At 36.4% G+C, this 72,089-nt stretch overlaps 4 protein-coding genes across 16 annotated transcripts; 1 reads left to right on the top strand and 3 right to left on the bottom strand.

Annotated features, from left to right (window-relative positions):
• Nucleotides 1-26,102: 26,102 nt before the first annotated feature.
• On the top strand, nucleotides 26,103-26,534 carry LOC142169548 (uncharacterized). The gene has a single exon (XM_075231418.1). The coding sequence runs from the start codon at nucleotides 26,103-26,105 to the stop codon at nucleotides 26,532-26,534; it is 432 nt and encodes a 143-aa protein (XP_075087519.1).
• An 11,118-nt stretch (nucleotides 26,535-37,652) lies between these two features.
• On the bottom strand, nucleotides 37,653-43,642 carry LOC107791814 (B3 domain-containing protein REM5-like). Its single transcript, XM_075230643.1, has 9 exons — nucleotides 43,426-43,642; nucleotides 42,400-42,697; nucleotides 42,235-42,309; nucleotides 41,717-41,847; nucleotides 41,330-41,558; nucleotides 40,308-40,382; nucleotides 39,890-40,020; nucleotides 39,451-39,726; nucleotides 37,653-37,936 (listed from the first exon to the last, which is right to left on the bottom strand). The coding sequence occupies exons 1-9, from the start codon at nucleotides 43,489-43,491 to the stop codon at nucleotides 37,931-37,933; spliced, it is 1,287 nt and encodes a 428-aa protein (XP_075086744.1). The 5' UTR covers nucleotides 43,492-43,642; the 3' UTR covers nucleotides 37,653-37,930.
• Nucleotides 43,643-46,371: 2,729 nt separating this feature from the next.
• On the bottom strand, nucleotides 46,372-57,991 carry LOC107791819 (B3 domain-containing protein REM14). 10 transcript variants are annotated; one of them, XM_075230638.1, is made up of 13 exons: nucleotides 57,693-57,990; nucleotides 55,354-55,965; nucleotides 54,960-55,266; nucleotides 54,662-54,741; nucleotides 54,261-54,492; nucleotides 52,404-52,478; nucleotides 51,428-51,558; nucleotides 51,119-51,347; nucleotides 50,188-50,262; nucleotides 49,469-49,599; nucleotides 49,163-49,391; nucleotides 47,596-48,046; nucleotides 46,372-46,642 (listed from the first exon to the last, which is right to left on the bottom strand). In XM_075230638.1, exons 3-12 carry the CDS (start codon nucleotides 55,078-55,080, stop codon nucleotides 47,892-47,894), a joined length of 1,458 nt encoding a protein of 485 aa, XP_075086739.1. In that variant the 5' UTR covers nucleotides 55,081-55,266; nucleotides 55,354-55,965; nucleotides 57,693-57,990; the 3' UTR covers nucleotides 46,372-46,642; nucleotides 47,596-47,891. The 10 variants fall into 10 exon arrangements, with proteins under 10 accessions (XP_075086739.1, XP_075086735.1, XP_075086736.1 ...); XM_075230634.1 differs by lacking the exon at nucleotides 55,354-55,965 and having other exon boundaries at nucleotides 47,596-47,907; nucleotides 48,001-48,046; XM_075230635.1 differs by lacking the exon at nucleotides 55,354-55,965 and having other exon boundaries at nucleotides 47,596-47,898; nucleotides 48,001-48,046.
• A 1,111-nt stretch (nucleotides 57,992-59,102) lies between these two features.
• Nucleotides 59,103-68,622, bottom strand: LOC107791818 (B3 domain-containing protein REM10). 4 transcript variants are annotated; one of them, XR_001649336.2, is made up of 8 exons: nucleotides 68,295-68,622; nucleotides 62,975-63,293; nucleotides 61,783-62,018; nucleotides 61,333-61,600; nucleotides 60,511-60,585; nucleotides 60,262-60,389; nucleotides 59,911-60,075; nucleotides 59,103-59,420 (listed from the first exon to the last, which is right to left on the bottom strand). XR_001649336.2 is itself a non-coding variant. In XM_016613952.2 (8 exons), the coding sequence occupies exons 1-8, from the start codon at nucleotides 68,358-68,360 to the stop codon at nucleotides 59,383-59,385; spliced, it is 1,362 nt and encodes a 453-aa protein (XP_016469438.1). In that variant the 5' UTR covers nucleotides 68,361-68,620; the 3' UTR covers nucleotides 59,103-59,382. The 4 variants fall into 4 exon arrangements, 3 of the variants coding, with proteins under 3 accessions (XP_016469438.1, XP_016469439.1, XP_016469440.1); XM_016613952.2 differs by having other exon boundaries at nucleotides 59,911-60,142; nucleotides 68,295-68,620; XM_016613953.2 differs by having other exon boundaries at nucleotides 59,911-60,142; nucleotides 61,783-61,934; nucleotides 68,295-68,620.
• Between the last annotated feature and the right edge of the window lie 3,467 nt (nucleotides 68,623-72,089).

The following is a 72,089-nucleotide window of genomic DNA, read 5'->3' as shown; positions in this document are numbered from 1 at the left end:
GCCCTGCAATCAAAGCTTCATATTATGCTACATTGTTAGTTAAATGGACCGTATTGATGGCTTGCCTTAGGATTTCCCCGAAGGCATGATTAAGACTATACCGAGCCCGAACCCTTTTACGTTGGAAGCTCTGTCCGTAAATAAGGTCCAAACCCTTGACATCGATTTCAACACTATTACTACCTCATTGGTTGCCAGAGGCAATAATCCCAGATTGAAATCGGCCACAAAGTCATCCAAGACTTGCGATTTAATTGCAGTCCTTGGTTTATATTCTATGTCGAATTAACTCATTTTGATGGCCCATTTGGCCAATCTACCCGAGAGCTTGGGTTTATTGAGGATTTTCTGTAAAGGGAAAGTAGACTCCACGGCTATCGGGTGGCATTGGAAGTAGGGCCTCAACTTCCAAGCAGAGACTACGAGAGCTAAGGCTAGTTTTTCCAAATGTGGGTAACGAGTTTTTGCTCCTTTAAAATTTTACTAACATAATAAATGGGAGATTGCGTACCTTCGTTGTCTCCGACTAAAATCACACTTACCACGACTTCCGAGACCGTAAGATAAACCAACAACGTTTCACCTTTTTTGGTTTTGAAAGCAATGGAGGGCTTGACAAGTACTTCTTTAAATCCCTCAAATCCTGCTGGCACTCCATGGTCTATTCAAAATTATTTTTCTTTTTGATAAGTACAAAGAAACGATGACACTTTTCTGATGACCGGGAGATGAACCTGCTTAAAGCTGCCAATCTCCCCGTAAACCTTTGGACTTCCTTCACTTTTGATAGTTGGTACAGAATGTGTTCTATGGCCTTGAACTTATCGGGGTTTACCTCAATTCCCCTTTGTGATACCAGAAATCCCAGAAACTTACTAGAGTTGAACCCGAACGCGTATTTCCCGAGATTAAGTTTCATATTATGCTTCCTTAGGATGTCTTTTTTAGATGTTTAAGATGATCACGTGCATTTAAAGACTTAATGAGCATATCGTCTATATAAACTTCCATAGTTTTTCCTATTTTATTTTCAAACATGTTGTTCACGAGCCGTTGATAAGTGGCTCCAGCGTTTTTCAACCCGAATGGCATCACATTGTGACAATATATACCGATATTCGTTATAAACAAAGTCTTTTCCTGATCCTCCGGGTTCATCTTAATTTGGTTGTACCAAGAATAAGCATCAAGGAAATTCATTAACTCGTGCCCGGCCGTGGCATCAATCATTTGATCGATGTTAGGTAGTGGGAACAAGTCTTTCGGGCACGTCTTGTTAAGATCTTTATAATCTACACACATGCGAAACTTATTGTTCTTCTTAGGAAATACTACTACATTGGCTAACCAGTCTGGATATCTTATTTCTAGGTTTGAACCGATATTAAGTAAGCGGGTTACCTCTTCTTTGAAGAATTTATTTATGGCCTCGAGAATTGGGCATTTCTTTTGTCTTACCGGAGGTATGTTGGGATCCAAGCTTAACTTGTGTACGGCTACCTCTGTCGGGATGCCTGTCATATCCTCATGCTATCGGTGTTAGATTTAAGGAATTTAATAAAGTCGTACCTGAGTTCTGGGTGCAGTCATGTCCCTACGTGGAATTTCATTTCTAGGAATTCTTCGAACAATGCCACTTGCTCCAGCTCCTCCACTGTGGACTTCGTTGCATCGGTCTCTTGTGGAACTTGGAAATATCTCGGCACCTGATAATATTCCGACGCCTCTGCCCCCGGGCTAACTTTATCTAGTTCAGGAGTAGGTGTCGCTCCCTGTAATTGCTATGCTTATTTCTTTCGGGCATTGAAAACTTCAGCAATTGATGATACATTGATGGTACAACTTTCATCTCGTGCAACCATGGCCTTCCCAGAATGATGTTGTATCCCATATCACCATCTACCACTTCGAAAAGAGTTGTTTTCATTACTCCTTCATCATTTGTGAGTAATAAAATTCCTCCCCAGGTTGTCACACTTGCGAGGTTGAATCCGGCGAGGAGCTTGGTAGCCGGAATAATGCTTCCGGTGAGTTTAGGTTGCTCAAATACTCTCCATTGTATGATATAAGCCGAACTTCCTGGATCCACTAGAACACGTTTAATATTAAAATCTAGCACATTAAAGAAATTACCAGTGTGTTGTTGTGTGGTAGCAACAATTTGTCTGCGTCCTCATCCGTAAAAGTGATATCGTCTTCCCGAAGCCTTTTGCTATGCGTTATTGATACTTTCATCTTCTTTGCTGCTGAAAAGGTGACCCCATTAATCTCGTTGCCTCCGAAGATCATGTTATTTGTTTGACGCGGGAGATTTTCTCCTGCCTTCGAAGGTTCCGTGTTGTCCCGGTTATGATAATAATTGTTCTTAGCTCGGTCACTCAAGAATTCTCTGAGGTGACCATTCTTCAATAATGTTGCCACTTCTTCCCGGAGGTGTTGACAATCCCCTGTCCGGTGGCCATTCGTCCTGTGGTATTCACACCACAAGTTGGGATCCCTCTAGATGGGATCAGATCTCATCGGTTTCGGGAATCGTTCTTCTTTGATGTTTTTCATCGCCGATACCAACTCCATTATACTGATATTGAAGTTGTATTCCGATAACTTGGGGTAAGAAGGATCCCGCGACCCCGACGCTTCTTTATCCTGCAGTGATTAATTGTTCTGATCGTGATCAGTCCTCCTATCAACGACAAACCTGTCCATTGTCCGAAAACCTCTGTTGCGGCCTTCGGTCCGTTCATAGGGTAAAAAATCGGCCCCTCGAAGTTCGTCTGTTCGCATCATAATCATCCTTTGATTTTTCTCTATTTTTTTCTCGTCCTTTGGTTGATGATGGAAAACGAAACTCATCATCTTCGATCTTTGATTCATACCGGTTATGGACATCCGCCCAGGTCATTGCTTGAAACTCGAGTAGGCTATCCTTCAATTCCGGGAAGCGTCTAAACTCCTCGGATTCAAACCCTTGGTGAATGCTTCAGTGACCCATTCATCCGGGATAGCTGGGAGCAACATTCTCTTCTTCTGGAATCTAGTAATGAACTCTCGTAGCACCTCAGACTCTCCTTGTGCAATCCTGAATATGTCGGCCTTCCGGGCCTTTACTTTTTAGCTTCGGCATGAGCGTTGATGAAAGAATCCGCGAGCATTTCAAAGGAGTCTATGGAATGATCAGGTGACAACGAATACCACGTCAAGGCTCCACTCATGAGGGTTTCTTCTAATTTCTTTAGCAACACAGATTCAATTTCGTGAAGAGCTAAATTATTTCCCTTTACACCCGTTGTGTAGGTGGTAATATGCTCCTGTGGTTTGAAGTTCCGTCATACTTTGGCACTTCAGGCATTTTGAATCGCTTCGGGATTAACTCTAGTGACGTACTTGGCTTGTATGGCAATTGAGTATACTTTTTCGAGTCAGGACCTTTCAGCACTGGTGGCGCGCCAGAGATCTGGTCCATGCAGGCATTCACTTCCCCCATAAACCGTTAAAGTTCATTCTTGGAAGGATCATTCTAGTTGTTGAGGCCGGATCCGCCCCCCCCCCCCCCCCATATGAGCCAATTTCACCCCTGGAGTGTTGTTGTCGACCCTCTGCTTTGTTTGATTCGCGGGAACCCCGGGAGGAATCGGATCTCGTCTGTTTGCATTATTTTAAGCTCATCACAGTGCCTGCTTCAACTCCGTCATAACCTTATCATGCCGCGTGAGGTGGCCTAGAATCGCCTGTTGCTCTTGCAAGACCCTTACTGCGTCGACGACATGTTCCTCATCAGCATCATCGGGAGTTGTCTCCCGAACATATCGGGGATATTGGCTGTCATGCACCGATGTAACACCATTCCCCTCATTATGGGTGTCACTAATTGAGTCCTCGTAATGAGGCTGATCCCCTTAAATCTCGGGGTTGTGCATGATGTTAACAATGTTATCTGCCATTTCTTATGATTTTTTCTAAGACAAAATAATCAAAACACGTTAGTAAAAAAGGCAAGGATCAATTTAATTACACGACTGTCTAGGCCCCACGGTGGGCGCCAAACTGTTTACCCGAAAAGCGGTACAGTTGAATTTATACGTGGTTTCTAGATAAATGAATTAATTTGATGTTGAAATAATAAAATAATCAAAAAATTATGCAATACTTAGCCTTAGGATATTGACGAAACAATAGAAGCAACAGTTCCGGGAACAGTGTTTCCGGGCGCAACAATAATGAAATCAAAAAGTAAGAAGATAAGATTGTATTGAACTTTGTATAGAATGTAGCGTATGTTTGCGAGAAATTCGTGTCCTTTACAATGATAGCTGAGCTCACTATTATAGCTATGGAGGAGGTCCTAGGATTGTGCCCTTCTTTAATATCAATTATGTGGGACATTGATGAAAAGGTAACGGTGAACATAAATGCCAAATTTTCAGTAACGAGTAATTGCTCTTAATGTCATGGAATATTCTCTATTAAATGCTACTAGGCGAAAAGCATTTATCATATCTTAATGAGCATTATTCTTTCCGGTGACAAATGAAATAGTTGCCTTCAGTCTTCGGCCATCCTCCCGTCTTGGGTTTCACGTGTCCCGTTTTTGGACGGTCACGTGTCATATCATATTTTACCTTATACTATAGTATTTGATAGGCATGAAATTTTGAAAGAATATATTCTTTTTAAAAATTTGTGATATAAAACAGGCCATAAATATTTATGAGTTTATAGATTATCGCATTAAAAATAAAGTATTAAAAATAAAATAAGAAATTTAAGTTAAAACTTTTCTTAATATAAAAATATAATATTCTTTTTGGATAATCTTATAAATTTGTACGGAAGACATGCACACTAGCCATTTAAATCTCTCAAACGGTCAAACCTATGGTGATAATTTTTGCCATATGACATATTTTGCGCAATTAGAAATCGGTATATATACACTTTTATTTCAAGATTTTATCCTTTTTTATGTTTTTGACATAATAAGAGGTATAAGTATCATTATTAGTTCTTGTAAATTTACGTTATATTTACTTAACACTTTTTGCAAGAGCCAATTCACATTATTAGCTAGCCATCATATGGAAAAAGTAATACTTACTCCAGGCAATATTATTTAGCGACTAAGGATTGTTTGGTACGAAGACAAGTTATATATAAATTATAATATCGAAATTAGTTATGTAAAAATCAGTAGCACATAGAATTAGTAACTATGAATTGCATAAATTTGGAAAGGTAGTAAACTTTCTACTTGTGGAAAGTTATCCTTGGAAAGCTAAACAGCGTTGCTGGCTGTCCCCCTCCATGCAAAATTAATCATTACCAACCTACACTACCATTAATAGAGCCTATAATAACACAGCACTCTAATCCAAGCCTAGTAGTGATCGTCAGACCCTCTCCCAAATAACTCTAACCTCTCTTTGTCAGCCTATATTCAACCTCTCAAAGTATTGAAGAGCCATCAAATAAAGCATTAATGGTGCAACTCAATCATACTGGCCATAAAAATAAATTACAAATAGCCATCTTAATTACTCAAATCTAGTGCTAGGACAAAATATTTACTGAATGGATTATTTAGTGCGTCTAGAAATCAACATGTGTACACTTCTATTGCAAGATTTGTCCTGTCTTAAAATTTTGATGATACATAAGTGTCACCAAATTTTTGACACCTGCATTGCATATGTATTCCGATCTCATGTCAAGCAGTACAAACTTTATAAAACGACTTGAACGAAAGGGGGAAAATACTAGCTGAAAATGGTGAATTGTGCAAGTGATATGGTGTTGAACTCAAAAATTAATTGGATATGTAAATATGTTTGTAGTTAAATTATTTTAATGTTATGAGGTACATAAGTAATTATGATTACATCACACCTAATTTCTCTTTATAGATGTTGTTCGGAGTATATTCTATCGTGACATTTCGGTTGCTTGTCATGGTAAACTTGAATCCATGTATAGAATAATCTTGTAATCATTAAAATTAGTGTATTACAGAACATATTTCTCCAATCTTGGCTGATTTATGTTACTAAAAGCTAAACAAATTGGAATTTAATTACAAAATAAGTTACAGTAATATTAGAACATGCTTATCAAGAAACAAAAAATTTATGCTTAGAATTTGATGATATTTAGAGTCATATGCTATAAGATCAATATTCAAATAGAGTACACTTTCAACATTAGGGTAGTATATAGGGTAAAAAGTATTCATATTAAATGCTCGCATGATAATGCGATACGTGGAGTCGAAAACAAAAAACAATCAGGTCTGACGGCAACATTCTCGTTTGTTATCGGAGAGAATAATATTCATAAAGGCTAAATAAATGCCTGCCACCCGGTAGCATTTAATGGGTAATATTCTACAACATTAAGTACACGGTCTGTTACAAAGAATATGACATTCACTGCGTACCGTAACACATTCTTCAATGGCCATCATAATTATCATTAAAGAGGGGCTTGATCATAGGACCTTATCTTAGGTGCAACTATAAATAGCGATCTCTGCAGCCGTTGTAAAGGACACAAATTTTCAGAAAAACATACACTATATTCTGCTCAAAGCTCAATAACATTTTACTTTCTTGCTTATTTATATTGTTATTACTGCCTCCGGAAGTTCTGCTCCCAAAATCAAGATTTCTACTGTTTTATCTCGATCTTAAGGCTAAATCATACATTCTTGTCTAATTTATTTATCATTTTAAGATAAAAAAAGATTCACTTGTCTATAAACCACGTATAAATTCAACTGTACCGTTTTACGGGTAAACAGTTTAACGCCCACAGTGGGGCATAGACAATTGTGTATTGAGTTGATCCTTGCATCTATTTCTAACCTATTTGATTCTTTGTTCTTAGCAAAAATCACAGAAAATGGCAGATAACGATGTCAACATCATACATAACGTTGAGGCCCAGGGAAATCAGCCTCAACACGAAGGTTCAATCAGCGATACCCGCAATGAGGGGGATGAGGCCACGTCGGTTTATGGAGGGCAATATCCGCGACATGTTAGAGAAGCAACTCCTAATGATGCTGAAGACGAGCACATCGTTGAAACCGTAAGGACCTTGAGAGAGCAACAAAAAAGCCATTATGGGTCATCTCTCACAACATGATCAAGTCATGATGGAATTGAGGCAGCCATTGGCGGGTGCTTCCAACAACGCGAATGGACGAGGTCCAGTTCCTCCTGGTGTTCCCGCAAATCAAACAACACAGAGGGTCGACAACAACACCCCAAGGGGAGAAGTAGGCTTTGACAGAGCTGGGGGAACGATAGCAGTTCCAGTAACAACAATGAAAATGATCCCTTTAAAACCGAACTCATGCGGTTTATGGGGGAAATAAACGCCTAAATGGATCAAATTCTGGGCGCACCACCAGTATTGAAAGGACCAGACTCAAAGAAGTACACCCAATTGCCGTTCAAACCAAGCGTGGCACCAGAGTTGATCCCGAAGCGGTTCAAAATGCCAGACGTGCCGAAATATGAAGGGACTTCAGATCCTTTGGAGCATATCACCACCTATACAATGAAGTTGAAGGGAAAGGATTTAGCTACGCACGAGATTGAGTCAATATTATTGAAGAAATTTGGGGAGACCCTTACGAAGGGAGCCCTGGTATGGTATTCGCTTCTACCCGAGCACTCCATAGATTCCTTCAAGATGCTCGCAGACTCTTTCATCAAGGCCCATGCCGGGGCCAGGAAGGTACAGACCCGAAAGACTGAAATATTCAGGATTGCGCAAGGACATTCTAAATTGTTGCTGGAGTTCGTGATGCGATTCCAGAAAGAAAGGATGCTGCTCCCGGTCGTACCAGACGAATGGGCAGCAAAAGCATTTAATAAAGGGCTGAATCTGAGAAGTTCAAATGCTTTTCGAAAATTGAAATAAAGTCTGCTCGAGTCCAAGCAATAACATGGGCGGATGTTCACAACAAGTATGAGTCAAAGATAATAATTGAGGATGATTAGCTCGATTTTCCGGTGTCGACCAAGGGTCGGGACCGGGAGAAGAATAAAGAGAAATTAAATGAGTATTTCAACACATATCGGCGGTCTTCAAGGGGTCAGTTTTTGCCCTATGAATGGGCCGAAGGACGCGATAGAGGTTTTTTGTCGGCGGATAGATTCGCTACCGATAGGAGAACTTATCGCGACCGAAATAACATGTCATTGCAGGACAAGGAGACATCGGGTTCTCGAGGTTATTCCTTCCCCAGGCTTTCGAATACAACTTCAATGTCAACGTAGTAGAGCTGGTGTTGTCTATGAGGAACATTAAAGAAGCACGGTTCCTGAAGCCAACGAGATCTGATCCCAACCAAAGTGATCCTAATTTGCGATACGAATACCATGGGACCAACGGCCACCAAACAGAGGACTTCCAGCATCTGCACGAGGAGGTGGAAACATTACTGAAAAACGTCCATCTCAGAGAATATTTAAGAAACCAGGCTTAAAACAACTACGGTCGCAATCCTGATAATGCAGAACCTTTAACAGTAGGAGGGGGAACGAGATTAATGGTGTGACATTTTCGGCGGCAAAAAGATGAAGGTGTTAGTGACCCACAGTAAGAGACTCCGGGAAGTCGTTGAGGACGACATTACTTTCACGGAGGAAGACGTAGATGGATTGTTGCTATCGCACAACGATGTATTGATAATCTCTTTAAATGTTTTAGATTTTAAAATTAAACGTGTTTTGGTGGACCCAGGAAGTTCGGCCAATATTATGCAGTTGAGAGTGCTGGAGCAAGCCAAGCTCACCAAAAGTATCATTCCAACCACAAAACTCCTCACCACATTCAGCCTAGCGAGCATGACAACCCAAGGAGAGATCCTGCTGCCCACAAATGCCGAGGGGGTGTTGGAAACGACCCTTGTTGAAGTAGTGGATGATGATATGGGCTATAATATTATCTCGGGGAGACCGTGGTTGCACGAGATGAAGTATTTTCCATCAACATATCATCAATTAGTGAAATTCCCAAATCTTGAGCGAATTAAAAAAATAAGAGGTAACCAACCGGCAACAAGGGAGATGAATGCAATATCAGTTTCCAGTAGAAAAGGGAAGGAGCATGCAACATAGCAATTATAGGAATCGGCATATGCTCCCGAGCCGAGCGAAGCCAACCAGGGGAAGGAGGAGTCAGAATCCTATCAGGTACCAAGATATTTTCAAGTACCAAAAGAAACAGACGCAACAAAATCCACAGCGGAAGAACTTGAACAAGTCGCATTGTTCGAAAAGTTCTTGGAGAGGAAGTTCCACTTGGAAACAGGACTAAAGCCCGAGCTCAGGTCCGGATTTATCAAATTTCTTAAATTTAATGTTGACTGTTTTGCGTGGTCGCATGCGGATATGACAAGTTTTCCGCCGGAAGTGGCCGTGCAAAAACTAAGCCTGGATCCCAACATCCCTCCGATAAGATAGAAAAAACCTCCCATTAGCGAGGTCAGAAACAAATTCATCAAAGAAGAGGTAACTCAATTGCTTGATATCAGTTCAATCCGAGAGGTAAAGTATCCTGACTGGATAGCTACCGTAGTAGTAGTTGCAAGGAAAAATAATAAATTTCGCATGTGCGTAAACTATAAGGATTTAAATAAGGCGTACGCAAAAGACTCATTCCCATTGCCAAACATTGATCAAATGATTGATGCGACGGCCAGTCACGAGTTAATGAGCTTCCTCGATTCTTACTCTGGGTATAACTAAATCAAGATGAACTTAGAGGATCACGAAAAAACTTCATTCATAACGAACTTCGGCACATATTGCTATAATGTGATGCCTTTTAGGTTAAAGAATGTTAGAGGCACTTATCAGTGGCTCATAAACAAAATATTTGAGAAACAAATAGGGAAAACTATGGAGGTTTACATAGATGTTATGCTGGTTAAGTCTTTGAACGCAGGTGATCATCTTAAATATCTGCAAGAAACCTTTGACATCTTAAGGAAGCACAACATGAAGCTTAACCCCGAGAAGTGTGCATTCAGGGTCAGCTCCGGTAAGTTACTGGGATTTGTGGTGTCACAAAGGGAGATCGAGGTTAACCTTGAAAAAATGAAAGCTATTGAAGACATCCCGGACCAGCTATCAAGTGTGAAAGAGGTTCAAAGATTGACCGGGAGACTGGCCACTTTGAGCAGGTTCATTTCCCGCTCTTCGGAGAAATTCCATCATTTCTTTTCACTACTCAAAAAGAAGAACAACTTCAAATAGACTCCGAAATATTAGCAGGCTTTGAAAGATTTAAAAAGCTATTTGTCAAGTCCTCCATTACTGTCAAAATTGGAGGAAGGCGAACAACTGTTGATTTGCTTAGCGGTCTGGGATGTAGTGGTAAGTGTCATTTTTTTGTGAACAAGAAGGTACGCAATTTCCTATCTATTAAATTAGTAAAATTTTAACGGGAGCAGAAACTCGCTACCCACATCTGGAAAAATCAGCCTTAGCCCTCATAGTAGCCGCTCGAAAACTAAGGCCTTATTTCCAATATCATATGATAACCAAGGTGACCGCTTTTCCCTTACGGAATATTCTTCATAAACCTGAACTCTCAGGTAGGCTAGCCAAGTGAGCAGTCGAAATGAGTGAGTTTGACATAGAACATAAACGTAGGACTGCGATTAAGTCACAAGTTTTGGCCGACTTCAGTCCGGGACTGTTACCTTTGGCTACCAAAGAAGTAGTGATGGTGTCAGAATCGACATAAGGAGTTTGGACCTTGTTCATGGATGGAGCTTCCAATGTGAAGGAGTTCGGACTCGGCATAGTGCTAACCACACCCTCAGGAGAAACCCTAAGGCAGGCCATACGAACCATTCCTTTGACTAACAATGAAGCAGAGTATGAAGCTTTGATTGCAGGACTCGAGCTATCCTAGTGACTAGACTTCGCGGTCATAGAAATCATATGTGACTCCCAATTGGTAGTACACCAGGTCTACGGGATCTTCGAAGCCAAAGAGAAACACATGTAACAATATGTATTGAAAGTCCATGATCTGCTCGCTCAGTTCAGGGAATGGCCAAATATGCACACCCCGAGGGAAGAGAATGCCAAAGAAGATGCACTAGCCAATCTTGGACCATCCACAAAAATAAAGGGATCATACTCTTGTATGGTCATACAGCTTATGCATTCGGTATTGGACGTGGATAACTATTACGAGGTTAACGTGACCAATTTGGTCTGGGACTCGAGAAATAAGATCATTGATTATCTTGAGCACGGAAAATTTCCTGAAGATCCTAAGGCATCTTGGGTGCTGCGTACTAAAGTAGCTCGATATAGCTTCAAGGGAAGACAATTGTATAGAAGATCTTTCCAAGGCCCATTGGCCTAATGTTTGGGAGCTTCAGAAGGTAACTATGTAATGCGAGAAGTCCACGAAGGGATCTGCAGAAATCACTCAGGCGCGGATTCCTTAGTGTTAAAATTAATTAAGGCAGGATACTACTGGCCTTGGATGGAACAAGATGCTAAGGCTTATGTTCAAAAATGTGATAAATGTCAATGTTATGTACCATTAGTACATCAACTGACAGAGCCACTACATTCAATTATGTCACCATGGCCGTTCATGAAGTGGGGGATTGATATAGTCGGTCCGGTGCCGATAGCCCCCAGTAAGGTAAGATTTTTAACTGACTATTTTTCTAAGTGGGTTGAAGTAGGGACTTATCAGAAGATGGGAGAATGCAAAGTGGTAAATTTCTTGTGGGAGAATATAATTTGTATATTTGGGATACCAAAAGAGATAGCCTACGACAACGACCCACAATTTATAGGCGCAAAGGTCACAAAGTTCCTTGAAGACTTAAAAATCAAAAGAATCATATCATCACCACATCACTCGAGCGCAAACGGTCAAGGAGAATCAACAAACAAGGTGATTATCCAAAATCTCAAAAAGAGATTGGAAATAGCCAAAGGCAAATGGCCTGAAGAACTGCCAGGTGTACTCTGGGCATACCAAACAATGATCAAAATCAAGCATGAGGGAGACTCCTTTATCTCTTGTATACGGAGCAGAAGCCCTGATCCCGGTGGAAGTAGGAGAACCTACCCTGTGATATTTTCGGGCGGACTGAGAAATAAAAAATAAAGAAATGTTGGTCAAATTAGAGTTGCTTGACGAACGCATGAACTTGGTGCATATAAGGATGGCAGCCCAAAAGCAAAGAATGGAAAGATATTACAATCGAAGATCCAACCTCCATTATTTCAAAGTAGGAGACTTGGTTTTGAGGAAAGTAACTCAGAACACCCGGGAGGTAAACGCAGGAAAGCTACGTCTAATATGGGAAGGACCTTATCGGGTTTCAGCTGTCACCGAGAAAGGATCATACGAATTAGAAAATCAGGACGGAGTAAAGTTGCCGAGTTACTGGAATGTGGCACATCTCAAAAGATACTATTGCTGACGAGCCTCGCTTATACTGAAAGTATATGTTGTACTCTTTTTCCCTTCGTCCAGCTTTTGTCCCAAATTGGATTTTTCTGGCAAGGTTTTTAACGAGGCATCAATGGAAAGCATACTACGAAGGAAGCTTCAGCAAAAGAAATAAAACTTTTAAATGATAAGGCATGCAAGCAACAAGCCACTACGGAGTGGTCAGATAATCATTTGCTCGATAGCAAAGTTCTTACCGGGAAGTAAAGTTCACCGTCAAGCAAAGATTACCAGGTCGTTCACAAGTGCAAGCCACTAAGGGATTGTTAGATAATCTTTGGCTCGATAGCATAAATACCTCAGGGGAAATGAAATTTGCTATCGAACTGAAGATTATCTAACCATTCACTAGTGGAATCCTCAAGGGTGCAAAACTTCCAATGCTTAAATTCGCATTCTTCACATTTGAACACTGGGGGGAATAATGTGAGGATATGGCAAAAATGACTGCCACATCGACCGGGAACACATAACCCAGAAACAAAGTTATATCATCGGGATCGGGGACTGCGCGGCCAGCCCCGTAGAAACAAGTTGTACAAGTTAGCCACAAATAATGGCAATTTCTTTTTAGCACAAGGAATGCTTATGTACTTTTGAAAATGGAAGGAATAAAGTAAAGTTCTTTTATTTTTATCTTGTTTCTTGTCCTATCGATGAAGTAATTTTATCATTTGAAAGTTAAACATGTACTTCAAATGCTAGTGCCGTAATGAATAAGAGACGTCCTCTTTAAGAGCACCGTAAATATAAGAGGGCCCTCTCTTATGAAACCCTCACGTTAAAGGGTTGATTTCTGAAGAAGTTATACCCAGAATCAAAATAATATAGGGGAGAAACACACCCGAAGCCTCGCATATATCGGCGCAGAAAACTTGCGAGAATACTTAAACAAAAAGAACGCAAAAAGAAAAATTTGCACAATACTTAAACAAAAAGTACGCAAAGAGAAACATTTGCATGATACTTAAATGAAAAGATGCTTCTATTCACAATAAGCATGCCAAATGGCACAGGTACAAAGATATGGGAAAGAAAAAAAAAGCAAAAACTAAGCTACTGCATCTCCGGAACCCGGAGGAAGAGAAGCATCCGCACCCCCAGGAGAAGTGGGTGGATCCGCCGGCGGCTCAATATCTTGTCCTTCACCATTTTAGCCTTCAGCATCATCACTTTTCGGTTCTTCTTCAGTTCCCAAGAACTCGGAACCTGAACCGGAACCAGAAGAGTCGGTAGCATCAGGCCAGATCACTTTCAGCATCAAAGTCAATGATACCCGCTTTGGCCGGAACCTGCTCATGGGCCTTAGCGATTTCGGTATCAAAGTCAGTGATACCCTCTTTGGCCTCTTCCATGGTTTTTCTCCTCACGCTATACATGGAATATATTGTTTCAACAATGAGGGAATCTGCTCAGTGCTTAAGCTCTTCCTTAAGATGGTCAACCTCGGTCAAAAGATTATTCCTCTCTGACCTAATGGATTGAAGACTATCATCGAGATAGCGGATGGTGGAGTGAAAAAATCTATTATGCTCTATAGCTTTATTATGCCTCTCTTCCAACCGGGCATATTTCTCCTAGGCAACAGTAACTTTTTCAGCTTTGGAGTTTAAGGTTGCCTCCAAATTACTCATTCTTTCAGCAGATGTAGCCTCACGATCGGATGCAGCAAGAACAACATTATGGACTTCAACCCATTTAGCCATAGCTTCTTCAAACTGTACCCTTAACTGGCCGATCTTCTGGCTAAGGGTCACTACCTCTTGCTCACTTTGCTGCAATCGAGCCTCCAATTCAGCAGCCTCAGCAGCTCGTGCTTCTAGTTCTGAGAGGCAAGTAGCAGTATGGTCTCACTCGGCTAATAGTTGATCCCGCTTGGAGGTGAGCTCCTCTTTATCAATAATCAACCTTTGAAGGCCCTCAGAAGAAAGGAAGTTAGCCTGCAAAATAGAAGTACAAATTAAAAACCTAGCCATAACAAATATAGAAGAAAAAGCAAAAGAAGCAAAGTCTGTACCGTCGTTGCATTGTGCATGGCAATGTTCAACAAGCACTCTCCCGAGAGAGATTGGATTTTAATCCTATCTTTTTCTGAAGCCAGAGGCTTGAGTAGTTAGCAAGTTCCACCTGTCGGGACAACATATGGCATCCGGTAGAAACCGAGAGGGTGACACCCCTCCTTTTTTGGGGATCTTCGGAGGGGGAAGAATAATTATGTCCCAAATTCCCATGAACTGGTGACTAGGGAAGAGGGATATCCTCCTCTCGATCAACTGCGGCCGGTGCAGATGATGTAGCAGTTGCTGGTGGCGAAGAAGGAGATGAAGCTAATGGCGTTATAGGTTGAGAAGTAACTGCAACAAATGTAGTGTTGGTTGTTGGTTTCTCATCAACCAAAGATAGAAGGGACCCGGTACTCAGCCTCACGGTAGCGGGCATGGCGAATAGGAATCAAAAGCAAGAATTAACATCTTCCACCATATCGTATTCCCTCCAAAGAACTGGGGCGTCATCCTACGTTGGTGTAACTAGCTCAACAGATTGAGCATTTTGTTGAGCTGATGAAGGTCGTCTTCTTCTATGTAGAGAATCCCTCCCATCACTAGCTCCTCCATCATCATCGAACACCACGATTTCTATGGCCGGTTCGGGCGCGACACTCATCACCACATCATCCAAAGACGACTTGAGCATGGCACTATTTGCCTTTTTATTTTTTTCCCCTACCTCAGAGGAATGTCTCATGTTTTGGTTTTTGTTCTCCGGCCGGGGACTCCGAGAAGAAACACTTGCACCAAAAGAAGACCTAGAGATACATGTTCGGGTGAAAACCTCATGCAGCAGCCTCGTCGTATCAATATTATCAGCCAAAATGTCCTCCTCGGGGACGATAACTGAGCCCTGGGGTACACTTGAATTCAACATGAGAGAAAGGTTAATCAATTTTTCCTATATGAAAAGTAAAAACAAGATGAGTTCGACTTACCATGATTTTTGGCCTTTTGCCCATATTTTAGGGGCCAATTCTTTCCTCATGCGGATCTCGGGAGTGGTGACATCCAAAAATTTTTGGACTCACCAGTCCAAGCTTTCAACCATAGGTGGTGTCCACCAAGTTGCTAAAATAAGTGAAAGAAGAAGGTTTAGTAACAACATGGGGCGATCTTGAATTAGAAGAAAAGACAAACAGTGAACTTACGAGTACGACTCCATAATTCCTAAAAGGATGGAGTCGTGGCCAGAATGATGTCCCTAATAGCAATTGCAATGAACTATTCCATCCACCCACGGTCGTTATCATCATCCATGCTGGTTAGCAAAGCATGGTGGCCACATTTGCTGAAATTTATCATTCCTCGCGGAAAATCTTGGAGGAATAAAGGTTCATTAATCGAGCCAGGAATAGATCATCTCTCATCTCCTAGCATAGATGCCGAAGACAAGAAACTTTACTCCACACAGAAGGACTTACATGTGTCAGGCATACTTGGTAATGGATACATAACTCCACGATAACGGAGTCAAGCTCCTCGCTCAAAGAGAACGGTCCCAAAGTGAAGGGGTATATATAAAAATACATGAAACCCTTATTTGGTAAGGTTATCCGCTCTGCTATGTCAGGAACGATGATGTTTAAATCATGGCAATGGAAGTATTCCTTTACAACAGGAATGCTGGAAGGAAGAAGGATACACACCAACAACCCACGTGCCATGATGGTGTTCAGTTTGAATAATGATGCTCACCGTAGGAGGAGAAGCATCATTAGCTTTACCTTTGTTCTTTGAGGAACTGGAATTTCTGGAAGAAGAGGCCATTGTAAGCAGAAGGGAGAAAAAGGATTTTTTTCTGAAGAAGAAGATTAGAGAGAGTTGAAAACAAGTATGAGTTGAGTAAAGAGAGTTTGAGAGAGTTTGGAGAGTTATAAAGTGTAAATGGAAAAGGTTCATGCATATAAGTAAAGGAATAGCGGCTAAAATCATGGCCATAATTACTTCGATAAACGATGAAAGTGTTGTTGAATCGTGGGATGACGTGTGTTCGGAGCATTAAATGTGGAGAGATGCGCGTCTAATTAACCATCAGAAACTTTTCAGAGGGAGTTAGAGAATTTTCCGCCAAAAAATTATATCTTTACCAACTTTTTGGTGACACAAGGTTGTGCCACCGGAAAGTAGGGGGACTATCTATATAGGGTAAAATATGTTTATATTAAATGCTCGCATGATAAAGCGACACGTGGAGCTGAAGACAGAAGACAATCAGGTCTGAAGGCTACAATCTCGTTTGTTATCGGAGAGAATGGTATTCATAAAGGCGAAATAAATGTCTGCCACCCAATATCATTTAATGGATAATATTCTACAATATTAAGTACATGGTCCGTTACAAAGAATATGGATTCACTGCCTACCGTTACACATTCTTCAATGGCCCTCATAATTGTCATTAAAGAGGGACTTGATCCTAGGACCTTATTCCCTTAGTGCAACTATAAATAGCGAGTTTTACAACCATTATAAAGGACAAGAATTTTCTGAAAATCATACACTATATTCTGCTCGAAGCTCAATAACAATTTACTTTCATGCTTATTTATATTTTTATTATTGCCTCTGGAAGATCTGCTCCTGGAATCAAGATTTCTACTATTTTATCTCGATCTTAAGGCTAAGTCTTACATTCTTGTCTAATTTATTTATCATTTTAGGATCAAATCGATTTACTTGTCTATAAACCACGTATAAATTTAACTGTACCGTTTTACGGGTAAACAGGTAGTGTGATAGTTTCAATTATGGTATAGCACTCACACAGCCATAATTGAAGCTCTCTCTTTCCCTTCTCAAGTAACAGCCCTAAAAAAAGAGAAAAGACTAATATTAATTGTATCAAAAGATGAAAATTTCCTTCTTATTTAATAGTATGCACATTAATGGGCTTTAGACAAAGTGTGAAGTTGATTTTTACCATGTCTTTGTTCATGATCGAGAGTGATTCTCTTGGAAGGATAGTGCTCAATATAGTGTCTTATGCACAAATATTAACCTTTACCTTTAATAACTTCTTTATCACTCACCAATATTCAGTTGAATCAAATTGAAACTGCCATCACTAGTGATAGATTATGTGCCTTTGTGTTTTGATGATTTATCAAACTTCATATGGGAACCTAATACAAAGCCTCTCTATGCTCATAATAACAAGTCACATGTCTGGAATAAGTTCCAATGATATCAGTCAAGGGAACAGTAGAGGGAACATATAGCTATCAGCTCCTCCGGTTAGAGTACAAGTCAACTCTTTACAGCTGTTAAAGTTGATGCACTACAGATGTTACAGTGCAACAGTCAATGTTGAAGCATGATGTGTACCGGATACTTGCTTCATCATCCTAGTGACCTCACTTATATACTATCAACATGAGGTAAGGGATCACATACACTTGCAAACCCTAAAATATTATTTTCTCTCAAGTGTTCATCCGCCTTCATTTACTCCAAGGCTTGAAGAACAAAGTAGCAACAGAACAAAGGACTAGATTCTAGCACTGAGTTCATCATGTGTCCTTAGTATTATTGTATCTTTGTTAATATTATTCACTTATAATTCCTACTCAGCTTAGTTAGAAGAATCTCGTAGGATGTCTTTGTAATCCATAAACCTTGTGTTTGTGTTTGACTAGAGTTAGTCAAAGTGGTGAGCTTTGTAATAGAGTTATTACAAAGAGTCTTGCAATAGTGTTATTGCAAGTAGGTGAGGGATTAAGAGTTTAATTATTAGATTATAATATGTTGTCATCTAAATTGCTCGGTTGGTGAAGTTGAAATCCTACGAGTATAAGTCGTGCTTTTTAATCCCGTGATCTGGGAGTTTTCCACGGAAAATACTGTTGTGTTATTTAATTATGTGTGTGTTCTGTGGGAACTGATATAGAACTAGGTTCTCTATACAGTTTGGTAGACACTTAGTTTACATCAATTGGTATGACATCAATTTCATTCTATAACGCTAACTCCTAGATTCAATGGACAATATTATGGCTGGTGGACAACAAGAATACATGATTTTATCATGGTTGAAGATTCGGAGCTTTAGGATATCATTTGTGATGGACCCTTCGTCCCTATGAAGACCATTGGCGAGAAAGCAGTGACAGTCCCAAAGAGAAGAAAGGAGTACAATGATGTCGTTTACAAAGCTATCGAGAAAAACTTCTGAGCAAAGAAGATCCTCGTCTGTGGTATTGGACTAGACGAGTACAACAGCTTGTCAATCTTCCAAGGAGATCTGGGGGGCCTTCCAAACCGCACATGAAGGAACAACTCAAGTCAAGCAATCAAAGATCGGCATGCTCACGATTAAGTATGAGCTCTTCAAGATGAAGGATGATGAGTCCATTCAGGACATGCATACTCGCTTCACTTCCATTATAAATGATCTCTATTCTCTAGGAGAAATCATTCCAAGGAACAAACTGGTCAGAAAAATACTAAGTGTGTTACCTGATTCTTGGGAGAGCAAAGTAAATGCTATCATGGAGACAAAAGATCTGCAAAAGCTGACGATTGACGAACTCATTAGAAATCTAAGGACCTATGAAATTATCACGATCCAAAATCCATTAAAGGTCGTGATGGAGCCTAACACCGTTGTTAGGCAAGCCAACAATAATTGATTAACTTAATTAATCATTTTAGTATTTATTTTTTAAAATCATAATTTTCTTCAATTAAATAATAAGAGATAAAATTTACAGAGTAAATGGAAATATTTTCACAACTACAATACTGAACAACCCATAAGTACTCTCAAAACCCGGTGTCACAAGTGCATGAGCATCAACTAGGAAGTAAAATAAAATACAACATCTGTCCGGAATACAAATTAGACAGAAAAAATATAAATAACTCTGAAGGAGACTCTATTGGCTGTGGATCGTTACAAGGGATGCAGCTCACCTAAGTCCACGCAATAACCATGCCTCTGCGCTTACAAGGCCACTAGACATATATGTACCTGCACAAAATGTATAGCAAGTGTAGTATGAGTACGTAAATCAACGCGTATCCAGTAAGTATCCAGTCTAATCTTGAAGAAGTAGTGACGAGATGTCGACTCCGACACTTACTATGGGCTAACGATAAAATTCCGATGTTATAATTAAGCATGGATTTTCATAATATAGCTGAAAACTCAATAACTGAAAAATTCCTGAATCTTATTTTCATCATTTAATAATTTATATCTCAAACCAATGAAGCAATGTAAAGTATTATTAGTTCCAAAGAGTTATCATGCGCAAGTCATGCCGAGGTCATACGGCCCGATCCAACATAAATATTTAAATTGTGCATTGTCGAGGGTCGAACAGCGCGAATCATAGATGCATCTATTAACCTGCCGAGATGAATGGCCCGCTCCCATGTGAGTAGTGGAAATTTACCCCGTTCGCGGAATATAATTGCGACGCGGTTGAACATAGATTTCTCAAGTTATTATAATATTCCTCAATTCTTTTCAAAATACGAAGAAAAAAAACCAAATGAAAAATTTCAAATTTTGAAAATCCTCAATTTCAACTCTTTTCAAGGCAATTAATAAGCATACTCAAATCTCAACTCTTTTCAACGCAAATAATAAACATAATCAAATAACGGTATCAACAAGGCATGGTGTAAACCTAAAACTGCCAGGATGTAAGCATAATTAATAGTTACGCACTGACTCTCATCACGTCGTGCGTACGCAGACCCCCGCAAATAAGAGCACACATGAATTCAATTCACCTATGGGGTCAATTTTCCTCTTACAAGGTTAGAAAAGAGACATACCTCGCTCCGAAATTCCATAACCGGCTCCAAAGCCTTCCCAACAACTCAAAATGATGCACATCGCTCCAAAACTTGTCAATAAATGTGCAAATTCATGAATATATACTCTAATACTCATTATAATTCAATCTACAACAATTTCTAATTTCGCTCGAAAAGTCGATAAAAATCATTCTCGGGCCCACGTGCCCTGATTCCGAAAATTTTCGAAGATAAACATTACCCATAGCCTCACGAACTTAAATATATAGTTTATTCTCAATTCCATGCCCAAATTCGTTGTCAAAATCTAAAAATACCAATTTCTAGATTTTCTACCAAAACCCCAAGTTTCTACAAATTTTCATGAATTTTCATGTTAAAATCTATGTATAATCCAAGTATTTAACTCAAAATACATGGGAATTACTTACCTTTTTTATGTTGATGGAACACCTCTCAAGATGCTCTAAATAATCGCCAAAGTCCAAGTGGAAAATGAGGAAAATGAGCTAAGTCTCGAAAAAAAAATCCCTTGCTCCTGTCGCAGACGTCACATTTGCGACATCTAGTTCGCAAATGCGATGGTCGCAATTGCGACAAAAGTATCGCAAATGCAAAGGAGAGCCACCCCTGTTGTAACGACCCGACCGGTCGTTTTGAGTATTATAACCTCGTTCCTCCATTTACTGCTCAATTTATACTTTATAGTTATTTTATTATTTAACGGGTTAGTTGGTTCGGGTCAGGAAGGAATTCAGAATGAAATGAGACACTTAGTCTCATAATTGAAAATTTAAGTTAGAAGAGTTGACCGGATATTGACCTATGTGTAAAAGACCTCGGATTTGAATTCTGATAATTCCAACAACTCCGTATGGTGATTTTGGACTTAGGAGTGTGTCCGCAAAATTATTTGGAGGTCCGTAGTGCAATTAGGCTTGAAATGCCGAAAGTTTAATTTTTGGAAAGTTTGACCGGGGGTTGACTTTTTGATATCGGCGTCGGAATCCGATTCTGAAAATTGGAATACCTCCGTTATATTATTTATATCTTTTGTGCAAAATTTGAGGTCAATCGGACGTGATTTGATAGGTTCCGGAGCCATTTGTAGAAATTAAAAATTTCAAAGTTCATTACGCTTTAATTGGGGTGTAATTCATGGTTCTAGCATTGTTTGAGATGATTTGAGGGCTCGACTAAGTTCGTATGATGTTTTAGGACTTGTTGGTATATTTGTTTGAGGTCCCGAGAAGCTCGGGTGAGTTTTGGATGGTTAACGAATCAAAAATTTAGACTTGAACAGCTGCTGGAATTTTCTAATATCTTATGTTGTTTTCCTTCTACACGATCGCGTAAATGTGTCTGTGAGCAGTGGAGGTTTTTGTTCAATGCGATCACGTGGGGATATCTGTGATCGCGTAGGGTTAATTTAAGGCAATAATATTTTGTGCTTCGCGTTCGCGTGAAGCGGGACGTGATCGCGTAGCTATGTGAGTTTGTTATTCGCGAACGCGTGAAGAAGGTCGCGTTCGCGTAGAGGAAATGGGGACCAAGAGGGTTTTCAAACTTTTTCAACTTAATTGACCAAATAAATGATAAAAACAACCATGGATTCAGGTAATTTAACCAATATTGAGTTAAGAATACTTACCCCATTGTTTTACTTGAAAAACGCTCGAAACTCGCCTCTTCCCGAGCTCTAATCCATTAAAAACTGAAAATAGGACAAAATCCCATTTTCAGAACTTAAACTCTCTGCCCAGACATTTACTCTACGCGATCGCGAAGAAAAATTTTCCATCGCCCAGATTTAACTCTACGCGATCGCGGACTTTCCCAGACGATCGCGGACTTTCCCAGGCGATCGCGATGCACAACATCACAGACCTACGCGATCGCGGACCTGACCACGCAATCGCGAAGCACTCAATGAACTAGCTATGAAGGAATGGTAAGGTAAACTACTAAAAAGTATTTTCTGGCAACGTTTTACTCAATTCTATACCGTTACAGGTAAACACGCATGGCAATTACAGGAAAAACAAGTAGCTAATGACATTGCAATTTGGTAGGAAGATGAGGCTCATATTTGCAAAATCAATCAAGGAACCTGGTTCCCTTGACTCAGGTTAGTAATTCCTCTTACACGCATACGCATTTTAAACTGCTAAAAGTGCCACGTCATTAAAATTGTCCACCCTTTTCCCACACCTTTTCAGCCCAAATATCACACCTGTTATAAACCGACCCGACTCCAGTCTGCCATATCTAATTATAACCGATCCCTCATTCCCTATAAATAACCCCAAAAGACATGTATCTCTCATAACTATCCACATCAAAGCCATCAAAGCCAGCAAACCCTCTTCTTTTCTCTGAAAACCCTCTTTCTCATGTCTTCACTCTAAAAAACAAACCATGTCTTCAAAAAATTCAGAGTCTCCAAAAGCCACCATTGACATTCCTACTATGTCTTCGTCTCACGAAGCACAACAGCCTATATCTGAGACTCAACCTTCACCCAGTGAAACCCCCATCTCCGACCAACCACCACCCACTGTCTCTTCCCCGACTCCATCAAGTTCTGGTTTCCATCGTAGATGGAAAAATTAAACACCTAAGAAGTTTGTCGTGTCAACCTTTCCCTCTACTATTTCGGAAAAAAATGGCAGAAGATGGTCCGGTAGAAGGAGAAGAGGGAACAGAGATTTCGATTCAGCGGGTTAAGGAAGCAACTGTAGCCTAAGAGGTTGTTTCTAGTCTTGGTGAAGCATATGGTGTATCTACCACCCCCTCTGCTCCAACGTTTGATCTAAACAGTGTATCACCATCAGGTAACGCCTCTCTTGCTTCTACTGATTCTACATTATTGGATGTGAGTGAAAAAGAAGCCATAGAAAGCATGTTTCTTGTTGCTATTGAATGGAGTTTAGTTGGGGGGTATGTGTCTGGTAATGTGAGTGCTGAGACTTAGGGGGGAGAAAAAGGGAATGGTGATGGAAGTGGGGAACTGGTGCCTCAAGGTGACTTGGTACCAATTAGTACTATAGGGGAGCCAACAGAGGGACATGCTCCATCTACCTAAGAGGAGAACTATGCTCCTACTTGGTATGAAACTCCATGCTTCACTAAAGAGCCCCTGGATAGTACTGACCCTCTTCCTTCCCCTTATATTGATGCAGTTTCATTAGATTTTATGATTCCTGAATGAAACCTCTATCTAAAGAAAAAGATGATAGAAGCAAATGTAGTAAGGTTCACCAACTATCTAAGCAGGTTGGAAAACATCACCAGGTGCCCAAAAAGGACAGAAAGATAGAATATGTGTGGACTACCAGGATCTTAACAAAGCTAGTCTAAATGATGATTTTCCCCTGCCAAATATCCACATCCTCTTTGACAACTGTGCAAAGAATGAACTGCAGTCGTTTGTGAATTGTTTCCCTAGATACAACCAAATCTTGATGCACGAGTGAGACACAGAGAAGACAGCTTTCACCACGCCTTGAGGAGTCTACTGTTATAGAGTTATGTTATTCGGTCTCAAGAACACCGGCGCCACCTACATAAGGGCCATGACAACCCTCTTTCATGACATGGTTCATAAGGAGATTGAAGTGTATGTGGATGATGTCATCATAAAATCTCAAAAGCGTTCAGAGCACTTGGACGACCTGAAATTTCTTTTTAAATGCCTACGAAGAGACAGTTTGAAGTTGAACCCAGAAAAGTGTGCGTTCAGAGTCCCTGGTGGAAACCTATTGGGTTTTATTGTAAGCAAGAAAGGGACAGAATTGGATCCATCAAAAGTCAAGGCCATCCAGGAATTACCGCCAACAAAGAACAAGAAAGATGTCATGAGTTTCCTAGGCGGATTGAATTACATCAGCCGTTTCATAGCCCAATCCACGGTAATCTATGAACCCATTTTCAAGTTGCTAAAGAAGGATGCTGCCACGAAATGGACGGAGAAGTGCCAGAAAGCCTTCTTTAAAAAATCAAAGAGTATCTTTTAAACCTGCCAGTGTTGGTTCCCCCTTAACCAGGGAAACCATTGTTGCTCTATTTGTCGGTCTTGGACAACGTCTTCGGCTGTGTGTTGGGGAAGCATGATGAAATTGGGAGAAAGGAGCAGGCCATTAACAACTTAAGCAAGAAGTTCACACCATGCAAGGCCAAGTGTACCTTAATAGAACGCACTTGTCTCTAACTTGGATTACTCAGAAGCTAAGGCATTACATGTCAGCATACAGTACGCATCTGATATCTCGGCTTGACTCACAAAAGTATATTTTTCAGAAGCCAATGCCTACCGGAAAGCTAGCTAAATGGCAAATTCTTCTTAACGAAGTTAAAATTGTGTACATAACTCAGAAGGCTATCAAAGTACAAGTTTTAGCCAACCACCTCACCGAGAATCCAATGGATGGGGATTACGAACCGTTTACCACGTATTTCCCCGATGAAGAAGTACTATTTGATGATGAGGATATTACAGAATCATACCGTGGATGGAGAATATTTTTCGATTGAGCATCAAACTTCAAAGGAGTCGGGATTAGGGCAGTTCTGATTTCGAAATCTGGATAATACTATCCAGTATCGGCAAAGATAAGATTGCCTTGAACCAATAATATGGCTGAATACGAGGCATGAATCTTTGGAATCAGAATGGCAGTCGGCATGAACATCAAAGAACTTTTGGTCATAGGAGATTCCAATTTGCTGATACACCAAGTCCAAGGAGAATGGTCCACCAAGAATGTCAAGATACTGCCGTACCTAGACTGTGTGAAGGATCTGTGCAAGAAGTTCACAAAGATAGAGTTTAGGCACGTCCCTAGAATTGTTCGTCGACGCTTTCGCGACCTTATCATCTATGATTCAACATCCAGATAAGAATTACATCGACCCTATCGAGATAGAAGTCAAGGATCAATATGCTTATTGCTTCCATGGGAATGAAGAACCAGATGGTAAACCTTGGTATCACGACATAAAGAAATTCCTTGCGACCGAGGAGTATCTGGAGAATGCTACTAATGGTCAAAAGCGATCCCTCAGGAGGTTAGCAAACCACTTTTACCTCACCGGGGAAGTCTTGTACAAGAGGACCCCAGACTTAGGTTTGTTGAGATGTGTAGACGCTATCGAAGCAACCGGATTGTTGGAAGAAATACATGCAGGGATGTGCAGACCCCACATGAATGGGTTCACATTAGCCAAGAAGATTTTGAGAGCTGGATACTTTTGGATGACTATGTAAAGTGAAAATATCTTCTACGTGCAGAAGTGTCACCAGTGCTAGATTCACAGAGATTTCATCCGGGTTCCACCAAATGAGTTAAATGTAATAGGTTCGCCCTGGTCGTTCGTCGCCTGGGCATGGACGTGATAGGACCCGTAGAGCCTGCAAAATCAAACATGCATCATTTCAGTTTGGTAGTTATCGACTATTTCACCAAATTTGTCGAGGCATCTACTTACAAGGCCGTCACAAAGAAGGTAGTGGCAAATTTTGTCTGAAACAACATCATCTGCAGATTTGGAATACCGGAGTCCATCATCACTGACAATGCCGCTAACCTCAATAGCGACCTCATGAGAGAATTCTGTGAGAAGTTCAAAATTGTCCACTGCAATTCCACAGCCTATAGACCGCAAATAAATGGGGTAGTCAAAGCAGCTAACAAGAATATCAAGAGGATTCTACGGAAGATAGTGGACAATCACAAATAATAGGACAAGAAGCTACCTTTCGCTTAATTAAGTTATCGGACTACTATGAGGAAATATACTGGGGCAACACCATACATGTTGGTATACGACACTGAAGCGGTAATACCCGTAGAGGTCGAGTTACCATCCTCAAAAGTGATTCAAGAAGCAAAATTGGATGATGCAGAATGGATACGGGTCAGGCAGGAAAAACTCGTGCTCGTCGACGAGAAAAGAACGGATGCAGTATATCATGGTCATTTATATAAGAACAGGATGGCCAATAACAGGATGGCCAATACATTTAACAAAATAGTGAATCCTCGCCAATTCACACCGGGGAAGTTGGTTCTAAAAAATATCTTTCCCCATCAAGAAGAAGCTAAAGGGAAGTTTGCACCAAACTGTCAAGGTCCTTACGTGGTTCACCGAGCGTTGTATGGTGGAGCTCTAATCTTGGCAGAAATGGATGGAAGAGTCAGTACGAAGCCTAGATAAATTTCGACCAGCCCGATTTGCAAAGCTAGATAAATTTCTGCAGTAACATCCTTTTGCGAACCATCAAAGGCTCTTACCTTCACGTGACTTTCATTGACTTTCCTCAAATGAATTCATAATTCCCACAAGGTGGAGAGTGGATACCACTTTGTTCCCTCATTTGACAGTGATGTGGAGATCTTTGTTGTGACTTGCGCCTTTGACGGGAAGTTTGTCTCTTCTGAAAGTGATCATGTTTGTTTCTACCATTTTCCCAATTGTTGCGGGCAATGCTTCGCTTATGGTGTTACTTGGTACATTTACCCCGCTTAGTACTTTCAATAGAGTGTCCTTATGGCTATCAGAGCTCATTAATAGATCTATGATAGGTATCTGTGCTGGAGTTTTCTTTAACTGCTCTTCCACATAATACTCTTTCCTTGACATTCTTTTCCAAAACTCAGCAGCTTTTGGGTCTGTTATGTTCCTACTTGAAATTTGTTCTCTCCCCGGGTTTCCTCGATTGACATCTTCAGGGGCGTAGCATCTCCCAGACCTAGTCATACCATGAGCCACGGCAGAGTCTGTCATTTTGGCCTTTCCCTTTTGCCGGTAGGTCCATGGGAAGGTTTTGTACTCCAGATCTTCTTCGTCTTGAGTAGCGTTGGTAGGTTGTTGTGGGTAGGTCTGAACCATCACTATAGGCCTTAGTTGTAATGTAATGATCGGAGCCTTTTGAGGAGGGATCCTTGCGGCTTCTGTATTTACAATAGTGATAATTGTTCCTTTATTGTCATATTCTTCATCTAATATGATCATGTTAGCTCCCTGATTTTGATAATTTAGTAGTGGATTGCGATTCATATTAGGTGGTACTGGAGTACACTGAATGGATATGCTCTTGATCAGGGTTTCAATTTTGTTTTTCAATCCTGCTCTTCTTAACCTTTTGAACAATTGGGCCAGAGGCTCAGCAATCGGGGTATAAGTTCTAGGACCCCTCTCTTCAAAGTTGGGACGAGGGCGTGGTGCATACACAAGTCGATTCTAATGAGTAGTGGTTTGGACATGAGCATATGGTCGTTGTGGGTTTTGGTTTTTTTGGCTAAATGAGGGTTGTATTGTAGTTGAGGGTGGTAGTATGGCTGGGTATTATAAATTGGAGCGTAAATGGGTGGTGGTGAGTGGTTGTTTGTGGAATAAAAGGTGTTTCCATGAGGTGGGTTTGTTTGGTAGTAAGGGATGACTGCTAAGACCTTCTTTTTCTTCTTCTTTCCGCTACCAATTGACCCTGACTGGATGGCCTTGTTGGCTGCTTACAGTGCTTCCATGGATTGCACTTTACCATACTTTATGCCTTCTTCTAAGAAATCTCCCATCTTGACCAGCTCGGGGAACTTTTGATCCATCATTCCCATCATCGTTTCAAGGTATATTCCTTCTTAGACTCGAATAAAATACTTGGTTAGGTCATTTTCATTCAGCATAGGTTGCGCCCTGGCAGCATCCGACCTCCATCGTCGTGCATATTCTTGAAATGACTCAGATGGTATTTTCTGCAGGTTCACCAGTGCAAACCGATCAGGGGTGATCTCTATATTGAATCAAAAACAATTCATGAAGTCCTCCACCATATCCTGCCATGTTCTTCAATTTTGCGGATCTTGTCGAGTATACCAGGTGAGTGCTTCTACCGTCAAACTTCTTATAAACAATTTCATCCTTAGTTTCTCGTTCTTTCCCACTCCGACTAACTTGTCACAATAAGCCCTTAAATGTGCGTGAGAGTCCCCCGTCCCATCAAAGATATCGAACTTTGGGGGTTTGTATCCTGCTAGCATATGCACATCTGGATGAATACACAAATCCTCATAGTCCAAACTTTCGCTGCCCTGGGCAACTTGGAGACTTTTTATTTTCCTTCTCAACATTTGCAACTGCTCAGATACCGTCTCTTCTTCCTTACGCCTGGCTTCTCTCTCCATCTTGGAGTATTGATAAATCTCATAAGACACCCTGACTGTGACATGTGATGTAAATGTAGGTTCAAAAATGGCATATACAGGGGGAACGTACCACTCATGGGTGGCAGCATGTGCCACATATATGTGCTAGTTAGTGGTGAAAGTGACTCTCTCACGAGGAAGGGTAGTGTCTGAGTGTATTGTGGTATGTAAGAAGTGTGAGTAGGGGGATTTCTTGGGTTAGCAGGGGTTACTGGAGGTATGACTTGAGTGGTGAGGGTTGAAGTTAGAGTGTTGTTGTTTTGGCATGATGTTGAAGGAAAATGATATGGAAGTGAATCCAAAGAAGGGAATCTGGGTGGTTGGGGAAGTGTTGTCATGACCAGATGTGTTAATTCTCTGATATATTGTACCTCCTTCCTTAGGGACTACATTTCTCGGGCCATCCTGGTCGTGTGTTCATCATTCCTAGTGTTATCTTTTTCCCCCATCGCCCCGGGCTATCGCTATGACCAGAGTACGTTCAGTTGGGTTTTCCACGACTGATATCTTTTCTTTTGACCTTATATTGTATGGTGGCTCCGCCAGTTTTGGTCGATACAAACCAACTTTCTTTTCTTTTTGGGGATAATAATAAAGCAAAAGGAAAACAAGAATAAAGAAAAGAAAAGGATCAAGAGTCAGTTTCTTCATTTATACGAGCAGAAAATCACACATAGCAGATAATTTGTGCATTACAACTAGCGCGTTCCTAGAATTTACAGGGACTTCTCATTTCCAGAGATAGGCCTAGTTTGCATATATTTGAAAGATATTTAGACTTGACACATTTAGATTCAAAGCAATTTGTTTTTATTGATAATTTGGACTGATACAAATGGAAACAATGGTTACATCATTGTTTCATAGAACTACATGGGCTTGGACAACTCGCCTTTTGGGAAGTAAAAGAGAAAACTAGGGAAAAAGGTACAAAGTGGGAAAAGAGGGAAAATCAACCAACTCTAATAACCATCCCTTGAGTCGCTTCATTTGAGCTTATCTTCTTCTGGATCCTCTTCCGGGTCTTTCTCAAACTCTTCCTCATCATCGTTGAATTCAGACTACTCCTCTGGATCTTCATCTGGCTTTGTCCTTGACTTTGTCTAGATGCACTCCACTACCAGATCATTCTCTTCAGCCGGTGGGAACATGTGGTCAATGGATCCTGGGACCACCTGATGATGCATTGATGTGGTCACAACATAATGCGGCAGGATCTCATGATAAATCTACAAGGCAACCACTGCGTCCTCTAACCAGGCTATACCCTATCTGCTTGGGCAGGCCAGTTCTTCTTCTTTGTTAATACAAACATAATACTCGGGAGTACACCATGCGTTTTGACCCATAGGCATTGTCACCAGGTCATTCCACTCTTCTTGCAGTCTCCTTATCCTGGGAATTGGAATTTGGCCATTGTATTCATCCTCATACAACGTCGTCCTAGTCCACAGAGGCACGTCTTGGATCATCCCGAATTGTCTGAGGACCCGCAGGGGTGAGTATGGTTGAATGTCTTCCAGTTCGATCAACTCGATTAAGTACTTCTAAGGAGTCCTCAAGATTGCCCTTCCATCTAACCAAGAGAGTTTCCAGTTGATCCATTCTCCTGTCAGATTGGTTAGTGTTTCCCTCTATTCTTCTTGCGCATGTGAGGAGACCCAGTGTCTCATTCTTTCATTATGGCTGCGGATCATATTGGTGACACCCACAAATTAGTCGATGGTGGACTCTTACTAGAAGAAGTGTTCAGTAGCCCAAATCTGAAGCAACAAATTACAACCCTTAAAGAAATCATGCCCTCGTGCATATGCGGACAAAGCTCTCAGCATCTTAGCTAACACCATCGACACCAGAGTAGCTTGAAGATTGTTGTGGAAGGTTGACAGGACCACTGGTAGCATATTGATGTTCATACGGCCCCTTCGTTGTGGGAAGACCAATAGTCCCAATAGTGCCATTGCAAAAGTGATAGGTATGAGACTCTCCCACGTCACCTAGTCACATTGAAACTCCCATGACTACCATTCGTAGCTGTCACGGTGCCCAAACATGTCCAACATCTGGTTGAGGCTCACCCATCTGTCCTCGATACTTATGAGGCTTCTGCTATTGGTAAGACCTAGAGCATCCAAGAACCGATAACTGGGCATAGTAACTGGCAATACTAGATTTCTTCCGCTAAACGACAGCTCCGTAAAACTTATAACTCATTCCAATGTCGGTACCAGCTCACAATCGGCAAATTTGAACACCACCTTAGCTGGATCCCAAAATTCTATTAGCAGGCGAGTGAGCACCTTGTCTGCTCGGATGTTCATCAATGTAGTTAATGCCCCTAGGTGCTTACGAACCTCATCTCTATATTCTCGACAAATATTTTTCCACCGTTGTTTCAGTTTATGTGGTGCTCCCATTACCATGCTAATTTCATGGATGTTTTGGTTGATTTCCATTTTCTGATGTGGGTAAGAGAAAACTATTTGGGTAAGTGTTCGCTTCGGGATCCTTAAGTGTCTTGTCATGTTTTCTTTCCACATAAATCATCTCGTTAGGTACATGACCTGTTGACATCAGAGTGACTTTTCTAATTGTGTGTTGGTGCTAGGGACCAACTCACCTAAGGTTTATACAGTATGACCTATTTTACTATAGTAGAGTGTGTCCTACTTTTGAATTGGACTGAAAGTTGCGAGAAGTTATGTCAGTTGACCTGACAAAGCCATTCTCTAAAACTAGAGAGTTTTGAAAAGAATATTCGGAGGGGTGTAAAAGACAACCCTCGTGTGCCATTGTGTGTGATAGTGTACGGCCAAGACTCGATTGGAAGAGGTGTGATGACAGTGTATATAAAGCAATAACAAACAAGGGAGTAACAGCAATAAGCATGGTGATCATAAAGAGGAAATAATTATAAAGAGTAAATAAATCATGTAAGCATGTAATTGCAATTTCGATTATAATCAAAGCAAGGTACAAATAAATCTAGAGGTCAAATTAGTCTAAGTCTGCTAAGGTCAAAACCTAAGTGTGATATCCCCAGCAGAGTCGTCATGTTGTTACACCCTATTTTGCACTAGTCAAGACAGTATTTAACTTGTGGTTTCTCTGTTATTGATGAAATAGAGTCGCCACCTAATATTTAAAGGTATACTAGGGTACCTATTTAATTATTAAGTTATGTTCATTACAGGTCTACAAATCGGTGAGATTATGGGTAAGGGGTTTTGTTCTTCTAAAGGGAATGTGTTATGAATCCCTTAAAATCTACCTCAGGTAGCTCCATAGGACTTAGACTAATTTTAAGAACTTAGTTATTTACACTATACTTTGATTATCACTAAGGTAGGGCTCGTTATATACTAAATAAAATAATTGTGTAAGACTTAAGAAGGGGATAGGATTACAAAAGAGTTATTGGAGGCTACAAGAATTTTTTTAAGTAGTTTATATTTTAAAGCTTGAATTATTAAGTTAGGAAAAGTGATTATTTTTAAAGAATAGATGCTTAGTAATCTTAAGAGTTGTTTGTAAGAAACAATGATTCTTACACGTACCTTGGTTTTCAAAAAAACTGAAGAAGCGAGTCTTTGGAAATTCGATTGAGGTTGTCCATTACTGCCCCTTTTTTAATGAAAAATCTGACTTCATTCCCAGTTGCTAAAAAATCGATGATCCTTTTCCTAATTTTCTTTGTAAACCGGCAGCCATTCTGACTAAAGTCCTGAGCTTCTAAAACCTTAAAGAAGAATGAGTGTAACTGATTGGAATTAAATGGAGGTGGAGACTAATTACTAGCTATTTCCTTTTAAATCCTATATTAATTCAGGTTTGCCTAAGTTTTTATGTAATACTAGAACATAAAAGAAAAACACATAATCTAATATATGAGTGTTAATACATGATAATAAAAATGCAATAAGATAGCGAAGGCAATAAGCAAAAATAATTAAGGCAGTAAACTAAGCTATGGAAATAATGGGCAGTAATGAAAGGAGTAAGGGAGAAGACACGACTCTGTAGATTGGGCCTCAATAAGGTAGGCCCAACAATCATAGAGGTGCGGCTATGGCAAGACTGGATTTCCAAAGATGCAGCAAGGCTGGTTTGGGCCTGAATTCCTTAGCCCAAATGTGTACATATCGAAAAGAAATAAAGAAGGTCATTAGAAATATACTTCATGTTTTTAGCATACTATAATACACATAACAGGTCACATTCTAATGCACATGACAGATATACAAACAGATAATTGAAACAATGGTATGATTAATACTGTGGAAAATTATATATATTAATGTGATGGTTTTACATAGAAAATAATTCACATTGGAAACCTTTCATTGTCATTAAACATTAAACCCTTAAAGAACTAAATGTGTCAATGAATTAAGAGCTAAGAAGGAAGCTCCACTCGAGGTCGATGCTCCCTTTGGATCCCCCGACACTTCAAAGTTTCCAAGGGACTCAAGGCCCAGGTCAATGCTTGTGTCGGGGAGGGCAACCCAACCTAGAGTCGAACTCCACTCCCAAATACCCTTAAACACTAACGACATATTTTTCTTACGAGTTTAAGTGTCAATGAGGCCCTTCCACTATAAATTAAACGCTAAAGTATTACCTATCACAAAATATATACTTTCTCTCCTAATAGAATAACATAAGAGAACACATACTACCTTTGATATCAAATAAAGAATATATTTCATGTAAGGGGCTGACTTTAGAACACTTATAGAAGAGAAACAGAAGTCTCACAACCTACTGTTATATGTGTAAGTCATTAAGGAAAAACGCATTCAAAGAGAAAGTGGGAAATACAGAATTCATATAGACAACAACACAAGAGATGCAGATACTCCTGCCCTGGCAAACTAACTGTGAACTGCTTAGTTTCTTATTAACACATGCAGGGGTTAGTAACACTACTTAGCACTTTAAAGGTTATCAGTAAAGATTCAAACAAACAGTTATGGCTAACTATTTTTACAGAGGTTATCAAGGATATCAGGAACAGGATTAAACTCTCAACATGACTACAGGTTCAAAGATTTAAACATGGGATTCCTAAGGACTCAAAAGAGTCATGCTCCTAACAGTATTAACCTTAAACAAGTCATCATGTTCAGACAGTATCAACAAAGAACATCATAAGGTTTAAGGATCATATTCAATATTAAATTAACAATAGGGGAAGGACTGAGCACAATATGGTATTATAGAGTAAAACAGGGATACTTGCAATACTTAGTCAACTATACATAGGCAGGGTAAGTGAGGTAGTGACTTCATCTAGACATGGGAGCTTTGCACAATACAGGATCAAGTTTAACATGTCAATGAATAGGGGAATTATAGGTAAAGGAAGCATTGTATCAAAATAAGTTTAACTCAGACATAAGTCTAGCTTAGTTTCTAAGTATGAAGTGGTCATGCTTCAGCTTCTAAAAAATTATCACTTGATTATAACAGAATAACTAAGTCCTACTTTTATGGAAGATAACTTAATGATAGATTCATGTAAGCTTCACAAAACCAACAGAAGTTCAAAGAGATTAAAGACAGGGAAGTACTACACAAGCAAGTTTTGAATTAAACGTGTATTTGAAGATTTCAACTATTCATGAGATAACCAAGTTCAGTTATACAAGAATTACTAGTTGACTATAACCAGACATGATCATGACTTATTCTATGAAGAGGAAGATAACTTAATCTTAAAAGAGTAAATACAGTAAAGGTTCATGAAAAGAAGACATTCTAACTCAAACAAGATAGTTTCATGCAAATGCATCCAACAGTTAGGTATAACCATGAGAATGTCATAGTGATAGCCCAGAAGCTGTTATCAAAGTTAACATATACTAGTATAGAGAGAGAAAGAGCATATAAACACTTAAAGTTCTTGCTTAAGGCTAAAAGACAGGGGATATAAACTTGAACAGGTTCAGATTCATCTTAGTTATGGTTATCAAGAAATAAACTCAACTTCAAAGCTACCAAGAGCTACAAAGATGCAACAAGACAAAGATAAGCTTACTGCAGGTTAATGAAAGCTATGAAATTTATGTTGAACATGAGCATATAATAACTTAGGCATGGAAACTATTGGAAACTCATAACAAAGATCAGCAAGAATCAATTGGTGACTTAATCAGTCAATGACCAAAGACTCAAAACAAAAAAAAGTAATCACAAGTAACCACTAAAATAACAGTGCACAAATACGTTAGTATATTAAGCATCATAGAACAATTGCAATATATAAAACCTAACTTAGCATGCTTGTAGTATTCAAAACGAACAAAAGAGAAGAGTGAAAGAGGTGCTGACCTTTTTTAGAGCAGTAGACCAAACGAGGATTCTTTTCAATTGCTTAAGATCCCAAAACGCTCGAGTTTGGATCAGTGATAATACTCAGCTAAAGAAAAGAAAAGCAGTAAGAAACCTATGGCTTGGAATCCTAAAACTCTTAGTGTTTGTGTGTGTATTTCTCTTTAGTATTAGATAGTTGGTTCGTAATTTTCTCTTGTTAGGTCATGGTAGCTTCTATTTATAGTGCCATTTGAGGCTCTAGGGTTTCAAAGAAATCAAATCAGATAGTGAAAGATGACAACAGATTGATGATGATAGCAAGATTGAGTGAAAATCTAAGAGACAGAGGGGAACAAATGGTGAAGAAGTTGCTTGAGTAAAGAAAACTGATCGATGAGGTGCGAAGGACTGTTGGTCAGAACCATAATACCCAGAAGTCATTGCATTTGAACTTTGGGTGTTGAATATCAACGTTGAGGCTAGCGGATGTCCCAGAATCGCCTTTGATTTGAAAAGACAGGTAAGGAGGTCTGGCGAGTTGAAGTTTCGCCATCTGGTATGACCTCTTCAAAGAGGATTTTTGAAATCGAATGGCAAAAAGGGAAAGGAATGATGAGCTTTGTGGTGTAGAGACAGAATGGAAGGCCATGCATGCCATGAATTTGAAAAGCCATGGTTGATTTGAAGTTTCATCTCCAGGCTTAGGATTTTAGGATTTGGGATATTTGAAATGGAGTCCCAAAAATGGGAAGTAATCGGCGAGAATCGCGGACATAAGAGACAGGAAGTATGATTCTCTAATGAATTCGTGACATTGCACTAATTAGTGCAAGGTTTGGGTGATTGATGGGTCTTTGAGTTCGAGTGAGATGAGAGAAGAAGAGGAAAGGGGGAGGTGAGGCGGTCGGGTGAGTGTTAGAATGATTTAGGGTTTTGAGGGGTATTGAGGGTGTCTCTAGGTTTAAGAGTGAGAGATAGGATCTAGGTCGTTGGATATAATGATCAACGGCCCTGATAATTCGATCATTTAGGATTTTTAGGGGAATTTTTTGTGGTTGTTGGATTAAAAGATTTTGGACTGTGGGGATGAGATCTCTGGGAGTGGGTATTAAAATCAAAAGAAGAATTGGAGAATAAATGTGAGCCATTGATTAGTTGGACCAACGGCTCAGATGCGAGTGTGTTTGTTGTGTGAGTGGTGAGGGATGGTGATGTGGCGAGATCCGATTGGTCTAATGGGTGTGGCATGGATTACCAAAGTGGGAAAAGGGGAATGTTTGGACTAGGTATATTTCGGACTGGGCCTGCTACTTGAGCCAAAATAAGTTTAAGAAATGGCCATTTTTCCTTTGGTTAAGAATTACAATTGTAGCCCTTTTGTCTTTTAATCCCTTTTGAATTAAATTTAAATAAACTTAATAATTTTCAATAAATATGGTAAAAATTATAATTACTATATATACTACTAATTATTTTAATTAATTATTTATAAAAATACTTTATTTTTCTAAATTGCAACACTAATTTCGAATTTCACATAATAGTCTAATTAACTAGAAATTAATTCATTACATTAATTATAGAACCTATATAATGAGAAATATTTTAATAATCTTAAAATAATGAGTATATTTGTAATTACATAATGTTAATACTATGCGATTAATTTTAAAACTAATACTTAATTAATTTGTAAAAATAGATATTCATTACTAGAAAATACTGTAAAAATATTTATTGTAAATTATTAAGTTTAAGTAAATTAATTTTAAAAGGGAGGGTCAAAATTGGCCATTAACAATAAACATGAGGCAAGGGATCACATACACTTGCAAACCCTAAAAAATTATTTTCTCTCAAAGTATGAAGCCGCCTTTATTTACTCCAAGGCTTGAAGAACAAAGTAGCAATAGAGCAAAGGACCAGATCCCAGCATTGAGTTCATCGTGTGCCCTTAGTATTGTTGTATCTTTATTAATGTTATTCACTTGTAATTCCTACTCAGCTTAGTTAGAAGCATCTCGTAGGATATCTTTGTAAACCATAAACCTTGTGTTTGTGTTTGACTATAGTTAGTCAAAGTGGTGAACTTTGTAATAGAGTTATTACAAAGAGGCTTGCAATAGAGTTATTGCAAGTAGGTGAGGGATTAAGAGTTTAATTCCTAAGTTACAATAGGTTGTGATCTAAAGTTGCTCGGTTCGTGAAGTTGAAATCCTACGAGTGTAGGTCATGATTTTTAATCCCGTGAGCTAGGAGTTTTCCACGTAAAATACTGTTGTGTTATTTACTTACCGTTGTGTGTGTGTGTTCTGTGGGAACTGATAAAGAACCACATTCTCTATACAGTTTTGTGGACTCTTAGTTTACATCAACTAGAAACCCTAACATTTTTTTAATGTAACTTTTCCCCTTGAACAAGTGCCTCATTCAACGCTTTGAGAATACATGACTCGCTATGATTCTTCTTTGATATCACTATATCCTCTTAAGAAGGGGAGCCTTTGAGGCGATAGTAAAGTTGTCTCAATGTGACCTATAAGTCACGGGTTCGTTTGAGAATCAGCCACTAATACTTGTATTCGGTTAGGTTGTCTACATAACACCCCTTGAGTGCAGTCCTTTTCAGGACCCTGCGTGAATGCAGAATACTCTGTACACCAAATTGCCTTTTTCATCACCATGTCCTCTTAAGAGAACCGCATATTGGCATTCAAGATGTTTATAGCTAGATGATCTATGCATATGGCAGATGCATCTATAGCTCTAGGGCTCAAACAACTCGAATGAGAGGAACGACAATTAAAAGTCAGGCCGATGATCATAACTATTTAGTGATTTCAAGGGTCTAATTACAATAGGCAAGAACCCAAAAAGGCTACCTTAATCTAATTGCTAGTCTTATATGAAGGGATATTTTCAGAATAGAAGTAGAGCACATCAAAAAAGTAGGTTTTCTTAGATTTAGCAACATGTACTATATGCAAAAACATTACATTTTACTTCCTTCGGTGCTCGTTTCTTGCCCATCACCAACTGCTTCATTATCTTGTCAATGGCTTCTGTGTTTCTTGGCATCTTTCCCAGAATATTTACCTACAACTTTTGTTTTTCCAAAACAAACATAGCCACAGTTATTAGTCAAATTTTTGGGGACTTGATTGTATAAAACCATTATTAAATCATAGAACTCTAAGCTGGTAGATCTTTTATACGGAAAGTTTCATCATAAATCAATTGTTAGGAAATTTGACACATAATTATCAAATACCAAAATATTATGGACACAAGAATTAAACAGAATCTATGTCACGGTAAAGTTGTCTTCATGTGACATATAGGTCACGGGTTCAAGCCGTGAAAGCAGTCACGAATGCTTGCATTTGGTTAGATTGGGTTGCGGCACTTCCCCAGACCCTCCGTGAACGGGGATACCTGGTGCACAGGGCTGCTCTCTTTTTTTTTCTTTTTTTTTTTGGTCCCTTTAGCCGGGGATAAATAAGAAAATGACTGCAAGTCCCACAATGTTTCATGGAAAAACAAATCTAGTCCTTTGACAATATAAATATTCAGATATCAACAAAAGTTTTTAACATGTAGGGAACAGATAGAAGAGGTGGAGAGAAAACGTCTAGAGTTCCTTATATCTTTTTTCACTCAAAGTTGAAGGAACTTTCATATCAGATATAGGAGTTACATAAAATTACATCCCGAACTCCCTTCATTTACTCTCTCACTAGTCAGTGTCAGCTAACATGGACAAGTAAATTTTGATCGAATCAAAATTAACCAACAATGTACAAGATTTCGTGTAGCTTATAAAGTTATATACATTTTCAAAATTCTCAGTGAAAATTCTTGGTTCCAAAACATCTCCAATATTCTACTAATAGATAAAGAAGAAAAACAGCATACATTAACACAGAATGGTCAATTGAAGTAGTGGACTGACAGTGTTAAACTTATAAGTTTGAACTCATCAACAACGGCAAAATACCTATGGCCTATGTCTAACACTGTCAGTCCACTACTTCAATTGACCATTACAATCTTTTTAATGAAATAATGCATAAAACATCCTAGCATTGGGCGTTTATATTTCTCAGAGAATTCACTGAAGCATAGTTTGTTATAGTGTTGGAAAGTATGTGGCTTTGGCCCACGTAGGTGGTGAAAGGCCACTTTTGTAGCTTTTTAAGTTCTAGTCCTTTTATGTGTTAAATTTAGAACACATACTCTTATATATATATATATATGTTTATTCAAAGACTTGGACTTGGGCGCGGGCCGGGCCGAACCTAAAATAAATGATTTTTATTTTATTTATTATTTGTATTTTAAATTTTAAATATTTTTGAATAAACATATCCATCTGTTTGTGAAAGAACATATCTTTTGAAAAGGTCCGATGGTTGCTCTATAAATACAAGTATTTCCAACAAAGTGGATAGAGAAAAATCTGCAAGTATATTATTGGCTTGTTGTATCAGGCAATATCTTCTTTAAGGAAAGTCTTTCTCATGCCTCAAGCCTTCTTCAATTTCGTTTTCAATAATTGTTTTTCTAACATTCACTTAAAAAGAAAAATGATTTTCATACTAGATGAGAAAACTTACCTTGATACTTCCCTCATCAGAGTCTTTCCCACTAGTAACAACCTGAAATTTCCATATTGGTGTCTCTCCATTAGTAACAGTCTCAAACATAATACGATCTCCCTCCTTTAAGCAATTATCAGCAATGAATTTACGCAATCCATCTCCAATATAGACTTGAGTTTTGCAAACACTTAGCCTTAAAGTCCACGATTTTTGCCTTTCATCTCTTATGATCAGACTGCACTTCATGTTGGCCTTGAGACCATTTGCGGATGCGAAATGTTTAGGAATGTTCTGACATGGGGAATAAACATTTGCACACATCACTAAACAGTGCGTGTTCTTCATATATTCACTTAACAAAGATAAAAATACGAAAAAATGGTGCACAATATGCTTCCTTTAGCTTGAAGTTTTTTGAAGAGTTTGCGAGAAATTAATGAGTTTTGAGACTTACCAAGAAACCATATGTAAGGCAATATGGTCTAATAGTGCATACAAAATTAGAATGACCATAAGGCTTGTGAGCAGCAACTTTTGCATCAGTAGAAGCCTTGTTTGACGACTTGATGCTGGGGCTCGACTTTTCTGTTACATCATCAATAAATTAAGTTTCTTGAACGATTTAAACTATGTGGCATAGACAGTGAAAATTCGTATAGTCGGTCCCAAGTTACTAGGAATCGATCCGTAGTTGTTGTTGTTTGACAAATTACATATCCAACCCACCTTTTGATCTTCATGAAGTTAAATATGACAAATTACACTTCAGAAAAAGGAATAGCAGTTAAATATGAGAGTTAGCATTAGAATCAGAGAAATGAACAGAAAAAGACAAAGATACAGCAACAAGGATTTGCTCTTGAAATTCAGACCTTCAGAGGAAACTCTTTTAGCGTGCAAATTAGTCGTCTTTCCTCCCGGCTGGAGAGATGCATTTCCCCTCAAATCTAGTTTTTAAAAGAAACAACAGTATCAGAACAGAAGATGAGGATGATTTAAAACAATAAGAAGAACATATTGAAGTAAAAAGAAATCAACAATTGTCGTAATTCAGCAAGAAAATAAGTGTCGATGGAAAGAATTATGGAAGGGTTAATTCAACTCTCCGTGTTAGTGATGAGCAACAAAATGAAATGAGGTGACAGAGAGGCACGTCCTTAGAACATTCGACGTTGGGGAAAGGACAGTACTTATGGTCCACTAACCAACGAGCATGTCAATAGTTCAACATGATAGAATCTGTCTCGGGAGCTTTCTATTTTTCTTACTATATGCAGATCTTTTGCATATTACAGCTACTTTTCGAGCCATTAAGTTGATTAATAATCTATTGCAGATTCTTTGCATTATGTGATCATGGATCAAATGATTATTATATGTGAAAAAGTCATATAATTTCCTCAATTTGGTTAATCAACTATATACAGCATCCCTTAACACAATATTTTTCATCCTGTAGTGTATCGGATTAATGGGAAACCTCAAATAAATCCTTATTCGCTCTGCTCTACTATGAACTATCACACATTCAACAGAAGTTTACTCTATTTACCATTAGACATTTAGCCTTGGCATTAGAAATGAAAAGGAAAAAATTGTATTAGATACAAGAAGGATTTCTTGAAGTCCAGACCTTGCAATAGCATGAATATCAGTTGACTGAGGATGGCCAACGTCCAATCCGTCTAGTTTTACAGTATCAGATTATTATTGATGGCTTGACAGTCCATCAAGTTCCCAGAAAACAGTATCAGATATTGTTGTCCATCTACTATAGCATATATATAACTTATAAATCAGTTACAAAGAAACTAGACAGGATCCTTATACAGAAACAGATTGTGATTTCATTCTAATCATGATTTATAAGAAGTAGCAAAGATGCGAAACTTACTGTAAAATTTCAATATAGGTTTCTCTCCCTTGGAAAATATCTCAAACATTACATGATCTCCTTCCTTTAAGAAATTAGCAGCACAAAATTTACGCCATTCACCTCCAATGAAAATGCTTCGAGCAGAGGAATACAGCCTAAATTCCCATGACCTTTGCTCATCTCTTATCACTATTGTACATTTCCTGTTGCTGAGGCCGTTTTCGCGTGCAAACAGTTTTGGAACATGCTGAAACAGTTTATAACCAGTTGCACGTATATAGTTCATAATTATACTTCACACTTTAGAATTATTAAAGAAATAATATTTCTCATAACAAAGTGAGTTCATCTTTTTTTCCTTGTTATAAGTGTTACAATCAAAGTTGAATTTAGATTTGCACTTACCATTAAACACTTTGAAATCCAATAGGGTTTGACAGTAGTAATTACATGAGGGTGACCCAGAGGCATGTCCTTAGTCGCTTCTACATCCGGGAAAACTTCGTGTGATGACATGATGTTGGGATTTGTTTTTTCTGTAGCATTTGTTAGTTACACAAAAGGTCATGTCAAAGATTTGAAAAAAGTACATCATGAACAATAGAACATATCAATAGTTCAACCTGATAGAACCTGTCTGAACGGCTAACTTTCCTACTATATGTGCATTTTTTGTACAATACAACTACTTAAGTCTACAAATTTGATTAATCTACTAATTTCAAATTCTCTTCTACTATCTTGTGAGGTCTTACCAAAAATTAATTGAGACTACTTACCAAAACAGAGCTACTGATGGAATAAGGTTAACTATAGTAGAAAAGATAGGAGGATTAGCTTTAGGAGATGTTAAAGTCTTAAACATTAAGGTCTTAATCCTATGACAAAGATACAGCAACAAGATTTGCTCTTGAAATTCAGACCTTCAGTGGAAACGCTTTTAGCGTGCAAATTAGTCTTCTTTCCTTCCGGCAGAAGAGATGCATTTCCCCTTAAATCTAGTTTTTAAACGAAACAACAGTATCAGAAATGAAATTAAAGATCATTTAAAACCAAAAGAAGAACATTATTGAAGTAAAGAAGCTCACCTTTGAATTCAAATTTCTTGGAAGTCTCTTCAACATTATGGACTTTTTGTTCTTCTTCATATTCCCTCTCACATTGATTTGAATGAAATATGGAAACTTCAAACTCCATATCTCCTTCATGTCCGAACACCAATATATCTCCCAATTGCAAATTATGCTCCTCTGCAAACTTTTCCCAACCTTCTTCTAGACGTCGGCCGTTCACCTTCACCAGCCACTTCTTACTACCCCTTCTCAGTATTGCATGTTCAATATGGTCGTGATCCTTCCGATACTTCAAGAAACCTAAAGGAATTTTCTGCAATATAACAAATATGTAAAATTAGAACAGCCTTGTCCCGGAATGATTGCCATCCTCATTTAGGACGTGCAATCAAGAGGCTGAATTGATGAGTTCAACTGAACCCATAATTTTTTTACAGAACATCCAAATATACATGTGAAAATTTACTAAAATATTACAACAAATATTATAATTCTAGACTCATAGTTTCAAAAGTGCAATGGCACTAAGGCATGCATTTGATTGGGTTCAACCAAACCTAACATTTTCGACACATAGTAGTATACATACATGTGAACATTTACTAAAATATCTAACAAATACTCAATCCGTCTCAATTTATATGATCCACATTTCTTTTTAGTCTATTCCATTTCAAGCCACGCAAACATTTATAGTTTGATTTAAACAACAAGTTTCAAAGATCTGTCTTTTTTTCTCTTTTTTTCTTAAACTACGTGCTCAATTAAAGTACTATCACATAAATTGAAATGAAGGGGTATTAGCTTCCGATTTAAGTGATGTGAGCTCAATACTAAGAACCTTAAAGGTTGATCTCGTCAAGTTTAAACTTTGGTACCTTCTACTGTGAGAATAATATTATCTACCCAAATAATCAATAAAAGAAGATTCATTTTAGATTATGGTTTTGATCTTCAGCTTCTTTCTACCTCTATCTCACACATGCAGACAAAATAAAGACATGCAGACAAAATAAAGATGAAAAATTGAGAAGTACTCACAAGGCCATTCTTGAAACCTGGCATAATTGGTTTGAAAAAGTGAGGTTTCTTTGGAGGGATTTTCATGGCTGCCAAGTAAATGTAGTTATTGTAGAGAATAAATGCTCTATTTGTTTTCCGTTACATGCAAAAAGAAAGAATTTAGGAGAAACAGTAAAGTTGTACAGGGGTCTTTTCATGTTAGGGGACTCTGTAAACAAGTAGTACTAGGAACTAAAACATTAGTATTAAGTTGATGTGCTATTCTCAGTATTCTCACAGTAAAGCTAATGATCATTTACAGTTTTGTCTCAACTATCGCAATTCTTGTACTCCCGTTGTCCTAATTTATGTGTCATCATTTGATTTGGTATGAAATTTAAGAAATAAATTTTGATAAAAATGTGTGAAGGTGGAGGATTAGGGTAGAAGGTTAAGTAACATAGTACATACTCTCGTATTTTATTGATATTAGGTTTTTATTACTACCTGTCATTTCTTTCATTTCGATCATCATATCACCACGCATCTTTTCCATGGCTTCTTATTGTTGTTTCTTGCCGTTTTTTTTAATTAATGTTGTGCTTATACTTTCTTGAGGCGAGGGCTTATTGGAAACATCGTCTCTGTCTTCACAAGATAGGGATAAGGTATGCGTACACACTCCCTCTCAAGTCCGCACTATGTGGGATTACACTGAGTATGTTGTTATTGTTGTATGGTCTAAAACAAGTGTTACACATTTGTGGCTACAAATCATCTCATCAACCGTTAAAAGATTTTTTTTCTAAATATAAAAAGTAAAGTATATTTTTTGGGACAAACTAAAAAGAATAGAACGGCACATAAATTAGGGCAAAAGGAATAGTGATAAATAATTTGATTGACACAGATACAGTATAAAGTTTTTAAACTATCACTATATATGGCAGACCGCCTATTTATTTTGCAAGTCACTAATCTCACTTATTATAGGTTTAATCACATTATCTTTTATCTTTTAAAAGAATTTTCGACAGTAAATAAATGTGAAACCCATGAAAATTTGCTTCGTTCATTTTAAAGAGAATGAAAGAGCACATAGTAGAAACTAGAAAGGTCAAACCTTGTAATGTTTAGTCGCAATATTTTTAATATTTTTAGAAATAAAATTTATATAAATAGAAATTACACAGAAAGTCCTTCAAAGTAAAAGAATAATTCTCGATTAAAATATATATTTGAATTGTTGTAATGCAAAAAATAAGTTATTTTTTTTCCAAAAGTTAGTAGTATCATATAAAGTGGAACATATAACAAAATATAGATTTAAAAATATATTTTAAAAAAAAGCCTCGTTCGGAGTGCTTTCAAGTATAAAGCAAGAAACTTTAAAACCTTGATTATATCGAAATATATGTTAGCTGAATAAATAAAGAACATTTTCTCATAAAGTTATTCAAAGTTGAGCTAATTTATAAAAAAACAGAATAAAATGTTGGCACTTTTTGAAAAAGTGGTAGAATGTACTATACAAATCAAAATGCAAGATTACACGGTGTACAAAAAGTTTACCAGAGCAGGTTCATATAAAAGTATACCTTGTAATTTATGGATTCACCTGAATTCAACAATTTTTGTCCAAATTTTGTATATGAAGTATTAAAAAGCTACTAAATATCTATAAATATATTATGATGAACTCAATTATTATTGTATATTAATTTGAGTATTGTAAAAACCTATAAATTTTAAATCTTGAATTTGCCTTTTGAAAAGTATGAAAGTATATGCAAGTATGCAACAAACCTGTTAAAATGGGTCAAATTACAACTACATGATCATTGAATACAACTAAAATCTTGAAAAAACATGTGCATGTCATGTGATCAAATGAAGGATAATTGAAGTAGAAGAAGAATAAGATTGAGCTCATTTATGAAATGGCAATGAAATTTTTCCTTTTTTACTAAAATGCTTGGATGTATTTTACTTTACAAGTCAAAAAGCAAATCACATTGAATTTATTTTGGCAAAATGTAATTGACACTCCTAAGGTAGGACATAATCTGTCTTCTTAAAATGTACAAAAACATCTACTAAGTCATTTTTAAGTCAACTACAATAAGTGTTTATACCAAAGGTAAGTTGATATCTCAAAAAAAAAGTATACAAGTAACTAGGGCTGGCAAGTGGACCGGTCCCGGGCCAAGTGGGCCCATCCAAACGGTCCCAAATTAAACGGGCCAAACAGACCGGAGCAAAATGGGCTTTTTGTAGGGCCGGCCCAGGATCGGGACCGTTTGGTCCCATGCTAAACGGTCCCGGCCCGTAGACTAAATGGGCTAAGTGGGCCCAACATATTTTTTTAAAAAAAAATTAATAGATATTAGAGACAAAAAGATGTTAAAAAAAATATCTAAAATAATGCTTTGTAAATTTTATTATAGAATTGTGACCTAAATTTTAATATTCAATATTTAATATCGAATATATATAGTATATAAGATGTATATATAATATATCGATATAAGATGTATATACTTATATCGATTTATATATATATATATATATATATATATATATATCGATATAGAAGAAAATTAGAGAGAGATTGTGATAGATTAATGATTTTGTAAGAAAAAATGAAAGAATGATGGGGTATTTATAGTTGAAAATAGGAAAAAGTATAATTATAAAAAGTTTGGTATTAAAACAAAGTTTGGAGGATTAATTGGCTATTTTATAAATAGCCAACGGCTATTTTTGACAGCCCAATGGCTATATAGCCGTTGGGACCGTTTGGCCCGTTAAGGGACCGGGCCGGTCCCGGGCCTGATGGGGCCAAATCATAAGACCAGCCCACGAGATCGGCCCAGGCCCACTAAAACCGGGCCAAACAGTCCTGGCCCGTTTAGCCCGTTTGGCCCGCGGTCCCGGACCTGCCCACTTGTCACCCTTACAAGTAACCTATTAAAATCGGTTAAATTACAAGACAACTACACAATCATTGAATACAACTACAATTTTGAAGAAACATGTACATGTCAAATCAAATGAAAGGCAACTGAAGCAAATATAATACAGCATATAAAAAAAGGTTTGGCTTATGAAGAACAAAAAAACTAAAGGCATATCTTCTGTTGAGATTAGGCAACATGTAGTAAATCCAAGAACATCATATTCTTCAGTTTTCCTTTCCTTGCCAATTCACTAACTTGTCAAGGGCTTTGCTTGGCATCCTTCCCAGAATATTTACCTGAAAATTTTCTTTTAACATAACATACTCTCTTCACAATGAATCAAAATTTTGTAGACACCACTATATAGCAATTAAAGTCCAAGACCTAAAGCTAGATTTTCTTTGGGTGGGTAGAGGCGGATTTAGGCGATGCAACTCCAGAAATGGCCTTTTTGACGCCACTAGACTAACAGGGTACTCCCTCCGATCCACAATAAGTGACATTTTTGTACAACCTCCTAGAAAATAAGTATTTTGACTAAATTACCCTTGATTAAATTTTGCATATTGTTAACTTGACACATTGGGCTATGTAAATAGGGACAAAATATGAAAAATTACAGTTAATTCATTCTTGATTATGTAAAAATGACACTTATTTTGGAGAAAAATAAAAAGGCCAAAAGGTCACTTATTATGGACCGGAGGGAGTAGTATTTAACGAGTGGCCTCAAAAAAGGCCATATAGTGCATATCCGATTTTGTAAAGCAATGCATCCAGATTATTTAAAACCTGTCAAGATCCTTTTAACATAAAAAATAATCTTTCTGTAGTAAGGATCATTGAAATAAGCAAGAATACTATTTTCGAGGGAAAATACAATTTACGGTGATTAATTCTTTCAGAGCATGTCATAATATTTTCAAATCACTAACATTGAAAATTTGTTCATGATTCCGTTCTCTCCATTGTAATAGCCTGACGGGAAAGAAGAAAAACAAAAGCATGTATCGCACGGAGGAAGATCATGAAAACAAGTAAATACTTATCCGCACCCAGTTTTTACACAAAATCAATATATTTAACCTAAGTAATTACAAAATAAAGTGAGAATACATATCACTTAACAATGGTTAAATGATAATTGTATGTAGGAAAGACACTTGTCATGTGTTTTTTGGTTTGGTATAAACATTTCGTGCAAATAAATTTTTATCATGAAAATATAGGGAAGCAAAGGAATACTCACAATGGAAAGCAACGGGTATTATTTGTTGTTGATCAGTTCAAACTTAATATGTATCTCCTACTTGGACATCATTTGCTTCTCTGAACTGTTGCCATCCCCTGTTAATCCCAACGTGAACTTCCATTGGCCCTAGTTGAACTTCAAGAATCATCTCACAATGTCTATTCATCAAGCCATTTGATTTTACAAAAGCCAATGGAAGATACAGCTCAAGTTTATCACATTGTATAGACCAATGTCGTGTTAGCATTAGCATCATCAACAGATGTTGAAGCAGTCACATTTGAGGTCTGATCTTAAGGTCTGTTATTCCTTTTAAAAGTGCATGAAGAAAAGATAGAATCAGAGAAATGAAAAGAAAAAAAATGTAATTCAGCGACAAGAGTTTGCTCTTGAAATCCAGACCTTGAGTGGAAACGCTCGGGCTGAAGTGATGCATTTCCTCTCAGATCTAGTTTTTAAAGACACAACAATATAAGAAACAAAACTAAAACCAAAAAGAGAATTTGGAAAGAAATGTTATTGTCACATTAAAGATTGAAAATATTTTTCTTGTGGAAAAGAACAACAACATACCCAGTATAATCCCACATAGTGGGGTCTGAGAAGGGTAGTGTGTACGCAGACCTTACCCCTACCTTTATGGAGGTAGAGAGGTTATTTCCAATAGACCTTCGGCTCAGGCAAGCATAGGTACCACAATAATAACAAGAAACAATACGGGACAATACCGAAAAACCATGTAGAAACAGAGAAAAAAAAAACAAGTATTCAAATAAGCCTACTACCAACCAAATGCGAGAGTACGTACTAACACTACTGGTATGAATAATCTAGACTACCTAACCTACTATCCTAATCTTAGACCTCCACTCCTTCCTATCACCGGTCATGTGGAAAAGAAGAGATGAAAAAAAATTAGGAAGGGCTTATTCAACTCCGAGAATTATAGGGCTTCTTTCAAGGACCTCAAAAAGGTCAACTGTAGCCAAAGCCTAGCTCCAGATTTTATTCTCAGTTGATGGAATTTTTGAAAAACTCATAAAACTTGGGAAAACATAAAAGATATGCTACCAATAAATGAGCAAAAAATGCTGTCCTCTCTTTTACTAAAACATTGTGTCTAGTGTTTTAGAATTCAGGCAATAGAAACTACAAATGAAGATAAAAAAAACAGTTGCAAAGAGAAGCTTTAATAACTAGAAAAGGACCTTATAAGTTAATATTATGTCATTGTATTTACGATTTAAAGAAAGAAATAGACGTACAGTAGCAGCTGACATTTGGAATATCTTTTTATCAATTTCTGGACTTGCGTTAGTCATGCCTTACGGTATCAAGGATGCTTATGAGAGCTGGTGCCTTTTGAACTTCTTTGGATTGTGTCTCCTCCTTAGTTATTCAGTAAGTTATTGTATGTGAGCAGTCACTCTTTTGTATATTTTTTGCTACGCATCTTCTTGATGCCATTTAATGAAATTATATTTAAAAAAAAAAAAAAAAAAACTAGACAAAAAACTGGAGAACTGGATTAAATTTAAGACAAGGACATAGATGAGAAATTAACCGTGAAACTTCAATATAGGCTTCTCTCCGTTGGCTACTATCCCAAACATTACTCGATCTCCTTCTTTTAAGCAATTAGCAACGCAGAACTCACGCCATCCACCTCCAATGTAGGTGAATCTTCCACATGAATATAGCGTAAATGTCCATGACCTTTGCTCGTCTCTTATCATTATTGTACATTTCCTGTCTCTGAGACCATGTTGTTGTGCGAATGGGCAAGGAACACGCTGGAACAGTTTATAACCAGTTTCACAAAAAGTTCATATGTTTTTCTGAATTCTCACATAACGAGATGAGTTCTTACCAGAAAACGCTTTGAAAGGTAATAGGGTTTCATGGAACAAATGAAATGAGGATGACCAAGATGCATGTCCTTAGCAGCTTCTACATTGGGAACAGCCTCACGTGATGATATGACGTTGGACTTTGGTTTTTCTGTTACATTTGTTAATTACACAAAAAGTCACGTAAGAAATATATATGGAAAGAATACTTACGATATACAAACAGAAGAAAATATCAATAGATCAACATGATAGAATCTGTCTTGGAGGTATAGATCTATCCAACTGTATGCAGATTTCTTGCATAGTAAAACTACTTTTCAGCTATGAAGACGATGAATCTACTTTTCCCATATTCTCTCTTGCACTATCTGATCATGGTTTTATTCAAATTCAAATGCTTATTATTTGTGAAAAAGTCTAATATTTTCTCAATTCGGCTATCAACTATATACAGCATTCATTGTGAAATGCATCCTTCCTGAAAAGAAAAAAAGTCATGTAAGTTATCTCAACTCAATTAGTTATTGTGAATCATAACTTAGCACAACCTTTTTCATCATCTGTAGTGTATCAGATATATGGGAAAGCTCAAACAAGACCTTACTAGCTATGTTCTACTATCACACATTTGGTAGGAGTTAACTCTAGTTACCATTACTCTTAGCCTAGGTATTAGAAATGAAATGCAAAAAACGTATTAGATACAACAAGAAGGATTTGCTCATGAAATCCAGACCTTGAGTGGAAACTCTTTCAGTATCCGAATTAGTCTTCTTTCCTTCGGGCCGGAGTAATGCATTTTCTCTCAGATCTATTTTTAAATCGACATAAACAATCAACAATGTTAGAATTGCAACAAAATATGAATCTAAAACCAAGTAGAAAAGAATTGAGGGGAAAAGGAGAGATGAAAGTTATTTTAGAAGGGCTAATTCAACTCTCAGAAACATATAGCTTTTTGTTAGGAACTACTATCTCATGATATGCGCTACTCAGTGAAGTGCTTGAATAAGCCTAACATAAAACTTGAGAAAGAACTTTTTGGGGGAGCTGCTGTAAATAGTTCAAAAGACCTTCTACGAAACGCAAAAACATTTCTCAGTAACTGTTACTCTCAAGAAAGGGGAAAATCTTTCAGTGTTACTTCTAAAGATACTTTAATAAAATTACTAAATTTAAGACTGTTTAATAAATAAAAACTTCAATGATGAGTTTGTATTTTGTTATCAGTTGATGGAATTGGGCATTTGAAAGACTTCATAAGAACTTGAGAAAAATATGCTACTAAAATCAAAACAAACTAGGCAAATGGCGTCTACTTCTATTTTTTGGTGCATCTGGAATGAGAGGAATCACAGATGTTTTGAACTATTGATGGGATTTCAACTCCTAATCACTCTGTTAAAGCAATTTGTCTAGACAATTTATTTAGTTGGTTCAACCAAGTTCCAGTAACTAGCATTGAACTTTGTGTTTGCTCCTTAGTTATTCAGTAAGTTTTTGTATGTGAGCAGTGACTCTTTTGTTTATTTTTGCTACGCATCTTCTTGATGCCATTTAATGAAATTATCTTACTTCATTAAAAGAAGAAGAAGAAGAAGAAAGAACCAGACAAAAATTGGAGAACTGGATTAAATTTAAGAGAAGGGCTTAGATGAGAAGTTAACCGTGAAACTTCAATATAGGCTTCTCTCCATTGGCAACTATCCCAAACATTACTCGATCTCCTTCCTTTAAGCAATTTGCAATGCAGAAGTCGCGCCATCCACCTCCAATGTAGGTGACTGTGCCACATGAATATAGCGTAAATGTCCATGACCTTTGCTCATCTCTTATCATTATTGTACATTTCCTGTCTCTGAGACCATGTTGTCGTGCGAATGGGCTAGGAACACGCTGGAACAGTTTATAACCAGTTTCACATAAGCAGTTCATGTGTTGTTTCTGAATTTTCTCCTAACGAGATGAGTTCTTACCAGAAAATGCTTTGAAAGGTAATAGGGTTTCATGGTACAAATGAAATGAGGATGACCAAGATGCATGTCCTTAGCAGCTTCTACATTGGGAACAGCCTCGCGTGATGATATGGTGTTGGACTTTGGTTTTTCTGTTACATTTGTTAATTAATGCACAAATCATGTAAGAAATAGATATGGAAATAATATTTACGATATACGAACAAAAGAACATATCAATAGTTCAACATGATATAATCTGTCTTGGAGGCTATAGATCTTTCCTACTGTATGCAGATTTCTTGCATAGTAAAACAAATTTTCCAGCTATGAAAACGATGAATCTACTTTCCACATATTCTCTCTTGCACTACGTGATCATGGTTTTATTCAAAATTCAAATGCTTATTATTTCGAAAAAGTCTAATATTTTCTCAATTCGGTTAATCAACTATATACAGCATTCGTTGTGTAATACATCCTTCCTGAAAAGAAAAAAGACATGTAAAAAACGTTTTTAACCTGTAGTGTATCAGATCTATGGGAAAGCTCAAACAAGACCTTACTAGCTCTGTTCTACTATCACATATCTGTTAGAAGTTAACTATAGTTACCATTTGAGCCTATGTATTATAAATGAAACGAAAAAAAACGTATTAGATATAACAAGAAGGATTTGCTCGTGAAATCCAGACCTTGAGTGGAAACTCTCAGTATCCGAGTTAGTCTTCTTTCAGAAAAGAAGTCATGTATGTTATCTCAAATTCTCAATTAGTTATTGTGAATCATATCTTAGCACAACATTTTTCATCATGTAATACCTGTAGTGTATCAGATCTATGGGAAAGCTCAAACAAGACCTTACTAGCTATGTTCTACTATCACACATTTGGTAGGAGTTAACTCTAGTTACCATTACTATTAGCCTAGGTATTAGAAATGAAATGCAAAAAACGTATTAGATACAACAAGAAGGATTTGCTCGTGAAATCCAGACCTGGAGTGGAAACTCTTTCAGTATCCGAATTAGTCTTCATTCCCTCGGGCTGGAGTGATGCATTTTTTCTCAGATCTAGTTTTTAAATCGACACAAACAGTCAACAATGTTAGAATTGCAACAGAATATGAATCTAAAACCAAGTAGAAAAGAATTTCTTTATTAACAATAAAGAAAGAAAATAAATTGAGGAGAAAAGGAGAGATGAAAGTTATTTTAGAAGGGCTAATTCGACTCTCAGAAACATATAGCTTTTTTGTTAGGAAATCCTATCTTATAGTATGCGCACTCAATGAAGTGCTTGAATAAGCCAAACATAAAACTTGAGAAAGAACTTTTTGAAGAGCTGCTGTAAATAGTTCAAAAGGCCTTCTACGAAACTCAAAAACATTTCTCAGTAACTGTTACTCTCATGAAAGGAGAAAATCTTTTGTAGATACTTTAGTAAAATACTACATTTAAGATATATTTGAGAACACATGGAAGATATATTACTAAAAAATGAACAAATATGGTGTGGTCTGTTTCACCAGGACACTACTGTTCACCAACAAAATTTGTGTCCAGTATTTTAAAATTCAAACCATAGAAACTACATATGAAGACAAGAACAGTAGCAACGGGAGCTTTAATTGTATTTATGATCTAAAGAAAGAAATAGATAAAAAGTGAAAACTGGATGAAATTTAAGAAAAAGGCTTAGATGAAAATTTTGCCATGAAACTTCCATATAGGCTTTTCTCCACTGGCGACTATCTCAAATGAAATGAGGTAATATGGTAATATGGTTTCATGGTACAAATGAAATGAGGGTGAGAGAGAGGTATGTTCTTAGAAGCTTCTACGTTGAGGAAAGCCTTGTGTGATGACATGAGGTTGGACTTTGGTTTTTCTATTACATTTGCTAATTACACATAAAGCCATGTAAGAAATAGAAATATTTTGTGGAACGGATACTTCCAACATACGAACAAAAGAACATATGAATAGTTAATTATAAACAAATACATGACTAGAAATTAAATATGACGAAAAGATTACAGTTAAAGTATGAATAGCATCTAAACATGCACCTCAGCTTTTGGCTAATTGTTTATCTAATAGAAGTTGAAACTTATTATAAGGTTAAGAGAAATAACTTGCAAATTCATCAAGTATAAACTGATTGTACTATAATAAGCATCAATTGATTAATTTTGTGATGCTATTGATGTTCGTTTCAGTAATTACAGTGCAGTACTACTGTTTAAAGTTCTATATTCCTTTAGAAGATCATAAACTACTGCTTTAGTTTATACTCATGTCATCAATATATCTCCGGAAAGGTTGAAGACTACACTGCATCTCTAATGTGACTCTAAAGATCTTTACCATTTGAAATCAAATTTCCAACTGTTTGGTTGGGTAAATTTTTAGAAGTGTAGTTGATATGAGAATCATGTTTTACAGTTTGGAGTTTGGACAACCAAACACTAAGCTAGCGTTTGGACATAAATTTGGTTGAAACTTGAAAAAAGAGTTCTTGAAGTTGTGTTGAAAAATAATTTTTGGAAGTTGAAGTTGTGTTTGGACATGCATTTTATTTGAAAAAAAGTTAAAGTTTTGTGAGTGGAAGAAAAGATTTCACCCAAAAACTGGTTTAACTTGAGAAAAAAGTTCAAAATTTTTTCAAAAACTAATCATGTTCTATGAACAAACGGTGTTTTCCAAGAAAAAAAATTGAAAAAATGTACCCGAAATTTATGGCCAAACGGGTGCTAAATAATTTGATTGAAGATGTAATACAGTGTCATGGTATATATAACAAAGTAAAAAGATTGTTGAAAATTAAGAGATAGCTTAAATGAGAAAACTTACGATGGAATTTCCATATTGGTCTTTCTCCGTTAGCAACAACCTCAAACATTATACGATCTCCAACCTTTATGTCATTTGCATCACGGAATTCACCCCATTTACCTCCAATATAGACTTGAGAATAGGAGGTATATAGCTTTAAATTCCATGACCTTTGTCTTTCACCTCTAATAATCAAACCACATTTCTTGTTTTTGAGGCCATTTGCCTTTGTAAATTTTCCAGGAAGGCGCTGAAATAATTTATAACAATTTGCAAATTTCATCAAACATACCATATGCTTCATATTTTTGCAGTAACTAACGCCAATAAACCAAGGGGGGGAAAATAAAATGGTGCACAAGTCTCCTTTAGCCCGAAGATTCTTGAAGGGTTAGGGCGAAATGAATTTTGAGACTTACAAAGTAACTTTTCGAAAAGCAATAGGATCTAACTGTGCATACAACATGAGATTGACCAATAGGGTTTTGAGGAGCAGCTTCTGCATGGGGAAAAGTCTTGCATTGTCAATTGTAGACAAATCCATATCAATAAATTAAATATGACAAAATGATTACGATCAGAACATGAATAATATACAAACATCCACCCCATCTTTGAGCTAATTTTCAATCTAAACAGATTGAATGTTATGTTAAGATTAAGGGAATTAAGTTGCAAATTCATCAAGTTTAAGCTAATGGGTTCTAAAGATATCACCTTTGATTTCAAATTTCTTGGAAGGATCTTTAACAGTATGTGCGTCTTCTTCGTCTTGCAGATACTCCGCATACTCTCTGTCACAGTGACTTGAATCAAAGATGGTAACCTCAAACTCCATCTCTCCTTCATGTCTGAAAATCAATAAATCTCCTAACTGTAATCCATGCTCTTCTGCAAACTTTTCCCAACCCTCTTCCAGTCGCTGGCCATTCAGCTTCACCAGCCACTTCTTACTACCCCTTCTCAGTACTGCATGTTCATGCTCATGTCCCTTTAGATACTTCAGAAAACCTTTAGGAATTTTCTGCAGCACAACATAAACTTAGAGTTGTCTTGTTATAAATCATCAAGCTGTTTTGTTTAGTATGTGAAACAGTACTATTTTTCTCACCAGATAAACAATTAAAAAGGGCAAAGGGTCAAATTTGCCCCTGAACTATGAGAAATGGTCTCTGTCCGGCCTCTGGTAATAGTTGGGGTCAATCATATGCCCTTGCCGTAACAAAAATGGGTAATATTTTCCCTTATTGACTAATGAACTGATTAGTACAGTTTACTGCCACGTGTCCAAAATTTAATAACAGGAGAAGGGTCAAACTTGCCCTGAAATAAGCGAAATGGTCTAGACATTGCCTCCATTAATAGTTTCGGTCAATCATTCCAGTAGATATGAATTCTCGAAGGAAACGTGGCAAGAGAGCTGCTATATTTCATGGTATTGAGGAAGATGGTATAAGGGCTTCTTCTCATACCCTTCGCACAAAATTGATGAACAAGAGAATGAGAGGGTAATAGATTGATTGCAAGATATGGTTAATCTGCTAAAAAGATCGTCCACTGACACCAGCCTTGTGGTGGACCTTGGGATGTGCTGCTTGTCGGAGCTCTTCTGTCAAGTATCTTTCCGATTGAAAATATTCAAACCCGGCCCAGTGAATTTCCAGATCCATTCCAGCTGAGAACCACCACTACCAATGCAAACAAGCTCTACGGTCCGTTGGGGCTTTAAGCGCAAATAAAGCGTGGATTTTAATTAAGAACGGTGCAAATGGAGAAAAAAATACAAATATATTTGTGTAGTCCAAGACAAATAATTACAAGTTTACAGCATGAATAACAAATATATGCGCAAAGAAGTTGAAAAATATTAACGATAAAGTGAAATATCAATTATTTAGTGTCGCCTCCTCAGGATTAAGCTCATTGGGCAAAGAAAGTATGTCTTCTTACCACCTTGATGACGACAAGTGCCCACTAGGCGAGGCGAAGCACTTAACATATTTTGCGCCTCGCATCAAGGCTTAAGCACGCCTTTGACAACACTGCTACCAGTAACTTTTACAGTTACCTGAATTTTCACTGACCACCCTCGTCTCGTCTCATCTCCCCCTAGCTACTCCGATAGAACCCTCTCAGCTATCAAACCCCAATTATTTGGTCATTGTCGCCCACTATCCAGAATCTTTATCCCTTAGCCGGTATCTATTTTGCCCGAAAATGGTTTAATTATCTGTTGTGGTGGAACATTGTTTCACTATTGCCATATCTCTAATTTGTCGGTGTTAGTCGGTTAAGAAGATTAAAATGGATGGGGTTGTTAAAAGGCAACAACAACAACGACCCAGTAAAATTCCACAAAGTGGGGTCTGGGGAGAGTAGTGTGTACGCAGACCTTACCCCTACCCCGATGGGGCAAAGATATTGTTTCTGATAGACCCTCGGCTCAGGAAGACCGGAATAAAACAAGAAGAGATAATTCATTTGTAACGTCAGCAGAAACCGTAGAAATAGTAACAGAAGCATAAAAACCAAAAAATAAATGACATGCAATAACAGTAACCAGTAATTAATGTCTGTGGCTAAGAAAAACAGAAAGGATAGTGTGGACTCAATATTAACCACAAGCCGTCTAAGATCAACCCTATCCAACCCCGACTCACCCCCGGTAAGAAGTAGGAAAAGCTCGACTACCCCCTATCCTACGACCCTAATGCTTGACCTAAGACCTTCCTATCAAGGGCCATGTACTCGGAAATCCGCAGTCGTGCCATATCCTGCCTGATCACCTCTCTCCAATACTTCTTAGGCCGCCCTCTACCTCTTCTCGTACCCACCGCAGCCACTCACACCTCCTCATTGGAGCATCAAGGCTTCTACTCCGCACGTGCCCGAACCATCTGAGCTTCGCTTACCGCATCTTGTCATCCACAGGGGCCACGCCCACCTTCTCCCGAATAACTTCAATCCTAATCTTATCTATCCTAGTATGCCCGCACACCCACCTCAACATACTCATCTCTGCTACCTTCATATTCTGGATATGAGAGTTATTAACCGGCCAACACTCTGCCCCATATAACATGGCCGGTCTATTAAGGGAGGATAAAAAGGGATAGTTAATATTGACCCTTTTCCTTTTATTAAAATTTGGACAGGTGACAGCAGACCGTGCTAATCAGTTCAGTTAGCCAGTGAGGCTAAATATAGCCTACTTTTGTAACAAACTAGCAGCAAAGGCATGATTAACCCCAACTATTAAGGGAGGGCATATGCAGACATTTTTGCATAGTTCATGAGCAAATTTAACCTTTTTGCATGTTCATATGGACTATGTTTTTTGAATTTTAGTGTTTTTCTTTTCTGGGACAAATTGTTACCTCCATATCATATAGTATATAAATATATAAGCAAAGATGAAATAATTACTAAAAACAGTTAATTTTGACTCACCAGAGCGTGCTTGAAGCCTGGCAGAATAGGCTTGAAAAAGTGAGGCTTCGCTGGACGGACTTTCATAGCCAGCTGTCAAAAAATGCAGTTAACTATCTTTTTCTACTTTGTAATTGATAGAATTGAAAGAAGATTGATACTTCAACTCAGTTCAGAGGATGCAATTATTTGGTAACTGAAACTTGAAATGAATGGCAGCTTTTACTGTGGGACTGTCTAAAATAGATGAAATTTTCACAGAATCCCGAAGCAACTTGGGATAAAAAAGATTAGCAAAAATATTATATTTACAGGCGTGGGAAATGGGAACTGGCGGGTTTTTCATTGGTAATGGGTAAACCAGTCAATATGGGCTAGCCTATGCAGGCCTTGGTATTTGAGGACTGGGGCCGGGTCGGTCCATCATTTCTATGGGCCTTAAAATTTCAACTCAGTCCTATGTGGGCCATGGGCTCCCACGGGCCGGTCCACAATTCTTTAAAGACATTTTTTATATTTAAGTTATAATCTGAAAGTGTAAAAGAATAAATATTTACAAGTCAAAAAATATTTAGTTTGACAAAAAGCTTTTGTAAAATTTGGAGTAATAACTTTTGATAGTTCAATAGATTACAATAAAAACAAAAAAGAGAGAACAATATTCCATTCATTACCAATCAAAACTCAAAATACAACAACACAGTATAATCTCACTAATGGGGTATGAGAAGGGTAGTGTGTACACAGACCTTACTCATACCCTGGGGTAAAGAGGCTGTTTCCGATAGACCCTCGGCTCCCTCCCTCCAAGAACTTCTCACCTTGCTCTTGGGGTGACTCGAACTCACAACCTCTTAGTTGGAAGTGGAGGGTGCTTACCACTAGAGCAACTCATTCTTGTCACTAGTGAAAATTCATGATGTAGTTTGTTGGACTAATTGCTTTTTCCTTTAGGTATTTCGTATTTCGTCATTCCTTCAATGGTGAACTAATATGAATAATTTTATTTTCGATAAATAACTGACATTTTTCTATTAGCATTTTATTTGTGATAGCAGAGATTTCTAATTTAAGGAAATATACATTGAAAATGACTAATTTGCATTCCATGTATCAACAAATGAAATATTGTACTCTAGAAAACTAGCAAGCCTTGCCATTCTGTTGATAGCGCTCATTTTCTTGCCCATCACCAACTGCTTTTGTTATCTTGTCAATTTACTTATAAATTTTAAAGGAAACGATCTAAATTTATGCCTTGTTATACGTAATATCTCAATTTTATCCTCTCTTATACTTTCACATCATTCATATCTTTACGGTTAGTAAATTATCCCGTGTTTGCCCCTATCTTTAATGGAACTCCAGTGTGCATTATACAAATTTCACGTGTCAAAATACTTCAAAAGAAATTCAAATTTTACTCTCTACTTTTGACTATAACTTGAAATTACTCTCCATTATACTTAAAGTTGAAGCAGCATTAAAGTCAAGGGCGAATACGAGACAATTTGCTAGCGGCAAGAATATGAATTAATCCAAAATGTAGGGCAAAATCAAGATATTACGTATAATGGAGGTTTCTTAAAGCAACAAAGCAAAACAAGGTACATCCTCTGTTGAGATTAGGCAACTAAGTAGTAAATCCAAAAACACCATATTCTTCAATGCTCCTTTCCCCTTGCCCATCACCAACTGCTTCACTAACTTGTCAATGGCTTTGCTTGGTATCCTTCCCAGAATATTTACCTGAAAATTTTCTTTTAGCACAACAGTCTCTCTTGCTATAAAATTTTTGTAGACTTGATTTCATACGACCACTACATAATAATAGAAGTCTAAGCTAGATTTTCTTTGGGGGAAGGGGGTGATTTTGTAGGGGCATTTGCAGAAATGACCTTTTTGAAGCCACTAGACTAACCAGGACAGAATTTAAAGGGTGGCCTCAAAAAAAGTAACGGTGCAAATAATCCAATTTTGTTAAGCAATACATCCAAACTATTTAAGCCCTTTGAGAGTCGTTTAATGTCAAGAGTGAAGTTATCTAACTCATTCCAAAAATCCATAACTCTACCAAAGTGTGGCATAATATTTTCATATTACTACCGTAAAAAAATTGTTTGAGTCCACTCTCTCCTATATTTTAATAGCCTGAAGGACAAAGATGAAAAACAAAAACATTGATATTTGATAGCACAGAAAAGACCACAAAAACAAAAGGAAGTAACGAAATACTCACAATGGAAGTATGCTATAGGTATTGTTCCGTTGTTGATGAGTTCAAACTTAAAAGTATCTCCTACTTGGACATCATTTGCTTTCACGAATTTTGTCCATCCCCTGGTAATTGCAACGTGATGTCCTGTTGGTCCGAGCTGCACCGACCATGATCTCTGTTTCTCATCTGTGATAATCATCTCACAACGTCTATTCATTAAGCCATTTGATTTTGCAAAATCCGCTTGAAGATACTGCTCAAGTTGTATCCCAATATGCAGTTCAATGCGCGTTATCACAAAAAAAAGAGAAACTTCTACTGAAGATCTAAACTATATTAAGGGCATAATTAAAGTTAATTCAAATTACTTACGAGACGAGGTCTTTTGATGGAATAAGGCTTAATAGTAGAAATAAAATGAGGGTAAGCATTATTAGCAGATGTTGAAGCAGGTACTTGTGCTTTTGGAGCAGTCATATCTGACGTCTCAATCCTGAGGCCTGTTCTTCATTAAAAAAGGAATACATGAAAAAGAAAAGAAAGAAGAAACATTAGAATCAAAGAATAAAAAGAAAAGAGGTACTTGATACAGCTACAAGACTTTGCTCTTGAAATTCATACCTTGAGTGGAATATCTATTAGCATCCAAATCAGGCTTCTTTCCTTCGGGATGAAGTGATGCATTTGCTCTCAAATCTAGTTTTTAAATTGAAAAAAAATCAGAACTGAAACTAAAGAATGAATTTAAAACCAAAGATAGAACATTAAGTTGAAGGGAAAGAGACTTGTTATTGTCACAATTCAGAAAGAAGATAAAATTCAAGGGGAAAAGAGAGATGACAAAGAATTTCGGAAGGGCTAACTCAACTCTTGATAGTAGTGAAGATCCCTAAAATCTGGAGATTGTTTTTACACAAGTATTTACCACTGAAGATTGATTTAGAAAAATTGAAGGCGATAAAAACAAGGAAAAAACCTCACTAACAACAGCGTATTCACCCAGATTAATCAAAGACAGAGTTCACTGGTACCTGGCCAACACTGGTTTTTTAAACCTGAACAACGGATTTTTGGGATTAGATGGATAGTAGCTTTACGAACACTACTTGGTAAAGTGCTTTAAAATGGCCTTTTAGAAAACATGAGCAAGAACTTTTCATAGATGCCGCAAGTAGCTCAAAAAGGGCATCTACGAAAATCAAAAATGTTGCACACTAACATTGTGAAAAGCATTTACAGATATTACTTAGTTAAACGTTGTTTTTTGAACAAAATGCGGAACATAAAGACTCTTCAAGAACATAAAGAGTAGCATAATATTTTCATATAAAAAAGATGATACGAGAAAACTTGCATGAAAAAGAAAAGAAAGAAGAAGCATTTGGTTATGAGAAAGAAAAGAAAGAAGATATCAATAGTATAACATGATATGAGAAAACATGCCTTGAAACTTCTGCTTTGGAGTTTCTGCGTCAGTAACATGAAATTTCCATGTAGACTCGGTTTTTCCATCACTAACAACCTCAAACATTATACGTTCTCCCACCTTTAAGCAATTATCAGCAATGAATTTACGCCAGCCATCTCCAATATAGACTCGATCTTTGCAATCAGAACTCAGCTTTAAATTCCACAGCCTTTGTCTTTCATCTCTTATAAACAAATCGCACTTCTTGTTGGAGAGACCATTTGCAAATTGTTGAGGAAGGCGCTGACATAGAGTATTACCACTTGGACACATCATTAAACAGTTCATATTCTTCAGATAATTCTTCAAATTTTCACTTAACAAGGATAAAAATAAGTAAAACGGTGCAGATGCTTCCTAGATGCTTCCTTTAGCCTGAAGACTCTTGAAGAGTTTACGTGAAATTAATGAGTTTTAAGTCTTACCAAGTAACCACATGTTAGGCAATATGGTCTAATAGTGCATATAAAATGAGAATGACCAACATGCTTGTCAGTAGCAGCTTCCGCATGTGAAGAATCCTCGTCTGACGAATTGATGTCGGGGCTTGGTATTTCTATTACATCGTCTGTATTTCCTGAATGGCTTAAATGGCACGACATGGATGGTAAGGATCCATATAGTCGATCCCCACTTGGGATTGAGGCGTAGTTGTTAGTATCTTCAAGAAATTAAATATCACAAATTCCATTTAGAGAAAGAGAACAACATTTAACTATCTACCACACATTTGGGTTAATTTCTTAAACTAAATAAATTAAATCAAATCAGTATTTTCTTGTATTAAGATTAAAGGAATTCATCACTTTAGTTTCTCTTTCTCAGTGTTATCAATGGCGAAAAGCGCAAAAAAGCTCTAAGGTCTAGTGGGGCTTTAAGCGCAAAGCGCAAATAAAGCGTGGGCTTTAATGAAGAAAGACGCAAATGGAGAAAAACTACAAATGTATGTGTAGTCCAAGACTAATATCTATAAGCATGAATACAAAATTTATGGACAAAGAAATTGAAGAGAATTTACGATAAAGCGATATATCAATTGTTTAGTGTCGCCTCTTCAGGACTACGCTCATTGGCAAGGAAAAGTATGTCTTAGAGCCTTGATGACAACACCGAAGCGCCCGCTAAGCGAGGCGAAGCGCCCAACATGTTTTGAGCCTCGCTTCAGGGCTTAAACGCACCTTTGATAACAATGCTCTTTCTACTCTACTTTTTCCTACTATACTCCCTCCGTCCCATATTAGTTGTCATATTTTCATTTTGCACGCCCCTTAAGGAATCATAAATAAGAACTATTCTTTTACTAATTTATCCTTATCTCTATGCAATAAATGTGCACTCTATTAGTATTGCTTACTTTCAAGACAATTAATATAATGGGCAACATGGGGAAAAATTGATTAATTCTTTCTTGATTTTATAAATTGACAAGTATTAGAGGACAAACATTTTTAGTAACCCTGTCAACTAATATGAGACGTGGAGTATTAAATCAGCATCAAGCATCATACTGTTTATGCATCAGTACACGATAAATAAATAATCAGGAAAATAACTTCCATAAATAACAGAAACGTAAAATCTAAAAAAAAGAGAAGTTGAGAACCTAAATAACTTCACCTTTAAATTCAAAATTCTTGGAAGTCTCTCCAAAAGTATGTGCTGTTGGTGTTGCTGCTTCTTCTTCTTGCAAATACTCCGCATATTCTCTGTCACAGTGACTTGAATCAAAGATGATTACCTCAAACTTCATGTTTCCTTCATGTCTGAACACCAACATATCTCCCAGCTGCAAATCATTTTCCTCCACAAATTCTGCCCAACCCTCTTCGAATCGATATCCATTCACCTTTACCAGCCACTTTTTATCCGCCCTTCTCAGTACTGCATGTTCATGCTTACGTCCATTTAGATACTTCAGAAAACCTTTAGGAATTTTCTGTAGTACAACACAAATTTAGAGTTGATTCAAGTTGTTTTATTTAGTATGTGAAAAAAAATAGTACTATTTTTATACCCAGATAAACAATTAAGAAAGGGCAAAGGCCATTACAAAATGGGTTATATTTGCCCTTATTGACTAATGGAACTGATTAGCATGGCTTGCTGCCATGTCTCCAAAATGTAATAATGAGAAAAGAGTCAAGTTTTGCCCCTGAACTATGCGAAATGGTCTAGATATATGCCCTCTGATAATAATTTTAGTCAATCATGCTTTTTTGATAGATGTGAATTCTTGAAGGGAACGTGGCAAGAAAGCTGCTCTATTTGATGGAATTGAGGAAGACGGTATAAGGGCTTCTCCATCATACCCTTTGTACGAAATTGACGAACAAGATAATGAGAGGGTAATATATTGATTGCAAGATATGGTTAATGTGCTTAAAAGATCGCCAACTGAAACCACCCTTGTGGTGGATCTTGGGATGTGCTACTCATCGGAGCTCTTCTGTCAAGTATATTCCCGATAGAAAATATTCAGACCCAACCCAGTGAATTTTCAGATACATTCAAGCCGAGAACCATCACTACCAGTCACTGTTTCCAAAGGCGAAAAGTGCAAACAACCTCTAAGGTCCATTGGGGCTTTAAGCGTAAAAAAAGCGTAGTCCAAGACAAATAATTATAAGCTTGAGTAACAAATATATGGACAAAGAACTTGAAAAATATTTACGATAAAGTGAAATATCAATTGTTTAGTGTTGCCTCCTCTAAGATTAAGCTCTTCTTACATCCTTGATGATGACACTGAAGTGCCCGCTAAGCGACGCGAAACGCTTAACATGTTTTACGCCTCGCTTCAAGGCTTAAGCACGCCTTTGACAACACTGCTACCAGTAACTTCTACGGTTGCCCGAATGCCATATCTAGTCCTCTTTGAATAATTCAGAGGCAAATTTGACCTTTAACCTAAAATTAAAATAAGACACGTGACAGCAAGCCCTGCTAATCAGTTCAATTAGTCAGTGAGCTAAATATAGCCCACTTACTAACAGCAAAAGCATGATTGTCCCCAACTATTAACGGAAGGCATATTTAGTCTAGGGATGGCAAACGGTGCGGTGCGGTTGCGGGTTAAACCCGCAAAACTTTCAACCCGCCCTGCCCAGCATAGCATTTGCACCCGCATCCACCCGCCCCACACCCACGTCCACCCGCCCCGCCCTGCATAAGCTTTTTTTTTTTTCATTTTGCTAGTTTGTTTTAATTAATTTTGTTGCTGGATTTTCGATTTCATCAACCAACTGAATTGTTCAATTAGATTTGAGGATTTTGAAACTCATAATGGGATTACAATTCTGGTTGGCTGCTAGTATTTAGTTGTATGATTTTTTAAGTGACAAAAATTAAAATAGTGATTTTTGTGTAACAAACCTTCATTAGATGATTAAGTGATAAATGTTAATAATTTAATCATAAAAATATTTGTATAAACTACATTTTATATTCCCTTAAATGCCTAACTTTTTTCTTTTATTCAAAATTTCTAACTTAATTAACATTTCACTAATTAAAAGGTGTACTTGAAAAAAGAAATTATAAATGATTTAGTTTGTTTTTATGAAATACTAGTATCTATGAACGTGCGTTGCACGTTAATAATGGCACGTGACGATTTAAACATTTATTTATATGAAGAACAATAAAATTTAATTAATGAGAGAAATTTTATGTATAATATTACAACAATCATCTAAATACCGAAAAATATTATTACATTAGCATAATACATGAATTTAAAATAAAAGGACATCATCAAAACTTACACAAATGATCAATTTGTCATGTTAGTTAGATAATTATATATTATAGTTTAAAAGTATTTAATGTGATGATATCTTAACGAACACTTCTTTGTGGACAATATTGTTTTGTGTATGTTTCCTCCTAATGCGTTGGTTGCTCTGCTTTAATCAGAACTCTTGTTGTCGATCTTTATATCCCTCTTGAAAGTGCAACATACAGTTGTTCAAGCAAGAAAACATATTGTAGTAAATATAGTCCAATATTTAGAATGTTTGTCCTTATGCTATTTATTATATTTACAAAACATAAACATACTAAAAACTATTTTCACACAAATTTAAAAGGACATTCCTTAGTTTCGGAAGATGAAAGTTGAATTCAGGGATAAGAATATACTTAGAAACATATTAACCAGTATCATAATTTTTGCATGTGTGACGCCATTGTCAAAACTTCTATATACCATATGTGTGCTATTACATAAGCTATTCGGCGTATCTAAGTTTTTCAGTAGCATGACAAGCTTATTTTTCTTCAAAATTAACCTATATATACAATGGAAGATCAATTTTAACTTAGTCTACTATATATACGGTGGCACTAACATAAGTAATAAATAAGAAACTTGACAACAAACATATATGGTAGAAGGTCATTTGGTATTAAAGTATTTAAGTATTCTTCTTGCTACTAATTATTAGTATCATTTTCTGCTAAGTCAAAAACTGAAAAACATTTTGTTTTTACTATAAAATTTTGCAATCAACCTTTTATTTAGTTGATCAACATATTCATTTTGTTAGCTATGATATCTTTTTAATTATATCATGCGATTTGCACAAATTGCGTTTTAATCTAATGATAGAAATATTTCTCTTATTAAATGCACTACTATTACCATTGGGATTGATAACCAAGTGTTCAAGAAGAACCAAATCATCTTTTATTGGATGATCTTCTTCGTTTCCAACACGAAGCAAGAAGACACTGAATAATGGATCTGTTCTTACTTTATATTTCTTGTCAGTTGAATCTTTTTCGTTGAGGCCAGAAGTATAACTTTGGTAAGCTAGCTTTTATAGTCTCTGCTTTTATCGATTTTGGAACTAATCACCTCCCAAACCATTAATTTTTCACCAAACGGTTCATTAATATCCAATATATCTCTAAAACTCCAGGCAATTATTTCGATCGTTTGACACTTAACTATAAGTGCTTCATCCCATATTATCAATTTTGCTTTCCTTATAAATTTAGCACAATTGCGCTGCTTTGATATATTTGTGATGGTTATTTAAGTTGTTTGAAGAGGTATATCAAATCTAAAGTGGGTGGTCTCACAATAAAATCGTTGTTTGTACACCACTTATTATTATTGCTAACAGTTTCATGCCTGTTGATATGATATTTGCAAGTAATGCATGACATAGAAGTATTATTTCGATTCCGCCGGAGGCATCTACAAAGAATAACCCCGTTATACCAGAGTCGACTCTTTATAAAATAGTCTTGAAAACTTGTTCTTATTTAGGATTTAGCATTGATTGTGCTTCCTCAGACACTTGTATAGCATTTTGATTCTTAATAATATATTAACCTTTTTACTTTGTGTTCTAACGCTCTTTTTATGGAAAAAATTTATGTACCCGGAGATTATTTTTAACTTGAATAAGATTTTTACTCATGACGAATTCAAAAAATAATTGAATTGGATTCTCTTGCTAAATAATTAATTCAACGATTTAATTATTTGATTTTAACATAAAAAATAATTTATTCTATGTTGATTCAGATCTTAATATTAGTTCATCTCTTGTTTTGAATATTTAATCTTAATTATAATATTATCCGCCATAAATTTTATTTTCAAAGAGTAAAAGATTGATATGACATTTCACTTTTAGATCTTTATGTTGATAGAATCATTAGTGGAATTGACTCTTACCAACCATTTTTTTCCTTTTCTCACAAATTTATATTCTTAAATATTTTCTTAATTGTTGTTTAATAATTGGGTATTTTTTAATATTACACAACAAATTGATAAAAAAAATATTATTTGAGTAGGAAAATAGTTCAAATATAATATAAAAATATATTATCGTGGGGTATTTTTTTCTCTCAATTTTAACTCTATGTATTCTATTTAATATTACTTTTATTTTTTCTTCGTATTGGACATTATGTAGTGGTAATGTATTGCCAATACGAAGGATTCTTATGAAATTGATTTTATTAAACCTTCCTACATATTTTTAAAAAGAATTTAATAGACAAAATTTTATTAATTTTAAAATTTTAAATATTAAAAATTAGCATAGAAGATATTGTAGTCCAAAAAATAGGTTATTGCAGTTATGTCCTTTCCTTATGAGTTCTTCCGTTTAATATTTTAGGGCAATTTGATATATTAATATTGTATTTATGCTTTTAGAATAATATATGCTCTCATTTTTCTTAATGGATTTGGACAATATAATACATTCTCAAATTAAATTAGTAATAGGACATTATAATACATTTTAAAATTAAATTGGTAATAGGAATTTTATATGGATTAGACAACCCGAAAATATTTATACTAATAGGATTCCTAAAGTTAGTCATGTAGGATTCCTAATATGTAGTATTATGTCCTAAAACTAATAGGATTATAAGGCTAATATCTAGAATTCCGGTTATATCCTTTTATTATGAGCTATTATGCGTAAAATTATAAGGTTATTTTTATAAACCGACATTGTATTCATGCTTTTATAATAATATAGATAGATAGCTTAAATATTTAAACAAATATTCTGCTATTTAAGGTTTGTCGCAGACGTTGCTCATGATTCGTGTCTTACTGGGTAATACAATAGACCAAATCCAGTAAATTTGTGCAAACCCGCGTAGACCCGCAACCGCCCCGCAACAGCATCAGCCTTTTAAAAAATTATTTCAACCCGCCCCGCCCCCACCACGTAGCTTTAGACCCGCTCCGCCCCGCATAGCCTTAAACCCGCACAGCCCCATTTGCCATCCCTAATTTAGACATTTTTGCATAGTTCATGGGAAAATTTGACCATTTTCATGTTCATATGGATTATGGTTTTTGAATTTTAGCGCTTTTATTTTCTTGGATAAATACATATCATACATAAATATATAGGAAAGAGGAAATAATTACTAAAAGGGTTACATTTTGACTCACCAGAGCATGCTTGAAACCTGGCTGAATAGGTTTGAAAAAGTGAGGCTTCACTGGACGGACTTTCATAGCCGCCAAGTCAAAAGAATGCAGTAATTATAGACAAGAATCCTTTTCTGTTTTGTGATTGACATAATTGAAATATTGAACCTTCAATTCAGTTCAGGGAATGCAATTCTGTATTTGGTAAGTGAAACTTGAAAGGAATGGCAGCTTTTACTGTGGGACTGTGTAAGATAGACGAATTTTCACAGCATCCGAAGCAAAATTGGGATAAAGAAAAACAATACCCCCGGCCGTTCACAATAATGACTTTTTACCGCTATTAGCCTTAAGAAAATACTAACTATTAAAACAATAAGTATTTTGAATATATTGCCTTTAACTAAAATTAGTATTAGCACCCGCGCATATGCGTGGACACTAATCATGTCAAATATTTAAGTTATTTGGATTATATATAAATAATGCGTGGACACTAATCATGTCAAATATTTAAGTTATTTGGATTGTATGGGATATTAGTAAATATTAACAATTTCTTCTATTTTTCTTTTTTGATATCATTCTTGCCGGTGTCATTGGATCCTAAAAATAGTCAGGAAGCAAAATAATAACTCATATTTATGGCAAAACAATCAAATGTTGAGACTATGAATGACTCTTTGGATACGACTTGACTCTTTTACTACTACTTGAACTCTTATTTTGTGTGTTGATATCTCTTAAAAAATATTTCTTTTTTAAAATTTCAGTTTCTAAAACTTTATTTTTCAATAATAATTATTTTTATAATAATATAAGTAAAAATATTATCCTTAATTCAAAACTCATTTTAGTTGGCTATCTAAAAATTTTAAAAAAATTTAGCCAGTGAATTATTTTTTCCGGTATGACTTCATTTTGATATTTGATATTTGACATTAACCATGTTAAATATCTGAGTTATTTGAATGATATGTAATTAACCTTAAAATTTAAGCCTTCTAAATAATTATAGATAATCGTTAGATATTAATTAATAAACACTACGTGAAAAAGACTAACATTTTCTCAAATCTCATAGTGATAATTTTATTTTTGCACTATTCTCATTGGTGTCATTGGAACCTAAAAATAACCACAAAGCGAAATAATAACTCATATTTATGGCAAAGCACAAAAGTTGACACAATATAAATTATTCTTTGGCTACGACGTGACTCTTTTACTACAACTTGAACTCTTATTTGGTATGATATTATCTTTCAAAAAATATTTCTATTTTGAAATTCCAATTTCTAAAACTTTATATATATATTTCAATAATGATTATCTTTATAATGATGTAAGTGAAGATATTATACTTAATTTAAAATTCACTTTAATCGGCTATCTAAAAATTTAAATGATTCTTTAGCCGGAAAAACTTTATTTCAGTATGACTCAATTTTAAGTTTATCGATATCTCTAGCCACAGATTTTGAATTTTTAATACCCTATATATACAAAAAAAAATTATTCTTTGAATCAGTAAATGTTAAATTAGCTGATTGTTATTATATAACATTGCATATATTGTCTTAAAATTACCAAGTAGTTTATTTTTTGACACTACTATACTTGGCTTAACCTCGATGCAAACTACTCAAATTGCATTTAAATTAAAATTTGAATATCAAATCAGTTTGTTAGTAATAGTGATTTTTTAAAAACGACACATAATCTAAATAAAAAAAAATATTCTAAAATATCCTTATCTTATAATCTATGTATTTGAGTAGAAAAAAAATATTTGAAATAGATGAGATTAGCTTCCAAATTTTTTATATTCAACAAAGATGAAACATAAGAAGAAATTCGTTGTCATCTCCTATTTTTGTTTTTAAGATCTTTCATATATTTTTTTCAATATTTATTTTCTTTTATATTATTTTTTATGTCATTCTTTCTTTTGTTACAAAAAATTAATTTATTTCACTATAAAAGGATGAGTTTTAATATAGATTTTCTACATAAGAACTTTATTTATATTTTTAGTCTTTGGTTAAAATTCTTTCATATTTTTTTTTGGCTTTATCTAATCAGCCTAAATAGGTGCTTACCCGACCACTTAAATTAAAAAATTGAATGATGTGTAATTTATATATAATCCATATATAATATGTGTATAATCGTGTGTTGTCGGTATATCATCTATTTATATTAGCTATAAAAAGTAAACAATAAATATGATCAAATATTATATATTGTCCATAAAAAGTAAAAAATAAATCTGGCTGGATATATATGTAAATATTCCATAAAATTTCGATTTTTTGAGTTTATCTATGATATGACTTCTATTATAATAATTTTAAAAACGCTCTACTAATGTTCAAAAACATCTTATTTTTTTATTATCTTTGAAATAGAAAAAAGTAAAGAGTTTCTTCGAAATAATTTGTTTACATTTAAAAACAAAATCACGTCATATCAATTTTTTTTTATAAAAATATACTCTTTGTTACACTTGAAAATCGCTATAGAAACTATCAATTAGAAACCAATATCTCTCTTGTTGAGTTCGAGAAAAAAAATTCTTTCACATAATTTAATGATTCAAAACTAATATTCTTCAACGAAAAAAATATTATACCCTTGCAATATTGGCTTGATTTCAGCTAAATGAAGGGGTTTTAGCTTATACCCTTTAATTCTTAGAATGTGTTATATTGAAATTAATGATAGCAATTGTATAGCTAAAGTTTTGTTATTTGTTTGATGTCCATTTATACAAATTGACTCTTCAAACAAATATTCTTCAAAAAGAAAAGTAAAAAACAACTTCTTTATTTTTTTTTAATATTGACTGATTTTTGTGATGTTTCTTTTTCCAGCATGTATGTTTACTTCATTATATATGTAAGTAAACTTTTATTCGATTTTTAAACTCTTTTTTGTTATTTGGATAAACATAGACATGTACCCTATATATTACATTTATTTTAAAAGAAATTCAATTTATTCATATCTAGCTACAATGTTTTAAAGAACTATAATTATATAGTTTTAAATGTGAAAGAGTTTTATAGTTATATGGAATAGTTTTTTATTTTTTTGCTAGAGGCGAAGTAGTATTTAAATAATTAGAAAAGATAACAAAAGTTTCTAACATGATTGCATATGATCATTAACCGATTTAAGAATGATAACATGATAAAAAAAAAGATAAATTTTTATTTTTAAATTCTAATTATGACAACATGATAAAAAAAGATAAATTTTTATTTTTAATTTAAATTCAAATTTTAAAACTTTATCTATAAATTCAAAATTATCTATATATATATATAATATTTGTATTTGACTAACATAGTCAAATATAGAATAAAGTTACCATATACTATTGACATTTATTAGCTTGTCATTTGGCTTAATCATAATGCCAATTATATATGATAACTTTATTCCTTTAATATATATATATATATATAGATATAGATTTTTATATTGTTAACTTGACACATTAATATATATAAATAAGAAAAAATTTGACAAACTAAAATTAATTCATTCTTGATTATGTAAAAAAAAATTACTTATTTTAATCCAAAATAAGAAGGCCAAAAAGTCACTCCGCCCAACCAATGTTTCTCCCTTAATTTAATTTTAATAGTTAAATTAAAACGAGAATATATATATATATATATATATATATATATATATATATATATATATATATATATATAATTTAATCATAATTAAGTGAGAAATATTTACATAAAGATACATGTCTTGCATTCATTGATTTAGTGTAAATGTCAGGTGCGAATAAAT

This window comes from Nicotiana tabacum, chromosome 15, assembly GCF_000715075.1.
Source record: "Nicotiana tabacum cultivar K326 chromosome 15, ASM71507v2, whole genome shotgun sequence".
Classification (NCBI taxonomy): domain Eukaryota; kingdom Viridiplantae; phylum Streptophyta; class Magnoliopsida; order Solanales; family Solanaceae; genus Nicotiana; species Nicotiana tabacum.
This window is presented reverse-complemented; position numbering and strand designations above follow the sequence as displayed.

What these genes read in the sequence shown, in the direction of transcription:
- LOC142169548 (XM_075231418.1), top strand. Translation starts at nt 26,103, where the DNA reads ATGAGGAAATATACTGGGGCAACACCATACATGTTGGTATACGACACT.
- LOC107791814 (XM_075230643.1), bottom strand. Translation starts at nt 43,491, where the DNA reads ATGAAAATCCCTCCAAAGAAACCTCACTTTTTCAAACCAATTATGCCA. An exon ending in CAAGAAATTTGAATTCAAAG is followed by an intron (nt 42,310 to 42,399) that starts GTGAGCTTCTTT and finishes TTTAAAAACTAG; the next exon opens with ATTTAAGGGGAAATGCATCT. An exon ending in GCCTTACATATGGTTTCTTG is followed by an intron (nt 39,727 to 39,889) that starts GTAAGTCTCAAA and finishes TCCCCATGTCAG; the next exon opens with AACATTCCTAAACATTTCGC.
- LOC107791819 (XM_075230633.1), bottom strand. Translation starts at nt 57,758, where the DNA reads ATGAAAGTCCGTCCAGCGAAGCCTCACTTTTTCAAGCCTATTCTGCCA. An exon ending in TGAAAGAGTTTCCACTCCAG is followed by an intron (nt 51,559 to 52,403) that starts GTCTGGATTTCA and finishes CAAATGTAACAG; the next exon opens with AAAAACCAAAGTCCAACACC. An exon ending in GCCTATATTGAAGTTTCACG is followed by an intron (nt 48,047 to 49,162) that starts GTTAATTTCTCA and finishes TTTAAAAACTAG; the next exon opens with ATCTGAGAGGAAATGCATCA.
- LOC107791818 (XM_016613952.2), bottom strand. Translation starts at nt 68,360, where the DNA reads ATGAAAGTCCGTCCAGTGAAGCCTCACTTTTTCAAACCTATTCAGCCA. An exon ending in TCCAAAGCAGAAGTTTCAAG is followed by an intron (nt 60,586 to 61,332) that starts GCATGTTTTCTC and finishes TTTAAAAACTAG; the next exon opens with ATTTGAGAGCAAATGCATCA. An exon ending in CCATCAAAAGACCTCGTCTC is followed by an intron (nt 60,143 to 60,261) that starts GTAAGTAATTTG and finishes CAACTTGAGCAG; the next exon opens with TATCTTCAAGCGGATTTTGC.